The following is a 72,089-nucleotide window of genomic DNA, read 5'->3' on the forward strand; positions in this document are numbered from 1 at the left end:
CAAAAATTAAAACAACTTCACGTATATGATTCAAATATATCTCAAAAATCTATGATTTCTAAATGAAATCAATAGTTATAAGATTAAAATTTGATTCATTCCCTAAATAAGTATCCATTTTGACTATAAGATGATTACTAATTCGTATTCTCGACATCGGATAAAAGCATATAGTTATGAGTTTCATTAATCATAATTATAATATAAAAAGGGAAATGTCAAGGTTAATAGAAATACAAGGATATACCGTCATGTAATCAGCCTGGACAAAAAATTTCGTTTGATCTATGTACCGACTGCTGGTAAGTCGGACAGATTTTTACGTCATAAAGTATAACAACGGTATATTAACAGTATAAAATACTATAAATTATATGATTAACATAAAATATACTCTTTGACGTCACTATTAAAAAGTTTGGTGAAAATGAAACATCACTCGGAAAAATATTATGGGTGCACCTTGTATTTCTATTAACCTTGGGAAATATGAGTTGAATTAGAAAGAGTAGTCCCACGCATGCAAATTTTTCATAGCCTTACTAATACTGATTAGTTACTGTAAATTCTATAAAGTAGCGTAAATTAGAATCTTTGTAGATATTATAGTTCGAAATAATACAGGAATTGTATTCACTAGTTATTACTTACTATTTATTAACATATCTTATTATTATATATCTGTAATAATAACATTGTACATATATTATGTAGGTATTATCTAGGTAGTACTTCTCCAACATCCCTACTATTATTTCATATTGAGTCGAGGCCCAAAGTTTAAGTTAGACATAGTATTCATTCCCATAACTTTGATTAAGTTATTCAACTTACTCTATGCGTCTCCGTAAAAGTTTTGAAGAAACAACTTCATTGGCAATTCTATTCTAGGCATATGAGAATGAGATGAGAATAAAAATAAAATTGAGTCATTAATTATAGGATATTAACTAGTGTTGGATCGGTCTAAAAAAACTAAAAAGACTGCAGTCCTACCAGTAGGGTCCCAATAAAATTTGTTAGTCCTAGGACCGGTACTTATTGGGCTTTTGTAGAAACTACAACAGCTGAAATTACGTACTATTACTAAATACGTCATCTGAGTTGCTGGAGTTACATCATAATAACCACTTTCAAAGAGACCTGTAGGAGATGTCTGACTAGAACATATTATTAATTGTTATCATTTATTATTTCCTTAGTTCTTATTTTCTTCAATCCTAGCTATGAGTGAAGAAAATAAAAAGATAGCTAGGACTGTAGGACTGAAAGACCGATGTATCAGGTCCGTTGAATGTTGAAAAAGATAAGAGTGGGGGGGTATGATATAGCGATCAGTCCTAGGACTGATCCAAAACTAATATTCACATATGTAGGTAAAATAAGAAGTTCTGAGCCAACAAATATCCACTAAACCGAAGATAATATTTTCTCCAATATCACTATAGTTGATATTTTTGTACAGAAAAAAGTGTGAGTAGAAGGTGTGAGTGAGGCATATGGTTCTACTGCATTAAGTCCCTTGTTAATATCACCTGCCTATTATATGAGATTTATTTATTTTGACGGGGGGCGTATATTGTTTGAATTCCAAGTTATTATAACTTGTCATATAATCACGTGATTTATATTAGAATAGGTTCGAATGACTCTTCATTTATTACCGGAACAATACCAAGAAACGCAAAAAGTAGAATTTGGGCGCAACTCTCAGAAGAAGTAAGAGTAGTATCTTCACTTCTTCTTATGAAGTATTATTCATTTTTTTTTTCTAGTCTCTAATTCCCTCCCCTTCATTTTACAGTATATAAATCAAAGATTGCGTTCAAAATACAAAAAAATCGGTCAGGGCAAAACCGTACACAACAAAAAGAAGAGATGCGCAAACTTATTCACGCCCATCAGTGAGCCAACCTCCACTGAAATCAAGGAAGGGCCACAGGTTCTAAAATAAAGGAAATGTAATCAACTTTCTTCATACAAAGGACCTCCAGATACAAACCAAGTGGAACTTTTCTCCTTGACTTGAAACACCTATCTAAACAATGAGGGACATAATATTAACCTATTTTAGAACAGTTTGTTGATCCAAGGTGATCTTTTGATGATGGGGATAAAATTTGGTCGTTTTACTGGTAACATTTTTTGGTCCAGGTACCATCGCTTCTCATTTGAAACAGAATGGGCACTCTCCATTTGAAAAATACCAATAAATTTTGACATTTTTCAAAACGCATCCTCTATGAAATTCTGACCATAACAAAACTTGAGGGAAACTATATCTAGGTCCCTATAGATTATTCGATTCATTAAAGTAATTGACACACCAACACTGTCAATTTTAACTTGAACTTTCTTGATGCTCTCTAGATTACCAAACAATCTTAGACGTCAAATTATTATTAATAATTCTAGTCTTCTAGAATCTTCTTAATATAATATTTCAAGGAACTGATGATTACTGAACTTCCCAGAATCCGGAATATTAATTTGCTGATTTACCAGCATGACATATATTTTTCACTGCTCTTCTTAGGTAGTACATCTAGCACGATAAAGTTGACGTGAACGACTTTTTTTATATCACACTAAATAGACTGGTCCCAGATTCCTTTACAACTAATCGGATCCCCGATTAGACATAAACTCGTAAAAATATTACGAGTCAAAAAATGGAATTTTAATACCTTTGGACGCCCTTGTATATGTAATTCATATTTGGTATAGTTTAATCATAAAAAACAGTCATTATATCGAAGAAATCAATTATATATTAAAAATAAGTGGATATTATTTTTTCTTAACATGAAACGCTCATGTGAAAAAAATAAACTTACAACTAGATCTTAATTACTTATTTATGATGATATAGAGTTTATTTTGCTAACAGAACTGAAGATGATGCATTGAATAAGCCTCTGTTGTCTTGCGATTTTTAATTATCTCTCCAGAAAGAGATAGTTCGTAATAAAGACCAATAATAGCTCTACCACTAATGATAGGAAGGATTTTGACATTTCCACTCGCCTAACAACTATCACAATAACAAAATAGCATTTGCATATCCAAAATAAAACCGAAGTAATCAATAAGATAAAAAAATAAAATCACAGAGAATTCATAAATATGGAATGTAAATTTTGAAGAATATCTTGACACTTAATTATTTTTTCAATCAATACTAAAATAACCGTATTATTATATTGTTATATTTTAACAATTGTTTTCTGTAAAGGAACTTATAATTATTTAGTATAGAAAACATTTAATAATTCATTTATTCGTGTTTAGATCCCAGATCTTTGCAAGAGTAATATTCCAATATGGTGACAAGCAATTTGGCTGTTTAAAGAACGATTCCCGACTCAATAAGTTTGGGAATTTCCATGACATTCAGATATTTCAACATAATTCTACAGAAGTTAAGAGGTTTGTTATATATTTTGTAAAATACATTATCACATAACAGCTCCGAATAACTATTCATATGTAATAGACAATAGTAGAGTAGAATATCCTTTGCAGACCAAAATATCGAGAAAAGAGAAGTACCTTTACCAGTCTAGAATAATTTTCCACTTATTTTCCAATGACAAGTAACTCAGTAATAATAAAGCAATCAGGCGTGAGCTTGAAGTGTTCAGTAGAAGTATACGATAAATCTGTGGAACATATGAAGGAATTTATGTAAAGGGACCATTATTAACGAGATCTGAAGTCACTAGTCACAAGACACCTTGATATGAAGAGGTACCTGCACAATGAACGATCTTTCCATTAATGGAGATGAGACCCACCGAGTAAAACACTTGTTCATTGGATCTTGCCTAAAGAGTCGAGATCCCTTGACCAGACCATTACATTGAAGAGAGTTATATCATCCACCACCTTGATAAATAGTAGACATTAACTAAGTCTATTTTATTAATGTAATATTTTGAAGCTCACACGATATGTGTTATTTCTCTTACATCATCCTCTTTCTGCTGATAACGGTAACTTCAACGAAGTAAAAGGGATGCCGGGAATATTGACAAATGTATAGCTACACTTTTAATAAAATATGATATCAATAGAGTAGACTTAGTTAATGTTTACTATTTTATGTCATAGCGCAGCTATATATTTGTAATCCTACAAAGTTGTTTTACCTCAAGCCAGTTGGAAATAAGGAACACAAATTAAAACACAAGGATTATATTTATACTTTACTAAATATCCATTAGCAATACTTCGTAAACTTCGAATTTTAATACCGGCTTGTAACGAATAAAATAATATTTTATCAATTATAAATGAAATATTTCCTTATAGGAATATTGTAAAACCGATGAAAAGTTCGTGATTCCTCACACCAAAAACCTAGCTTAATAACTTCATCAACTGAACTGTTATTAGCTCTTTTTAAAGCTACAATAACCCCTCTTAAGCTATGAGCTTTAAAAACTTCAATATTAATATCTGTTATTTGCATGATCTCTTAATCATTTATTAGCAGTCTGAGTTGCAAAGGTGTGACAATTTCCCTCAAAGTAACAAACAATTTATCTTTTAATTCTAGTCTCATTTATGTACATATACAATTATATGTCTGACTGGATCCAGTCTCTCGTCAGAGGAAAACTTGCTAAATTAATTCTACTCCTAATATACCCTAAATTTGAATTTTTCTAGACCCAATAAGAGGAGAAAAATAGAAAATCTATTCTATAGCTCGACCTTAACAAAGTTAAAGAACTATCACTAGCCATACTCGTCACTGCTATTAAAATAAGGGTATTTTTTCCAGTATTTCGTATGATAAAACTATCCAGACACCCTGAATCTCTATGTTTATTAAGGAGCATTTTAAAATTCCAGATATCTTGATATTTCAGTGATAGAGGATTTAAATTGAATGAACCATACAAAAATCTGGTCAACAATTTATCTGATGATAACACCTCCGGCCTAAATTGATTCTTTATTAAAGCCGCTTTTGTTGTTGCAAGGGCGCTATTGGAAGATGGGATATGATGCTAAGTAATTAATTACCACATTTACTGACTCGTTAAATGGAGATAAACCCTCTCCTCAATAAAACTTATAAGAATGTTTAAAACCACCATGAGTAAGTCCTCTTAGTTGAGGAACGAATATCAGAAAAAAATATATTAATTGCCTTACAATCGAAACCTTGATTTAATTAAGGTCCTTCTAAATCAACCATGCTATCAGAATCCTAATCCTGCATTGTTCTGAGAGTTTAGGCACGAGAGAATTCTCCTCGCTACCCCCGACCATAGTGACTCCCTCGATACCTCCTGCAATTGTAGGAACCATTTCGTCCCTGTTCACTTGAGAGTTATCAGAATTGCTGGGGAGCAATTTTGTTTTTCCCGTCTGCTTGAAAACCAAAGAAGCAGTGGAACTGGAGGGAAGAAGTTACCCTTCTTCCCTCCAGTTCCACTGATGGAGTACGCATCTAAGGCCTCCGCTTGATCCGTTATATAACTTTGCGTGGAAATTTCTTGACAAGAAGAAATCCACCTCGGATTGGAACAAATGGGAGGTTATTTAGTTGAATACTTCTTCCTTCAATTCGAACTCCCAAGAATGAAGAGACTCCATTGTCTGATTGCCTTTTCTCTTTTGAAAGGAATCCAGACAAAATCTGCCAAAATTCATCTTTTCATCAAACGCTTCCATCTTCTCACAGCGATATTGTTCAGACGTTTCACCTTTGGCATCACCCTTGTTTAAAAAGAGTAGTTGTTATTATCCACATGAACTAATATCTGTGAGTAATACAAAATCCAAATAACGCTTTCCCTACAGATTAATTCCGAGTTCGTTAATAGGAAGATCTTGATAATTGCCTGTCCACCGGCCCTGTTCAAAGGAGCCGTATGATAATGAAATGTCATAATCTGATAAGGAAGCATACGTAAAAACTTCCAATGCTGGATTAAATTTCTTCTCACTGGTGTACAGGCTATTCTTAGTTCTTCCCGCCATAATATATCTTTCTCGCTCTCGGAGGAGATTTGAATTTCTGGATCCCTTTTATTAATTTATCTAAAGGTTTGTCTGAATGAATGGGGATACTCAAACGCTGGTCTCACACTTATAATTTAGCCAGTTATTTGTTAAAGGTCTCCGACCGACAACCATCGCCTTTGGCAGAATTTTGCAACAAGATCTCGGATCTTTTGCGTATTTATTTATTGAAGGGCTCCTATCGAAAATCATCTCCTACGGCGGAATTTAGCGGCAAGATCTTGGATATTTTGCGCTTTCTCCTAAGGAAGGGTAAGAGTTATGGACACATAGCCCCATAACAATCTTAGATGAATAAGTTGCGTTCTTGGAACCCAAGAACTCTTATTCAAATTTACCTTGAAACCAAGGATTGTGTATAACAGCGAGGCTAAACACAAGGAGAGCGTGGTATGCACAAAGGCATTGGCCTTCAAAATTAAGTCATCTAAATAGATGCTACAACTTATCTTAAGTTTTGACCCTAGATATGAAATTACTTGTTTCAAAATCTTATTACAAATTATCGAAGCTGATGTCAGACCAAAACTTAAAACTATATATTGGTAAATATTGTTTCTCTATGGAAATTTGAAAAAACGTCGGTGGTCAGGAAAACTCTTAAAAGAATTATATGCATCAAACAGATCTAAAGAGCATAAAAAAGGAATCTTGGTTTACTCAAAATCTTAATTAATCAACTTATTCTAATTTAAATTTAGAATATAAATTATTGAAGGCGTTGAGATTTCTTGTTACTCTCCAACGAGAGTTATCCTTCTTATGAACAGTGAATATTCCGAAAATGAAGGAAGGAGACTAATCACTTTCAGTAACTACCTCAATAGTTCCGGAAAACAACATTTATATAACTTCGTTATCAATTGCTTGTTTAGCTTAAGAGCATAAAGGAGGATTGCCTCACACATAAGAACAAGAAGGTTCTTTAAATAAAAATTGTGGTTTATAAACATATTCAAAATATTAAATATAGATTTACTTTTAATTAAAATTGCATAATTATGTAAACATAGTCCTAGCTTTTGTGAGTAGCTGGAAAAAGTTATCAGAAAAGAAAATTAGACCCCAAATTTGAAAGTATTTGAATTGCTTTATCTAAAGTCTCAAAATCAAAAATATACCTAAATGAGGAATAACTCAAGGAGGTGTACTTCTGTATCCTTCACTTATAGGCATTTTATGACCTCTTGGAGGTTCCATAAAATTCTTTGGCGGAGTGTTGATATTAAAAAAGGGTTAGGGATCGAAGGCTTGTTAGCCGTTGTCTACCCAAATGGTATTTTTCGATACCCTGAACCCCCTTAATATCGCATTAGACAAAGCTCGCTCATCCTGAGCATTGTCCAACATCATCTTGATTGAAGAAGATGGCTTGGAGCCGAATCTTTTGATTCTTCTTCCAGGATTGATGTTTTAAGGGGCTCTTTGGACTAAAAGACTATAAAGTATAATTCTAGCGTTCTCAATGAGCTTGGAAACATGGAAATTCTCCCATTCTTTTAATCACATGGCCATGACTTCCAAAAAAAATGGTTTCCTTCCTTGCTTACTGCTTCATCCAAAAGATTGGCAGAGGTAGGGATTGAGTTAACTTTCTAGAAATGTCACTTATCTCCTCATAGGCTCCCCATAATGAGTCTGGAAGATAATTTGAAATTCTTGTCTACGTCAGTTAGAGTAATAATTGTGGCACTACCTCCAGGCGCTTAGTTGCAGATTTGCCATTGCAATAGCCAGTTGTGAATCAATAGACTCCGTTAATTTAAAAAATTAATCCATAAAGGATTAATTTTTTGCGTTAGATTTTGAGTGGGTCGTCCCGTGCGTAGCCATCGTCTACAGAGAAGATGATAGCGAGTCGCTAATGCAGCATGTAGACGCTAACCGACACAACTATATTATCCACTACCTTAGTAATTTGGCATTATTATCGTTCCGACTCATTTTGCATGCTTAAGACAATCATCAAATTAAAAACACGATTAATAAAACTTATGGAAAAGTACTTTTATGATCATAAAAGTGTTTTGATTGATTCTGTATCTTGTTCTGAACTTAATATATTTCCTTTTTTATGGTGAAAAATGATGAAAAACGACACTCTTCTTTATATTTCTATAACTTATTCATCATTCATAGAGATAAGAAATATAATTGCTTATAATATAAAAAATATATTCAATTTTTCATTTAAAAATATGCATCTTCTAGGATTTTTGTTCAATTTTGTATATATTAACTGATCCCATTTTTATGGGGGTGTACTAGCAGATAGATGTGAAACCTATGTGTAATAAGGTACACGTCATTTCTGACATCTGTGATATTAAATAGAGATCAAGAGGACGTAAGTGCCTTGCTACCTATTCACTCGATTAAATATAAGATATAAGAGCCTGACAACTCTTTTTGAGGACTTTGACTACATGGATATTTCCTTTTCTTCGTTGGACATGGATGATTCAAGAATTAAATGTTTTCTTCCTTTGTCTTCTACTAAATGTTATCAAGTGATTCAGTAAATTAAGTTAAGTTTTAGCTGTTCCTTTGTCTTCTACTAAATGTAATAAAAAAGTAAATATATATATATATGCTACGGACAATGTGGAAAATCAGGCAATGAGCAAAATACCCGTTGGAGCGGGCAATGTATAAAATTTCCAATAGAGAGGTCAATTTACTTTTACTTATATTGCCAGGTAAAATAATTTTGGAAAATTGGACCTGCGTCCCTTGAAGACAAAAACCGCTGAGGAGGTTGCTCATCATTTACTTCACATCTTTAATGACAAGGGAGCACCACAGATATTACAAAGTGACAATGGTAGGGAGTTTGCTAATAGAATAATTATAGAACTGGTTACGATGTGGCCAGACTTCAAACTTGTGCATTGAAAGCCCCGTCACTCACAATCTCAGGGATCCGTTGAGAGAGCCAATCGAGACATCCAAGACATTGTTATGATGTGGCAGCGTGACAATAGGACAAATAAGTGGGCTGACGGATTGTAGTTTGTACAATATGCAAAGAATCGCCGCTTTCACTCCGGTATTGAGCGAACTCCATACGAAGCAATGTATGGCCATCAAATACAGGTCAGACTTGAGGGATTGCATTTATCAAAGGAGAACAATATAACTACAGAAGAACAGCTCTTGGAGATTAGAGCGAATATGTAGAAATGAAGACAAGCAAAGGCCCAAAGTGGAAGGCATAGAGAGAATACCAGATATTGACAACAACTGTGTATTCTGTCAGCAGCTTGTAACTGGGCAACAAAAAGTATATCATCTGCGTCCATAAATGTCCCTCTTCAGCACCATGCAGCGTTTCCATTGGGGGAAATGACGATGATTTGATAAATATAAAGTCTTTGCATAAGAACAAGCGAACCGAATGATGCAATTATCCTCACAGCGGTTAAAGGAGGCTGAGGTAGGACAGTGTGTCAAAGTCCCCGTTCCAAGCATGGATTGTGTAAAAACAGATCCCCTCAAAGTCTTGGCAGATGTAATTAATCTAACAGAGACAGGATATTATAAATTAGGCACAAAAAATGGCGTCTTAAAACAACTCGTTATAAGATATTCCTAAGTATTAATAAAGTTCCCAAAGACAATGAAGTCACTTTTCGACAGACCGCATCAATTCTGTCGGATGGAAATGGACAAGAATTTAAGCGGTGCAATTTCGCAAACTCTACCCGGTGCAAAGCAAATATGTACATTTGAAAAAAGAAATGGCAACCTCTGTAGTAGCAAATGCCATAATAGTAATTCATATTTTTGTCTTCAAGGTACGCAGGCCGACAAATTTAGTAAGGTGAATTGTTTAAAAATCCAATTTTCCAAAGTTATTTTTTTATATATAACTACATACATATATTATTTTTTGTATAAATATGGAGGATGATTCTAACATTGACCCAACAATGGGTATGAAATGGGAAACCATCCCCTACAACAAGTGGGGGAAGAGGGTTAGATCCCAAAACAATGTCCTGAAGAAGGAATTAAAAAGGGGATCGAAAGAGGTCAATAACAAGAATAATCCTGATACAAAAAAGGAAGCTTCAAAACAATACCCTAGCGTTATGAAATGAGGGAGAAAGGGCCCAACTAATGAAACCTCTCTTTTAAAGATTAATCATATTTCTCAAATGCCTGGTAAGGACAACAAAAAATATAAAAAAGAAACCAGGCCCAAAAAGAGGTTTCTTTATGCCGACATTGCTAAGGAGGCAAACAAAATTGTCATAATAAGAAAGAATGGTGACAATATTTCCATCATTGAATGGAACAAAGTTATTAAAATACTTAACACAAACAACGTACGTCGTCTGTCTGCACTAATCGGAGACCTAATTCCTAACTACGAAGGGCGTCGCTATACGAATAAAAGAGCAGTTATTTACGTAAATGATGATGCTTCTGGACAATATGTCCGAAAAAGCATAATTACAAATACACCTCTACTTGTGACCTCATGGGATGAAGCGGATGGAATGAGGGAACTCAGAAAAGAGAAAAAATACCGCACGGGTTTCGTTCGTGGGGTGCCTGGTATCATTAGAGACGAGGATCTTGCTCACATTATAACACATCAATGCAATACTCTTCAGATAAAAGGTAAGGTGGGACTTGCAAAATCTGAAATTACTAACATTGGTAAGGTACTCTACATATGCGTAGACCCACTGGCATTTGAAGCCCTGCAATTGATAGACTTCAGAATAGCCTCAGCAGGAAAGGTACGTTTCCAAGACCCAAAGAAAGCACCCATTATCCAACAAAAGGAAGAAGTAGTAGAGAAGAACACCACAAAACCAAATCAAAGGGATGATAATAAATCAAAAATTACTTGTGACACTAGCATAAAAGATTATACTCCCATCTAGCAAAAAGATAATAATAATGGTCTTACCTTTAACCCCTCAACTATAGTCTTTTCGAAAGCTCATAAACTTAGATCAAAATATTTTCACAATTAGAAATGGATAGCAAAGTGATGGAATATGCCACAACTATGAAGTACCTATGTGTGACTTTTGATCAAGGACTCTCCTGGACAGCTGAAAAAGCCTCTAAGTGTTCTCGGATATGGAATATGGCCAAGGCAATTATAGGACAAAAATGGGGATTAACCTCAGACAAGGTTTCTGGTTGTCTGAAGCTATGATCAGACCTGTCATTTCCTATGGGTGTCTAGATTGGGGAAATGCAATCACAACAAAGAAAAGTGCCATGAAAATATTAAACACCATTCAAAAGAAAGCACTCTTGGGAATGACTCATTTCGATCGACACCAACCGCAGGAATGGAGGCAGTTTTGAGTATTACTCCTCTGGAAATATACATTAAGGAACAGGCAACAAAATCATGATGGAGGAAAAAGTATTTCTTACGTGATTGACGTTCACCATAACATAAGGTGTAGAAGCTCTTCTCAAGTACGAAAAAGCACTGAACAATGTAATAAACAGATCAGACTCCCAATCAGTAATTGCTGCAATCTTTAATCCCCTTACTACTAGTAAAGAAGTTTTAAAATGTAAAGAAACTATTATTAAAGGAATGAGTCAGAAAAATATACATCTAGAATGGTCCAAAGGACATTCTGACCTTACAGGAAATGAATTTGCAGACGATCTTGTGAAGAGGGGTACTGAGAGCCAAAACCAGTTTACTATTGGGACGACTCTGAGCTACATAACGAAGGTAATTAATGACTTCTTCTATCAATATTGGTGTGACTGATATAAAAAAGATCTAAGTATAAAACATACCCATACTATGCTTAATAAGCCGGAGTCGAAGTGTATCAAGCTCGGAAGAGAAAAAATTAGACTCATTGTACAAGCCTACACCTAAGCAAGTGGAAAGACATAAGCTCAACGTGCAAGGTCTGTATGGAAGAACTACAAAGTGCAGACCATCTCATCAATAGATGCCCCGCCCTATAATACGAGTGACATAAAGCAATGAATGACGAATACGAAGACTTTCGTATTTTAAAATTTATCAAATGTAAAATAATAAAGAAATATTATTGTTCAAAATTTTAATGTAAGCTAAGTTTTAGAATCTGATGTAGTAGCACAAATACCCCGTTGTGTGGTCGTGTTCGTTGCCTTATGTTTGTACAATTTTATTTTATGTATGTATGACGTCCAGTAATAAATATTTAACTAACTACTAGCAGATTGGCAACATTATCATAATATTGTTAATGATTTCAATGTCAAATTTATGACGTGATGCCCCATAATAAAAAATAATATCAAAATATAATACGTAAGGTAGGTTATAGAGCTAGAGGACGCCACAATGAAATTTTCATACTTCCTTTAGAGGTTTTTCTTGTTTTTTCAAAAATATATATATATGCATTTGTTCTATCGTAAATTACTCCGCTAAATTTAATTTTATTTCTAGTTTTCTTGCGGCTAACTATTTGTTTCAATAGCTCTAAAACATTAAAAATCGACTTTTTAATGTTGGTTTTTTAAAGTTAATTTTTGTCAATATCCGAATATGTCCCGTACATTACGGTTATGATTCGGTATATTTTAGGCTTTTTACTATCAACTAGCAAAAAAATTGAAATTATTTCAGCTGATATAGACACTATAGGACTTGCAAAAATTTGATTGTAAATAACATTATCAGTTAGTTGGTGTTGCAAGACATAGAGAATACGACACATTATTTTGTCATTTACAACTCTGTGTACGAAAAATTTGATTTTAAAAAGCTCTAATACATTCAAAATCCTGAGTCCACTAATCTATAATTTTTGATATATTAGTAACTATCAGATAAAATGAACCACTTCATGTTTCATTAAGTTTTTAAGTACTTTTTGCTATTATATCAAATTTTTTTATTATTATGTTAGCAAATAGAAGTCAATTATGTCAAAAAAATTAAAAAGTTTATGGAACATAGCTACATGTACTTTACCTGTAATATTGAATTGATTCAATTATCTTCTTAGTTATAACTTTTAGCACCTTTATTCATACGAAAAATGTATCAATATATATGGAACCAACCCACTCTTGATATTTACATACTGAAAAATAGATATAAAGCGACAACATTTAAATATGTGGCTACTCTAAGGAACGAGTTACTATCAAATTAATCTCAGTTAAGTGAGAATAATAATTTGAAGAAATACAGTTAAGCGACTTTCTTTGTTGTTATATATTAGATTGTTCAATATAAATACTATAATATACAGCCATTGGAATTAACCTAATTAGTGTTCTCATATACCCAAACCCACAGCTATTAATCAACTCATAACACATGGTGTTAATAGACCACGAGGTATTAACACTGTTCTAAATGGGTATAAACAACCAGCAAAAACCTGGGAAGTAATAATAATAATTTGAAGAAATACAGTTCAGTGACTTTCTTTGTTGTTATATATTCGATTGTTCAATATTAACAATTTAGTGAGAAATAAATGGATGAAATATAATGGCTTATTTCTTGTATCCTCTGCTTTCACGTCTTCCTCGTGCACGTTCAAATTTCCTTCCCTTGGATCGGACAAAAGGTTTGGAGTGGGATCCAGGAACACCAGGAGCTCCAAAATGTCTGTTTGCTTCACGGGCTGTTCTACGGCCTTGAACCAACACAGTGTCCTTTCCTAGGGGAGCGCGTACGGCCAATTGATCAAAAGTGAGGATTTCTCCACCAGCTTTTAAGATACGTTCACGGGCCTTTTCAGACACATGAAGGGCGACAACCTAAGAATTATAAGGGGAGAAATGACGATTTTACGTAATAACAAGATAATTAGTGATAAAATATAATTAGCAATTAAATTCAGACTGTAGCTTCTCAACAAGGTTTAAAAGGTTTGTACAATTTCAGTCCGCCCGTCGACTACAGAGTAGGTCATCATTATAATTAGTAAAAATAAAGAGGGGAATGAAATGCGGATCGACGACAAAAGAACCCCATTCCACGTGACAATTGCCCCATCCAAATTCAAAGCAGGACTTACGGTTAACTTGGGGATGGTAAAAATCCTCTGATCATCAGTGACGGATCCGACAATAACGGCAATCTTGTTTTGACGTCCATCCTTCTTCATAAGACGGACAAGACGTGCCAAACCAACTGGAGGTCTGTGAATTCGGGACATAAACAGTCTCTTCAACACAATGCGGTTGAATTTAGCATCGGTACGGCGAGCCAAAAACCTATAGAGCTAAATATTAAACAAAATTCGTTAAAACACGTTTCTTAACCAATATGAATCCAGAAAGTGCGAAACAGCTTCAGAAATGCTTTTCTCTACATGGTGATTAGAATTGTACGATTTCAGTCCGCCCGTTCGCATTTACTTTATTCATCACAATTATCAAAGATCATATCTACAAATGAATGGATATCTTACCTTAACCAAGAGTCTCAAGTAGATGTCTTGAGAGACGGGTTCAGTACGGCGAACCTTACGGTCCTTATTGTGCCTAATATCAACACCCTAGGTGAAGAGAGAAAAATTATTAATTCCATTGCTTGATGAGTACGATATTTAGGGATTCGTCCTATCCCAGAAGAAACTTGAACCTACTCACCATGGCTGTCTAAGACGGAAAAGAAGGAAAGGAAGATGTGCCGGATGTGACCTCATATTTTTTTCTCTTTCTAAAAAGGAAACAGTAAAATATAATTTACCTGTTCGAACTTTTACAATGGATGCTGTGAGTGGTAATATATTAAATATACCCCAATATAAGAGATTATTCATTAAATAATGTAATTTATTAAGTACTTTAATTATATTACTATTTAAATTTGGAATAGTTAACAAATTTTCATAGTCAAAATAAGCGTTTTTCTTCAAAAACACGTTTTTAAATTAAAAGTTCGATACAGTATCTATAAAAGAGTTCATGTCAGCACTAGTACTATAAAAATGAGCTACAAAAAAATAAACTTACATTACTCGAACCCGGCTATGAAATGTCCTACATCTAGGAGACTTTGTTGGATCTTGATTAACATTTGTCAATCTTTGATATTTTATCCATAAATTTAAGAAAAATCCTATAATATGATGACATAAGAAAGATTTAATTAAACAACATATCAAATTTTGTTTTGGATGTAGGTACGATTTTTAATGTAATTGGGTTAACTTTTTATAAATATTAGTGGGAAACATTGTAAAGTTGCATAGGATACAATCTTTAGGCAATGTAAGTATTTGAAACTGTGTTAAAAACAATTTTTTACATGGGTGTACATTGTGCACTGATCATTGGTCGTTTATCGATTGTTAAAGAACATTCGGATATATCTATTAATTAATATTTAATTATCGTTTATTGACGATTTTATTGCATTATAAAATTATTGCTATAATTACAGTCCTATAAAAGTAAGTAAGACTTTTAAAAGTAAATTGATTTTTATTGATATATCATAATTTAGTATAAGTGAAGGTGTGTTTATTACATAATCTTTGGTTTTTCAATTAATATATATCAGTACAATCATAGATTTGCAGTGAATCAAATTATTCACAAGTCATTTCATAACATTACTAGTATTACATAATTAGAAAAAACTAATCATTCACTGGAAACCGAATACAATTCAACAACTCTATGAACAATAATTATTACTTATTATTGATGACTAATTAAAAATAACACCATAGACATTCTTTGTAACTATTTTGCCAAGTGCATTACAATTCATTACAATGCATCACTAAAATGATAGATAATAATATGGTGTTTTCATCCAAGACAAGGAAAAATTATATTTAGCACATTTAAGTATTTTATTTGTCTGCATGTAAAAATATAATTATTATTATCTATGTTTTGTAAAAAGTATATATAATATTAGATATAGTAATGTTGTGAACCCAAATTGACGCTTGAAATATTGTAGTAGTAGCTAGGTATGCTGCCAACGCTGCTCTAGAGCTCTGTGTAGTTCCTTCTCTCTTGCTTTATTAATTATTATTGAATGAATTCCCACAAAGCTACTACTCTACTGTATACAACTGCCCTCAACACGGAGCGCCTCATCAAGATCTTTAAATAATATCTATATTTTTCTAGTCAATAGTGTTTTGTTTTGATTTACGTTTTTCAGTTGTTTAATTCGTAGTAGTTTCTATCTTAATAGTAATTAGCTAGGAGAGCAAAATGCTTGGGGGTGAAGATGTTGAGCTCCGCAATGTAAGTTTGAGCACTCCGTTAAATAGAAATCTCAATAAAGATGTGGGAGCATATGAAGAAAGAAAGATTTTTACGACAAAAGGAGTCTCAGTTACTGTTGCAATCAAAGGAGATCCATCCAAACCCGCTCTTCTCACCTTCCATGATCTGGGTCTCAATTTTGTCTCTAATTTTCAGGTGAGCGGATTCAAAAGTCCCTCATCTCACTCATTCATCTGTATAAATTAATTGTACATATGTCATATACCCTACTTTCAGGCATTTTTTAATTACCCTGACATGGTAGAAATAGCTGAAAAGTTTTGTGTCTACCACGTGAATGCTCCTGGACAAGAAGAAGGAGCGGAAATCATCTCTGAGCACGTAGAATATCCCAATATGGAAGATCTTGCAGAAATTGTCAACGAGGTTATCAATGAGCTCAAAATAGTGCGCTATGTTGGAATTGGAGTTGGTTTAGGAGGTAATGTTTTACTCAGGCATGCTTACAGGTATCCGGAGCGTCTTCATTGCCTTGTTCTTGTGAATACTCTTTGCACAGTACCAGGGTGGGTTGAATGGGGTTATCAAAAGAGGAACGTTAATCACTTACGAAATCATGGTGTCACACAGGTAAAAAAAACAATCCCATAATTAGAACCATTTACTATGAGGTTATTATCATTCATTATCAGGCTGTTACTGATTATTTACTCTGGCATCACTTTGGTGTGTGTCATGAAGAGAGAGCTCATGATTTAGTCAATATTTTTAAACAGTACTTTTCTACGGATATTCAACCTAAGAATCTAGCAAAACTTATGGAGCAATATAATTGGCGAACAGCAATCCAAATTGATCGAGAATTCAGCTTAGAAAATCAAGGAGGAAATGCCAAAACCCTCAAAACTCCTATTCTAAATATTGTTGGTGCATATAGTCCATTTTCCGCGGATACAGTGGTTCTTAATGGTAAATTAAATCCTCAAACTACGAGTTGGATGAAAATCCACGAATGCACTATGGTCTTGGAAGAACAACCCGCAAAAATGGCTGAAGCATTTCGATTGTTCGTTCAAGGTCACGGCTTTTGCATAAATATCCGAAAAAATGCTGTTGGAGTAGTGCAATAGACCCTTCAACAATTATGAGAGTATGATGAACTGCATTTTGTTACTCAATGATGAACATCAGTTACTTTACGAATAGTCGTTTCTGTAGTATATATATATATTTTTGAATAGATATATTATCTTACATATTTTATACTCATTAATTATTTTCATCATTTCTGTCTTACAATTAGTATAAAATGAAAATATTTATTTTTAGATGAAAATGCTAAAAGTAAGATGAATTTATAAAATTGAAAACTCTACTTTCAATAGAAATGAATTGATTTTAAAGGAAAAAAAACCCGGTTTTTATTAAATATTTCTACATAAATAAGACTACACAATTTTACTATCGATATACATATAATATGTGTGCTTAGGGTATATTCAAGAATCACAATTAAAAACACATTTAAACTCTTGACGGAAAGCTGGTAAAACATCTTGAAGAGTCACATTTCTTCCAAGTTCATTGGAAAGAGACGTCACTCCCTTATCTTCGATCCCACATGGAATGATCTCTTTATACCATGTGAGATCAGTATTACAATTCAGTGCAAGGCCATGATATGTAACGTATTCACTGTTTCGAACTCCCATTGCACAAATCTTATTATCTCCTACCCATACACCAGTATGGGGTGATCGAGTAGGATTCGAAATTCCTAAATTAATACATGTTTTGATAATAGTCTCCTCTAATTGATTAATGTACCACTTAACACCGAGTAAAGCCTTTCTTTGCACCGTAAACTGTCTAAGATCAAGAATAGGATAGACAACTAGTTGGCCCGGACCATGGAAAGTGATTAGGCCCCCTCGATTGGTGCGAACAAAGTCTGCTCCTGTTTTTTTAATTAGAGCCTTTTCCATCTGAGCATCATAATCTTTTGACCTTATTCCTATTGTATAAACTGGGTCATGTTCCAAAGTTAGAAGATGATTGGTTATTTCATTATTCTTTAATTGATCGACAGTCCTGTGCTGGACTTTAAGAGCCTCAGCATATTTCATTCGACCTAAATGATGGAAAAGTACTCTTGGTTTCATTTTTGAAGTATTTGATTGTGATTAAATATTATTTTTCATCATCCACAAAGTATCCAATACCGGACACATGAGGGTCTTTAATCATGTTCAGTTTTCTTTTACCTCCACGCAAAAGATACTCTATATAAATTGAGTCCGTTTTTGGAATAGTCTTGTTCTTTTTAAATTCGTTTCGAATGGAGACATTAAATCCAACTTTAGTCTCGCCAGCTCTCATGCATTGCTTGTAAAGACTTAAAACCTGAGATTGAATTTTACTACGAGACATTGCATCGTTTCCACCCTGTAAGAGTTAAAAATAATTTGAATTGAGATAATGAGGATTTAATCAAACGAATGAATTAATAAGAAAATTATATATTATATAGTAATTAATATTTTGCCCGAGGTTTTGTTTTTTGTGTCTAATTCATCAGAGTCTAAATTGATGCTACCAAATTTTCCTTTTCGAAATAGCATTAAAAAATAAGTGGATGCCTGTTTTTTATTCGGCATTTCTTCCATGCTGTTATTCACAAGGTTTTTTACTTTATTGATCCAATTGTGGTTCACTGCAATCTGTGTCAAAAGAGTGTCTATGTTATCGGTGGGAGCCTCTAAGCCCAAAGTTTTTACATATTTAAAATGTTGATATTTATTCAAATGAAAAAGTAAGTAGTCTGCGACAATTTTCTCCCCAATGAGATCATCTCGTAAACATTTGCAAACCGCTAATTTCAGAGCCACACTTTCATTCTTCATGGAGGGAAAAAGAATTCCAGGCGAGTCCCACACATATGTCAATGGATCCTGGTTTACACGTATTTTAGTCTGAAGAGCACGCGTTACACCGGGAAGAGCTCCAACTCGAGTTGCATCCCCAGAAATCTTGAATCGATTATTTCTAATATGATTAATGAGTGATGATTTTCCGACGTTCGGAATTCCAATGACAATAATGTTTCTTTCAGCCCCCCCTCCTCGCTCGTAGCGAGGAAAGTTTTCAATGACCTCCAGGCACTTAGGAAGAACTTTCTTAATACTAGAATTCAAACAGGAAGTAAATAAAACCTCGGATAGACTTGGATCCTGCATCTTGAGTTGAGTAATGAGGTTTTTACGATCTGTAAATATTAATCTATTAATATTAGACTTAGAAGTGATATTTATTTGTATTTATTACACCTTGATTGCCATGAAGACTAAGATCCGCCTTATTCAGAACAAGGATGTGAGGACGGACCCCAGTGAGGGTTCGTTTGAAGTCTACATTCCGCCCTGAGAGTGGAATTCGCGCATCATGAACTTCCAAAACACAGTCTGTAATACTCAAAAGACTTTGCAGCTGCTTCAGACTTTTACGCATGTGTCCAGGGTACCAATTCGGATTGGAACGGAATGGGAATTCAAAAGCTTTTCTAAAGGCTGCGTTGACGGTCATGCTTTTCGAACATAGATATAAAATATTCAATGAAAAACTCAGCTCAGATGTCTAGCTCAAGACCCTGAATTACATATGACGTTTATTTTGATACTCAAAAACAGTAATATTCAGGGAATAAACTCTTTGAATCTCGCAACCTTGTATCCAAAAATACATAAGGGAGATGGAGACAGAATTAACGTCATACTTTTATCATCTTTTAATTTAATAATATTACAATATTTTTGAGCCTGAAATTCAGCTAAGCAATTCTTAAACTCTTATCTATCTAAAATTATCCATTTTGCAAAAAGCCAGGCCAATATGAATATGCTTTTTCTTTGTAGCTTGAGATATTCACATATTAATGTATAAATTTACAAGGAAGTCTTTGATATTTATTATTGAATTGTTTTTTAATACTTCCTTTTCCAAAATTATTTCTGCATTTGAATATGAAATATCACAGACCCCCTGCGGTAAAGTCATAGACAGTGGAAGTTCAAGGCAAGTTGGCACAGTAAAAAATGTGTTGTCATAAAACAGGGATCTCAAGTCTCTCGAAATCGGTGTGACACTCACGAATGTATACAGAATATCACAATACATATTACATTTATCACACATTGTATATATATATATAGCAAAATATTAGTTTTCTCTATAGCTTAAATAAACAAAACTATAAACATTTAGAATTTACTCATGTATGGTTGTGCCCTTATCGGTCTAACCGTACTAGCGGGTTAAACGGCTTTGGTTCTTGATCTTCGAATCAAGATTGCAATATATTGCTTATCGGTTTTGGTTCTTGTGCTTTTTTTTCTTTATAGAATCAAGAAAATACTATATGTATTATAAATTAGCATGAATCAATAAGTCAATTTTCTGAGCTTTTTTTTGTACAATTGCAGCCTTTTGCTTCTTCTTACTTCGCCAGGGTGATACACCTTTATCTGAGTTCAAAATAGCTTGTGCAGGCCTCTTTTGGATCCGTAAAAGTGGTTTTAGGTACCAGACGGTGTAAATAAAAGAAGGAAAGAGTAAGGTAGATTTTTGATCCAGGTCCGTTATTAAGCTTATTGGGGCACTATAATATCATAACTTTAGTATTTCTTAAGCCCGGGTTCCCCAAACTTTACTATGCCAGAGCCCCTTACAATAATACATTTTTATCTGAGGCTTTCTTTATACTAAACATGTGTACAAGGGGCTTTCACGCATTCTGAACCCTCAAAAGTTGCGAATGGTAAATAAAAATCCCCGAGAAAATAATTTACCCGCCCACCATTTGCAACTTTTGAGGGGTTAGAATGCGTGATAGCTCGGTTTTGGGCCCCCGTGATACCCCATAATGTGTACTATGTATGTGTAGACTGAAAACAATCCTCAATTCTGCATTTTACAGCATTGAGGTTATTATTCATTATATTTTTCATTTGCTAAATATATAATTTGTGGTGATTAAATAATATAAACTATTCTTCGATCTCCCATCTCACACAAACAAAACTTAATTGAATCAATTTAATCTATCCACCCTTATATTGTCATTCTTAATGGAGTTACATAAAGAGAAATGATGGAATTTGTTGTGGTGATTGAATTACATAATGGTTTTTTATATTATTATTGAAAATATCGTATTATTAAACCAAATTTTATCTGTTTGCATGTATGTATGAAAAAAAGTCACAGGGTGCATTTTGTATTGTGCTCATGAAAAACGGAGAGAAACATTGAATTTTTTTTGGGAGTTATTTTCTATATTATTAAAGAAAAATTTGTCTTTTAATCGAGAAGTAATTACTCCAGGCAATGTCGTTTACCAGGTGGTCCATATAAATCGGAACACTAACTAATTCAATAATTAATGAAGGTTGAGTGATTGGAATTAGTTCATATTTCGATGTATTAAAGGATCAGTAATTAGTTGCAAAATAAAACAAACTTAAGCTCTTTGTCTTACGTACAAGTCGAGAAAATTACACTTGAATGTGATCGCCGAATTTCTATTCGCGTACTCCAATCTGTTAGCCGTCTCCATGACCACTGTCTACGGCTTTAGCAAGTCTGAAACGTTGGAGAAGAAGAAAGTCTCTTTCCAAAAGGCCAAACTGGGCCCAGAAAAGTTAAAGAAAATAGCTCAGGACAATCCCCTCAAGTCCATGAGGGCCCATGCATGAGATTCACAACAGACTGTCCAGAGAGCTATCAAAAAAGTGGGTGGAAAGCGCCTTGCGAAGGAGACCAATTTTGACACTAGCAATGAAAGAAACCCATCTTCTACTTTGTAAGACTCTTTATAATTAGTTTTGAAGGAGTCTTTTAAATTCTTTTCAACACTTTTGGCCACCCTAAATCCCTGATCCTCAACTACACCTTTTGGTTACATGTCGAGGGGAAGTCCTGCAGTGTCCGTATCCAAATATCAAAGACACTGTAAATCAGCAGTGGAGTGCCATGAGAGGACTTCATCTGTAGTAGTTTCATGGCCTTCCACTGCCGCCTGGAAGCTATAATTGCCACTAGGGCCAACTAAATTAATGATTAAGAGAGCTCAGACACATGTCTATTTATATTATTAATTTTGTTGAAATTCTATAGCTAATCAACAAATTAGGTATATCTTGTAGGAGTTTAAAATTGAAAATATTCAGATTTTAATGGACCACTCGGTACCACGGGAAGATGTTAAGAAGTTCAGTGATATAGAATGGGTGTGTTCATAGTTGCGTAATGAATGCACTATTTATTTATGGAGGAAGGATGAGTTTGACGTCAACTGACGTCACAACCAAAAAAAAACAATAAGAAACTATATCATTCAGTATGTTATAATTTATAATTTATAAAGGATCTACTGATTGCTGAATCTGTGAGCTGTGACCTAAAGACGTCAAGTTTAAAACTCAAAGGCAGGAGTTGGAGGTACTCATCCTTTGAGCGGGATGGAGTTCATACAGACACAAGACCATTTCGTGTTTCAATATTTGCAAAAGGGTAGTAGTGTCAACCTTTGGATCCATCGAAAAACTGGAACTGTTTCCCTCAAGGATTCATGGGAACTCACTTCAGAAGAAAATCCAGAATGTTTAGGACTCGTGTATGGTATTGTTGGAAAGATTCGATTCCATTCCGAACTGCCTGAACGCCTCATACTGATTCGAGAAGTTTCACGCTGTGGGGAACTCCCAATCCACGCACATCCCGTCTACAAAATTCGTTCAGTGTTAGCTGTACCCATTGTGAGCTCCTCCCCTGTGGGTCCCCTACAGCTCAAAATATGTCCCAAGCACAGCTCTCAAAGTACTATCCATACACCATAAATCATTCAATATTATGTTACATTTTCTTTATTTCTATAACTTAGCAAACTCATGGGAGAACTCTGAAAAACCTCATGAAGTTCCCCTCCCTACTTCTAGACTAAAGAAATTTGGAGCTCCACTCAAACTCCTGGCTTCAGATTCTATTAAATCTGCGGGCTCAGCTGCGTCTGCGTTAGCCTCTCAAGTTGTAAAACTTAATAATGGATCCGTCAATAGCGGAGGAGGCGCTAATAATGCCTATGTGTCTCCAGCCGCAAATAAAACTCTTGAACGCTATGAAAAAAGAATGCTTGAAGAGTTTTATAAGCTCTTTAACGACTCTGACTCTTTTTTTTATAGTCCTTCTGGGGACTTGAGTAATTCACTCCAGAGACAACAGGAAAAAGATCCTCAAACTCAAAGTTTGCCTCTTTGGAAGCAATTTGATGATCGTTTCTTCTTTAACAAGCATATGTTGAGTAGTTTAATTGAATTGAATGACTCAAGAATGGATCCATGGATCGTTCCCATTATACAAGGCTATGTGGAATTTGTCAAATGTCCACAGGAATACTCTGAGCCTGAATTACAGAATCTGCCTTCATATTATGAAATCATACTCATTTCTAGGAGAAGTCGACATCGAGCTGGAACAAGGTACATAGGATGCAATGCCTATTTTGATAATGTCATTCTGTATAATTGCCTATGTTTATTGACAGGTACAAACGTCGGGGTGTCGACGAGGATGGTAATGTGGCTAACTTTGTAGAAACAGAACAAATTTTGCTCTACCATCGCTACGCCCTTTCCTTTGTCATAGTAAGAGGATCAGTTCCGGTTTACTGGTCTCAGCCAGGTTATCGCTATCGACCCCCTCCAGTATTAGATCATTCAAAAGAGGAAAATTTTCAGGCTTTCAAAAAACATTATGATGATACTTTTACAAAGTATGGTTCTCCTATCGTGACCATCAATTTGGCTGAAAAATTGGGGAGAGAGAAAGTAATAACGGATGCATTCTTTGATAATGCCATAGCCTATAACAACGAACATCTTCTATTTGTATGTTTTGACTTTCATGAATACTGCCGTGGTATGCATTTTGAAAATGTGGATGTGCTGGTTAGATCAATTGAGCTTTCCATTCGATCCATGAGGTACTGTTGGTTTGATAGTGAAGGCATGGTCTGTGGTCAACTTGGGGTTTTCAGGATCAACTGTATTGATTGTTTGGATCGTACAAATGTTGTTCAAACAGCCATTGCTCGTGCCGTTTTAGAAATTCAATTGACTAAATTAGGACTTGTACCTCCTGAGCAAAATTTGGAAGAGGCTACCAAATTGTCTTTTCAAGCACTATGGGCCAACAATGGTGATGTGATAAGTCGTCAGTATGCAGGAACAAATGCTCTCAAGGGTGATTTTACCCGTACTGGAGAACGAAATTTAAGTGGAATGATGAAAGATGGGATGAACTCTGCAAGTAGATATTACTTGAATCAGTTTAGGGACACGTTGAGGCAACAAATTATAGATCTAGTCACTGGGGTTGCAACAGATGATTACAACGAGATAACAAATATTGGGGAAGACATCGACAATCCCAAAATGCAGGAAAGCAGTTCTATAATAGGAAAAGAGGATGAGGAACAGCAGGTTAAAAATATCATTGAGGACTGTAAAAAACTGTTGATTCCGAATCTGGATGATGTTATTGGAGCTTGGGGCCTTATAGATAATGATCCAGCCAGTACAGATCCCCGCCAAGAAGATATGGATACTATTTTAATTCTAGTGCGGGATTCTTACTACGTGGCTTTTTATGACGACAATTCTGAAAAAATTACAGAGTTTCAGAACATATTACTAAAAGACGTAGAAAAAATCGAATTTGGTATTCCTGAAAAGGATACATTTAACCTTCCCAGTTTTCGAACGAAAAGAAGGGATGAACACTGTATAAGAGTTCATTATAAAATGAGGAATGAGTCCGGTGAAGAGGACTTGGGTTATTTTCATTCATTTCGATCAACTAATCTGAGATTCTTTAATAATGTTCCTGTAACTGTTACTTCTGAAGATGAGAGAATTGAGTCCTTAAAGTCAATTGTGGATACACTTTCTGTAACAATTGAACTTGGAACAAATTCAACTCCTGTTGTTATTTATGGAAAGCTTGACAAAAGAAGGTCAAAAGTTCCACTAGATTTGAAGTCCTCTAATACAAGCAGCAGTGTTTCACTGCGCGCTGTCGGAAATAAGGCATTGAGCAAATTTGCTGCTAAACTCAATCCAATGAAACTAAGAAACAGTCGACCTGACGAGGACAACAATAGTGGTGAGGATGATTCGGTTCGTGGGAATGAGAATGATCCGTCTATTTTTTCTGATTTTCTTAGTCCATTAGATGCTGGAGTAAGGCAATTGAGTCGATCAAGTGATAATATCCAGCGGTTTTTTGAAGGTGTTGGTGAGGGAGATCATAAGAGAACGTCTTCTCATAAAAATTTACACATAAACCAAAAAAACGAAGAGACTGTTCTAGAGACGTCATCACTTGGATTCTCGCCTTTTGATAAAATAACAAAAGGTCTTCAAAATATTGGGGCTTCCATTGGACGTTCTGATAAGCGACCGGAAGAGGGTGGTGGTATTGTTGCAAATCAAGAAGAAAGTTTAAAGGAGGCCGAGACACTCAAAGCTTTTTCTGACGAATCTATAGACTATATGAATTATCGCTTAAAAGAAGTAGACACAAAAACACAATTCATTTTGCTTTAGTTTTTTCCTCTCCTTCTTTAATGCAAGGGAATACGAAGTCGTCGTATGCATTTAAGTCAAGTCAGTCTTGATTACCTTGCTACTTCTTCCTATTTTGTGCTAGAATGAAACTGCTTTCTGATTACTCTCCTCTTTGTTTAGCAAAAAATTAAATATATTTTGATGATTGATGAAAAGTCAAAACAGAAAGAAAAGTAGATTTAAAATCAGGAAATGATTTATTCCTCTTTGTGTTTTTAGAATCCACAAAAGAATATGAATATTATTAACACATCAAATTATTTATTTATGTCATTAGTTTTAGAAATGTGTTTTCAATGTTTAATGCTATTATTTTAAATCTCTGTGATGATTTGACTTCTACCTATATATATATATATGCGAGTAGTGAACATGCTTTTATTCCATAAACCATGAAGCTAATTGTCTATTATCAAAATTGTGAATCATTTATTTAGTTATTATTAAAAAGGTATTTATAACGCTTATTCTAAAAGAAACCCCGGCTTGAAAAGCAAGTATTAATGACTTTATGAACAAACAAAAAAGCACATACACAATCGAGAATTTATGTATTTTGACTTAGCATTTAATGAAAAGTTCCTTTGTTTTAAAGAGTGAGGAAATATGTATTATATACCAATATTGTGATTGGAGTATGAATTAGTATATTGATAACTAAGAATTAATTATTAATCCTTGTTTATTACCACATTTGAAAAATTGATAAGATGAAAAGATATATCCATATATATAAAGTTAATTAGTATTATTATATCTTTAAGATTATTTACATTTAGTTAATTAATTATAATTTTATGTATTTACGATGTTGACCCATTTTTTACATTGCCGTTATGACTGGTAAAGGTGAACTGAAAAAATAGAAAGACTAATAATAAAGCTTCTAAAAATAATTAAATGTTCATACGGTTCTTTTTTTATTACGAAATTTACATTGAATTGATATTCAACTCCTGAAGTTGAAAAATTTGTCCATTAATTTTAATAATTAATACACGTGGATTCTATATGTTACAACCAGATAAAATAATGAAATGAAGCATCTTATGTAAAAAATTGAGAGTGTCATTGCGATAAGAATAATGGAAAAATTGAGATTCCGTTGTTTTATAAAGGAATTGCGTAACTTTTGGACTTTTCAACCTATGATAAAGTGACCCAAGTTACTGTTTTGACCGTACATGTCCTAATTATTGGGATGTCCAATGACTTTTTTAAAATAGATTAATGAATTGATTTTTTGTGGGAAAAGTAATAGATGAAAAAATTGACATAAAATGAAAGTAAAATTAAAAATTAAGGAAAATAAGATCCAAAATATCAATTCTAAAAAAACCGATCCTTTTTTTATAAATTTCATGTAAACCGACTCTGATATGGTTATTCTAAGTTTATGATGCATTAAATAGTCCATTGCCTCATAACTTGTAAAAACTTAATGAGTAATTTTTATAGACCAAATGGAAAAAGAGCATCAATTTCGATATAGTAAGTAATTAAAATGACTGGGTTATAATGAAATAAGTCGATGTAGACGTACAAATGACAACTTATTCAATCTGTTTTACCTTTTGCAACTTGTACAAAACATGAATCCATGATATACTTACCTACACAAAAATAATTAATATATTAATACTGGTAGTTAAGTTCAAGGTTTACATATTATCAGGCTGGTGAGCGATCAGAAATTCACTGCGATATAACGATCCGATAAATTTTATTGTGATCATATTCATATAAATAATTTTTTTACATCCATATATGCATACATACATATATTTAAATTAAATAAATGATTTTTCAAATGTATTTATCTACAATATTTTACTATAATAAAATACACGTAAAAAAACTGAAATATAAACTGCCAGCGAATTTTAAAATATCTACAAAAATCACGGCGTTATCTCGCCAACACAAAAATACCCTATGTATTTTGTTGTGAGCTGTCGATTCTCTCTTCTCCCTTCATACGTCATGGCTATTTTATTATTTCTATGAAGAAATTTTGGCTATTTCTTCATAGAAATATAATCATATAATAACATATCATAACTACTCTTTTAATAAAATATTGCTATGCAGTATTATAATACAGTATCGACTAAAATACTATGTAGATTTAATAATATGTAATTTATTTTAAAAATGTAGAAAATCATATGAAATCATTAGAAATCATATGACAGAGATAGTTTGTGAGTATATAATATATAAGTTGTAGTTAGTATGGTTAACTTATTTGGCTAATTATCAGATGATTTCGGGCCTTTCTTCTGGTTCTTTTTTGAGGAAAGGTTGGGTGATACAATAAAGATAACGACGTGAAATCATTTCTCTTTCTTTGACATTAACACGAGCTGCTTATCAAATTTATCATCTCTAAGCCTCTATTTAGTCCTCCTCAGGATCTGTTTGGCCTTGGAGAATAAACGCTCGCTGCTGGCACTACTCGGTAGGCCAAGATCATTTCGAGACCTTCAGAATCATCAGCCAGGTATCTTTACACTTCCTACTTGGCCGTATCCATTTTTTGGGACTTCGGCGATTTAATTACTCTCTTTCTGCACATCCTGAGACAGCTGGCTGATCTTCAAATAAGGTGGTCTCGTCTAGAAGGAACGTTTTTGCTTTTTCTTGAGTCTCCTCAGGAAGAAAGGCTACTTTGAATTGAGGGATATAAGCTGATATGTAATTTTCTACAAATTGATCGGATCGCAATTTCTGTAGGCATATAGCGATTTATATATCAGGAACGATTGCAATACTACGATCAGCGATATAATATCGCAATTGATCGCCGATCAGAAAAAGCTGATCAACAAGCTTGCATGTTATTAGACTCTATTTTATTCGAGAACTCTTGACGGTCACTAGTCACTTCTACCAACCCGCATTTAAATCATCTTGTAAGTCAACACTCCTACTAGTTGTGACTGCAATTGTATAATACTATTATATTTATCACGAGGGATATGAAAATTGTTGAAGAAAATATTTGATAGTATAATATGTTAGGATAACCAATAATTTTAGCTATAGTATATACCTTTATTTGATTTAAAGTACTTATATTGGGCTCTATATGCCTGGCCTTTCAAATGTAATCTATCAATTTCTCATTCTTTTATTGTGACAATGAAATTTATCTACTTAAAGTGCAATTTGCAGGACACTCGATAATTCGTCGAAAAATGCAAATGTAATCCACACTCCATTTTAGGAAAAATCCTCCTATCTATGTCGCTATCGACAAACACTTTTCTTTTTGATTTACAATCTTGAGGATTTAGACCATTTTCACATATCTATTTATGACCCTTGCTACGCACTTAAAACTGGATTTAGTCCAAAAGATACGCAACTCACACTGATGAGTGATGACTCTAGAAATGGCGTTGCATTCAATGTAATTTCTAAAAAAAAATGTAAGATTCGTTTGATACCGTTTTAGTTCATAACTGACAAGTAACAAGTCAAGTGTGATAAGGATAAGTGATAAATTGAGAATCAAGTGTTTTCTAAGAGCCTCTAGATACGTTGTACGTATGGTGCAAGAAAAGAAAGAGGTAGAGAAATAATACTTGCTAGAAAGAAGAAACTTACAGGCAACAGTAACAGTACGAACGTAGATGGTTCTGCAGTTGTCCCATCTCCCCTCATCTTTGGGTCCATTGGCCTTCTCTTCCTACTCTAAGGGTGTGCACCTACTCCGATATTTCTCCAAAAGGCTGTACTCCTCCTCCTCAGAATTTGATAAACTCGGACAATGGGATACACAATTGGATTTTCCTCTCATGGAGGAGTCATCCATCAAACGAGGAACTCCGATCCCCGAGATCAAAGTAAGGGATGTAGGCATTTCTTCCGTAATTGGACGAAGAAACTATCAGGAGGATTTCTATACTATTAAACAACTACGAAATAATTTACTCCTACTTGGTGTATGGGATGGGCATGGAGGAGAGAGTTGTGCCAAATTCTGTTCGGAGAATGTTGAAAAACAACTCGAGCGACTCCTGGCTAGGACAAATGAGGATGATGATCTTAATCTGGGACTCATTCTATCACAACTTATTTATAGTAAATATAATTATTTATTTATATCTCTATATACATTGATAGTTAACAATAAGGATATTGACTGTCATAAGTGGACATAAGTACTTGAAGATATGTACTTGTTTAATGCAGTGATGTGTGACCCCCAAAAAAAAAAAAGGATATTAGTTACGACACTGTTGATATGGTCGCCCACATAATCTTATAATGTGATGTTATTTACTACGATCCAAAACACTAGCTTATCTATTGTTGGGTGAAAGAACCCCATAATATAAAGTTTTTAATAGTTGTAGGTTCACATCCCTGCAATAAAGTATATGTAATTTGTAAATACCTCGGTAACTAGCAATAATTAAGTGCATACTTGAACGAGGAGAACTGGGTTTTAATTTGACAAAAATCCTTTTATCAATTACCCCTTCTAATTAAGGTTTAAATCACAGTTTCGAAGTCCATTGGATTAAGAATAAAAATAATTCATCGGGATCTACCGCAACTTTGGCTCTCATTCATGATGGCTATGAATTAGTAATAGCCCATGTGGGAGATAGTCGTGCAATACTTTGTCGCGACGGAGTTGAAAAAACCCTTACCTTAGATCATTGTCCCTCACGTCCAGATGAGAAAAAACGAATCAAGAGTTTAGGAGGAACGGTGACTGCAGACGAAATCGGTCGCTACCTTGTGAACAAACGCCTATCTATGTCAAGATCTATTGGAGATTTTGAGTTAAGACGTTTTGGTGTGATTTCAGATCCTGATATTACAAGGTATGTAATTCTCATTCATAATTTTGAACGATAATGATAGTAAATTTTACACAATTACAGGCTACGAATTAAACACAGCAAGGATCAGTTCTTAGCCCTCGTCACGGATGGAGTGACTTTTGCATTGTCAGATAAGGAAATCGTTGAGACTGTTAAATCGTTTAGTGAACCACAGGAAGCTGCAGATAGATTAGTTGATCAGGCTTTACTCTATGGTTCAGAAGACAATTTAACTGTACTCATTCTTCCATTGGGCGTTTGGGGAAAGGATCAGTCTAAGGCCTCTAACTTCTTTAGTTTGGGAAGATCTCTCAACAATAGTTATCGCTTCGGTTAATAGTTGTATTTATATTCATTCCTTCTTATTTTTATTTTTTTTAACATGTACCAATATATTTGAATTGTTTATGTGGTAAAATCAAAATTACTATTTATATAAAACCAGGGTATTTGTTATTATTTTTTCTGAATCTTCTTGATTTTCAAATTAGCACCATCCACTATATCAACGGATTTGAATTCTTCCAGAAGCTTGTCCAGATCTTTTTGAAAGTTAATATCGCTCTTGGTTGCTTCATATCCCGATGAGTCAAGGGTATAAGTCAGAATAGTAAACAAACGAGTGGATTCAAGATAATAGTCTGCTTGTGCGTGGCAGTATGCCTCAACACAAGGATCAATATATTTGTGCCGAATCTCATAAAAAGCTATCAATTCTTTAAGGAGTTCGTCATTGGTTTTTTGGAATTCATCATGGGATATGTGATATGCAATCTTGGCCTGCTCCAACTTTACTTTTTCAGCAATTGTTGTTGCCTCTAATTTCTCTTTTTTGCTTTTGTTTTTTAGACATTCACTGAAAATATGTTTGCAGTTAAAATATAACATAGTTAAATGTACCTAAAAATTTGATATGTGAAAGACAGAGTACCTGAGAAGCAAATCCCTTTTTTTAATGAAGAGTCCAATGTCTTGAAAGGAAGCATTAAATGTTTTCATGGGATCTATGAAAACTTTTTGCGTCATGTTAGTGAATTCTTCTGTTAGCTTCCCCAATTGGTATGCAGTTTTTTGATATATCTCTGCCATCTGATGTAACTCTTTATTTTCTTCAAAGGCTGGAGAATTTAGTAGATACGATGATACCTTCAAATCAGCCTTTTGAAGACAAATTAGACGATCATGATGCCTAAAAAAGAGAGGTAATTACTTATTGTAACTGATGATGACTGATGTGGATTACTTTTTTATGCTCTTTGAAATTTTCTTGGAGTACTCTTCGAGCTCTTGTAACTGTTTATGAGATTTTTCAAGGAGAATCTCATCTTCTTCGGTTAAAAGTCCCTTGGAAGAGGTTGGACGATTTGATGCGTTGATGAATCCCCTTTTCAGTAAGGGGTTCCAGACCTTGGGTCTACAACCCATACCTCTTGACATATAGAAATCTTTCAAGGAAAAAAATAATAATATTTAGAAAGTAAACCATCAAGGGAAAGCCTCTCTGAGGCTGAATAATGTACAAAGTACATACATAGAGAAATAAGATCCTCAACTAAAAAAAAAAGAGGTGATATTCTATTTATGGCCATTTAAATGTTTTATATTTAATATAGAATACCATTTTTTTTAAATTACCATTCTTTTTCCATTGTTCGATAACTTTGTTCAACCGACTATGATCGGTCTGGGATATAATGAAGAAGGATGAAGCACGGTGATTGAAATCACACAGCCTCGTTTTTTGCTGAGGGGAAACCTTCATTAAATAAATCATTGAAATTTGGCGTGATTTGGAGACAAGCCAAGAAACAAAGTGAAGTATCTTGATATACATGGAGATTATATTATTAAAAAAAAGTATATGACTTCAATAAAACAACATTTATAATCTAGAAAACAATTTATTAGCATTATATAATCAAATGAAAACCAATAATAATACATTCAAGACTCCAGTTTATATAGTAATTTACCCAAAAACTATTGTCTTAAGCAATCTTAGTTTTTGGAGCCCCTTCTGGAACTTTGAGCACTACGCACTCTGCGTATAAGGTAGCTGTGACCCTGTTTGTATCCAATATAATTTCCTGAGCCGAATTTTGTATCGACACCCTTTGTTTTAAGTGCTTGTTACGAAACTGAGTTTGTATAAAAAAGAACCGGACCCGATAGAACCGCTGAACCTGAACTAGGCACAACCTTCTGAATATCCCATGGGCCGAGCATTAATTTATATCTCTGGAATGGGTCTAGGAAGATCATGTGAAATTTATGATTTCAATGATTTTGCACATTAACGATCTTGTTCAGTTATTATGCACATTACCTTGTAATTATGCTAAATAACGGTCTTGTTAAGTTATTTTGAACACGAACTGTCTAGTTAACTGTCACATTAACTAGTTTATTTGCATATTAACGAATGTCTTACTTTAAGTGCAACATTTATTCTATACTGAAACAAAAGCAGAAGAAACGAGACCGATAAGCAATAAATTGTGGCCTCGGTTCGACATTATTGGTTCAGGTTCTAGCAGTTCAAGAACCGGAACCGCTAGACTGATATAATTCGGTTATTTTAGCAAGATAATTAAATTGGACTTTATATTCAATATAAATGACAAATTAAGATCTTATTATTAGCTTATGTTTTTCAAATGATCATTTCGTATTTAGTGTATAATATCCATTTATTCTTAATATATTATTGATTTCTTTACTGTACTGATAGTTATATTTATTTGAAAATGTATGTTATGAACAATTTTTTTTTCTCATATCTTAAATTAATTTTAGTACTGCAACCGTTGGAGGGTAAAAGTTTATTATAATATAATTGTCTGATAAGAATATAAAATACTATTATACGATGTATTATTTATTAATACAATTAGTTTTATAAATTTGAATTTCCTCCTTAATTGAATCCGCTGTGACGTCATCAAAATAGCCAGTACAAGTGTAAACAAAAGCAAACAAATCTCTTATCGACACTCCTTATATCAAGGTGACTATATATAGTTACCTTGCTTGGAAATTTGCATTCTACAACTGCTCCAAACAACCACAACATTCATTTATTACTTTGAGTCTCTATAATTTACTAACTGTACTTAGTTATAGAAAAGAATGGGGGTAAAGGGTTCGGGGAGTGAAATGCTAGAGGTAAAAGGACAGGGGATACAATTTTGTGACATATTTTTCATGTATTTTTATGCTGTCAATGAGTTTATTGAATGTTAAAACTAGTTCAAAACGTTTTAAACCATACACGTTTGAAAAGGTTTGAAACATGTATGTAATTTAAAGCACAAGACTGTATCCACTATATACGCTTGAAATATAACATAATTTTAATAAAATAACATGGTAATTGTTCTTTATAAGCATACTAGCGGTTGCCTTCATTCAATCATAAGTTTCTGAACATAATTTATTCACTCGTAATAGAGCATTTACAAATCACGCAACCTCTCACAACAACATTACATTTGTCAGCTGTCACTGATGGTAATGAGTGAAGACTAGACTTAGGATATTTGAGCAATCTTTTGTTAAAAAGAACAATAAAATTTTGAAAAAATTAGGAGCCAAAATATCAAAATTGAGCAATTTTAATTTAAAGAAAGATATATAGCTTCATAAGGATAATTTAAAGTAACTAGTGTTGCTTTAAATTTATCATAATTTATTGTTAAATTTTGCTATATTACACCGATATATCAAGATTTAAAATAAGATTTTCTTCTTTTAATTTTTGCCTTCGATCAGTATTGGCAGTTTTAATAATACTAAAAGACCGTTAAACGTCCACATTATTCCATACACTGATTAAACCCCAGATCATGTAATCAAAACCCTGATTGTATCATACAATACCTACATATACTTTCTTCCAATAAGAGAGCCTAACGAAGGGATATTTTTGTAGGTTAATTTTTCCTTGACAATTGTTATCAAAAGTGGCTGTCTAATATAACTAGAACCCAAATTTAATCTATTTGTTTCATATCTGTTTAGAAAAATGAGTAATTTTAACACAAAAAGAAAAAAATGAGCAGTTTTTCTTAAAAAAATTCATAGTGAACAATTTTGAGCGATCGCTCACATATCCCAAGTCTAGTGATGATATTGACTATTCACAAGACTAAGACATACTGAACTAGCATGGATAGTGGCTAGGCTCTACGTAATATAATAATTTATACTTTAGAAATGTTGGGAAATTGTGATTGTATTGACTATAGAACAGGTTGGAAATTTGTGAAGTAAACTTTTAATTAGTTTCAAGTTTCATTAATAAATAGTACTTAATACCTATAATTTATATCCATTCAGAAAAAAAACTTTACGAACACCCAATGTAAACAGTAGATTATAAATAAGTTTTATTTACATAAGTTATAATAGTTTTCGTGTCCGGAGACGGAGTGGGTACAAATGTTCTGAATCCTGACTTCAACTTCACCGAAAAAAACTCGACTCTGACTCGGCAGCCTTGGTTATAACCCGCATTTAAAGTATATAAAAACATTATTTTCTAGTGATAGTTCAAAAGGGCTCTTGTTGTAGAAAGATTTTGAATGAATGGAATTTACGGACCAAAAAAAAAATGAGTAGCTTTTTTTCCCCTGGGTCGAAATTTACGAAGTAAACGTGATAAATTTATAAATTAAGGACTTCAAAATATTTATGTGTTTTGAGTTTTGATAAACAAGGTTGAATTTCAATCTGCAGGTCGGGTTGTGTTCAATTTTTCAAAAGTATCGGTTTTTTTAACATACCTAATAAATTTTTTGAATTAAATCATAAATCTACTACTGCTATGTGATATTGATATTGATATGTGATATCAAATTATTTATAAACGCTAATCATAATTTTAATACTCAATTTAAAAAAATATATAATCAGGGGCGTCCGCTGGGGGGGGGATTCCCCAAATAAAGGAATTTTTGTTAAGTTGCCTATGTGGAAGAAAAAATTATCATGAGAAGCAAAAATTTAAATTTTGAAATTTTTAATAAAAAAATTAAAAGTCCCCCCGATTGGAAAAATATATATATAATCCTACGGACGCCCTGATAATATACCTTATTCGTAATAGAGCTAAGGTGGAGTATTCTAAAGTTTTGACGTCTGTTAAGTGGATCTCGTAGACATTTCATGTTAATGAATTAAAAATTCAATATTGATAGAAAGTTTACGTTAGGTCATCATTCTGGAGGTGGGCCATCTTGGAGGCATAAAAACCCTTCCTTAATATGCACTAGAGTTTAAAAAAAAGGTATTTGATGAAGTTTCATTTATTTTGTGTTCAATGGAGGGGGCTGTGTCTTCCCACTTTTTAAGATACGAGAATCATTTTTGTTAAATAAAAACTACTGTTGAAGTCGAGACCATCATTATGCACAAAAGCATGGAAATAAAATTTATTATAGATTTTATTGGAAAATTATATATAGAATAATCAACCATTTTAAACGCCTAAAATTTATATTTTATATATTCATTCTTAAAGGGAAGAAATCAAATTAAAAAAAAAACAACTCTTTTTTAAAAAAGTAATAATAAGATTCTGATTAGATAAATCAACACTCTTAACCAGCTCGAATTAAGCAGATTTCTTAATATTGTGGACGCAAAACTTTTTGAATCCGAATAAAAGAAATACTGGGTCGTTTTGAAAACGTCGTCGTATGAACAGGGCCTAAGAGAGCACATTCTCCCTCATACTGAAAAATATTGACGCCGTTAGCCCATTTTTTGTTGGGGGCTTGATCTCTCAATTTTTTTTTATCCTATATATATAAAATAAATCAATCTAAAAGCGTGGTCTGAAAAGTTTTCTACCTAACAAAGATACAAGACATTTTTCTGAATTTGTATTTTATTTTTCATCCTATATTATGTCCTTGTAGCTCTATACACTTTTTCTAGCGATACTCCATCTCTTTAAAAAAAAGTACTTGACATTTTTCTCTACAAAAAAAATTGTTCACAAGGATGATTGCCTCTTCATTTGACGAAAATCTTTGTAGGCCACAGTTTGGACTGTATTTTTGTTTCTGGCGTATAATGGTGTTTCAAAGTTTCATGTATAATAATTAATCAGCTCCAAAACTCGAATATATTACACCTAAACTCCACCAACAGAGGGATACTTAAAGTTGATAATATTGTAGAGAAAAACGCGTGCAAGGAGATGGGGGAAAAAATACATATGGTATCATTGTTTAAAATACTGATGTGATTATCATCTGCCTGCTTTATTATGATTTTTGAGGGTATAACGAAAGTATTTATTAGCAAAATGTTTAATGAAGATATACTACATATAATTGACTTAGACGTTTTTTATCCATTACAGTAGATTTTATAACGTCAAAGTCCATGAAATTGTAATTCATTATGAACGTTATTCTCAGAATAATAGCTAATGAAACGACAAAGTAGAGTATTTGGAAATATATTTGAAGTTCCAAGTTTAAAAAAGAAGGTTTTAATTAAATATAATCTACATAATAAAAAATATACCATCATACATTTATGTTAAATATACAAAATCAAACAATTGGAATCATATAACTAATAACAATAAATTATATATACAGAATATTGAAATAATAGATTGATCCAAATAATATTTTCTTGTTCTGACACCGGAATTCAGTTAAATATGTCATAACTTTAGGTTGCAAAACACAAGCGAGAAGTGGAGTTTAATCAAAAAGATAATCACCCCTCTTCTTCATGTGGAAGTTGCTATATACAATTGTGCACAGGATAGATATATCTCTACCGATGAAATCTAACAAATTATTAATAATAAAGTAAATGTGAAAATCATAAAATTAGATAATAAATATACTAATAAAAAAATGTTACAAATAAATACATCTTAAAGATTTAGAGCAAAAGCTAATTATGTAGTAATGTCCGGCGATATTACTCCTTATTAAGAGCATCAAAAAAGATATTTTCCCCGTTATTTATGCTTATACAACAACATACTATTATCATGAAGGATACGCAAAATTGCTACACACAATGTAACTACCCCGGTTGTTGTGACCATTTAATCAGTTGTTTTTGCCTTTTATGAGTTTTCTGAACACCATTTCTTGGACCCTATCAACCATAACTAAGCCTTAAGTGATAAAAAAAAGTAATATTTATTGACTATGTAATATTGGAAAACCTAATTATCATACCCAAGTCTTTAAGTGAAGAAACTAGTCTCAGACAAACTACTACCCCCGTTGTTGTCACCATTTAAGCAGTTGTTTTTGCTATTTAATGAGTTGTGTATCATAATTCTTGATATGTTTAGCTAAAATAGAATCATATTTTAGGGTTATATTTTAAAAAAATTGACTAATTACTATTAGATAGTACAAAATTCAGAGTTCCATTTCGAAATTAGTAAATATTTTATACTTTTTACTGATAACTTAATTATCATTTGGTGTGGATGACTCAAAACATTTTTATATGTATCTCTATAAATGACATCAGTACAAACATCCTCCATTAATTTAATGATGGTTCTTTGGGAAGGGATAGGTTTACCCGTGTATTTCTCCATAAATTTTTTGAACGTAGATGATTAGCAATGGATAAGGTTATATTACATGCAATAAGCATCTTTGTGAGATCAGAGTTAAAGTTTGACTTGATGTATTAATCATTAACTTGATTTTTAGATGAATATCCATACTCTTGATATGAGATGAGGATAATGAGTGGCGTGTAATTCTAGACAGGGGACTAAAGGCACATTTATATCGACCAATTCGACAAACCATCTGTTTCTCATCCGGTAAGTATTTTCCAAATTCCTGGGCCTCCATTTTCAGAAATCCAGACAGAAGGCGACGTTATTTTAGGCATTTTATTCAGTTCTCTATCGACTATCAGCATCTAATATTATATTAATATTGAATAATAAAGGCGGGAATGATAACGCTCTTGATTGATAGAAGAAGATGTATATTATTTAATCAATGATGCCATAAGTATTTCTTCTCTTCTCCTCGCACGCTTTTCTATTCTTACCAAAATTATCACCCGTAGACTGATACTCTATTTTGTCCATTTAACAAAAACATTCACATCAACTCATTCAAACGACACAAATGATAGATGTGACTAGCTTTTATTTACGGGAGCAGCCAACTTCATGTTGAGGTCGGAAACTTTTCAGACCACCCTCGTATATTAGTAATTACCATATGAATACACGAGCCGAGTTTTCGTTGTCGTTTTTTGTCTACTTCTTAAAACTCGAGTACCAATTGACGAACTTTGCTCATGTTACATCACTACAAAGCAATACTCGTAAAAAGGGATTCTTCAATATGTATTTAACGTTTAATTTAATTAATGATACGCAATGAAAATAATTTTTTTATTCTAAAGTAATTAAATTCAGGGTTTACAGGAATTTCATATAGGTGTAAAACCCCGATAAATTTTGGGGAAATAGCCTCACAACAGAGAAATTGATGTAAGAAATGAACATTGTTCTTTCTTTTTCTTTTTAAGGGTTCCAGCTGCGCTAATTTTTCACTCAATTATAACACGTTGTTTCCTTTATTGGATCTTGCAACCTTTTATCCTAAAAGAAACTGAAGGAAAAGGGCCCAAAATAAGTAGGTAGTGAAGAGCAGTTCTGAGCTTATTCTTACCAACTGTGGAATTATTATCCAATAATTGTCGAAAATTACTTACAAGTTAACAAAAGCGAATTTGAATTCAACCAATCAAAGTTTAGAATACTGATATGAGGAAAAGAAGCAGAAATATTGACATCTAACAATAAAATACAGCGTAAATTTTTGTGTTAGGGACGTAATGTCGTGCTAAATCTGGTTATTTGTTATTTTGAAATGGATTTCTTATGCTTTGACCTCTCTATTTTTAAGTTTAATATACTAACGGCTATGCCTCTCAATTTGCATCGCTGTAGCTTTAACATACAATCTGTGAGAGCAGTTAAAACGTTCTATTGAGAGTTTTATTTTTACTAGATATTGTTTGTTAACAAAGGTGTCATATAATTATCCTGTTATCATGGTTAAAGCGGGGATGTGTGTAAAGAAAAAACTAAGTATAACAATTGGAAAAAGAAAAACAGTTGATGCGTGTTCTTCTTTTTTGTTTATTATTTAATGAGCCGTGAGTGTTTTAATACCTCCCTCTAAGAGAAGAATGCTCGCCTATTTTTGGTGTAGATTGATTTAAAAATGCATAATAAAATAAATATATATGAACTTAAATATAACTATAATATTTTCCCGTCACTAGGACTATGTTAAGTGTAGAAGGTTCTCCTCTTTATAGCAGTAATTCATTTTCGTGCTCCAAAATCAAATAATGAACAGCTCATATTAACAAGGGCCTTAATTCAGGTGTACCACATGTCTCACCCCGCCTTCTCCTCTTACTCTTACAAAACACCCATCTCTAATTATGTTATTTAACGATATGCTCTTTATTGAATCTCTCTGGCTTTAATTCAAAAAGAAAACAAAACCCCCAAATCAATTGGTAGTTAGTCAACTGTACCCAACTTTGAGAATATTATTAACTTATTTAATAGTAAGAAATTGTTCAAAGTTTAACAAGAGTTTATTCAAGTTCAACCAATTATGGCTAAGAATACTAATAAGAGGCAAGAGTATTGTAAAAATCGACAGTTGACAAAAATATTTATGCAGGATAACCCAGTTTTTAAATAAATATAAACATTTTCCTTTCAACTGTTTATATTCATTTTCTTAAGTTGACTCTTTCATGATATAAAGTAGCTGACTATGTATGTTTTATAAACTCAAAAAATGTACTACATAGGGTTTGTATTTTTTTATTAATTAATATAAGTAAAAGGCATTCGTCTAAAATTCGTGTCATTTCATACTCAGTCATTGGTAATATTATAAATCTAATGGAGGGGAAAGTGAGGAGACATGTTACACTGCCAATAACTTTAAAATGTAAAGTCCATCCTGTTCTTATACATTTGAATGTCTTTCTTTCTTTATCAAATCAACATAAAAACCTGAGTTGCCTAATCCTTACAGTTATAGAGAAATTTCGACATTGAAATTTTTGACACAAAAAGAAAATATTTTAGGAAAATGTTGGTTGAGATATATTTCTACCATAAAACATGATATTTTAATTTTATTTTATTAAATGCCATAGTTGTTAAATTTCAAAATTAAGCTCACATCATTTATTCTGATTCCAACACTATGGAGGAGACTTGCAAACCCCCCCACCTTTATTATATATACTCGTACTATATAAGTTTATTATTTTTAATTATTTTTTGTGTAATTTCATGTTATGCTTTAATTATCAATCACAGTAAATCGTAAAAATATATTTTTAAATTTATTATTAACTATGCTCTATTTCTGTCGATGTTTTATTTGTTTATCTTATTTATGTAATTATAAGTATTTACTTTATGCTGACAAACTGTAATAAAAAGTAAAATAAATGCTTGAAACTAACAAATGGCAGTTTTTACATGTTTCCTTCTGTTGTAACATTCTAATCCTACCCTGTATCATGTCTCCTCCTCGTGTATCCTACTTTTGGTTAGTTTCAAAAAACCCAATAAATGGCTAATTATTATTGAACTACATCAAAAATACTTTGGAATTATTTGTCTTAGGTTACTACCTATGTCATGTTGCCTGGGCGTTGAATTATCGTTTAAATTGTGAAATTTATGACAGTTTAATTATTTTTTTTAATTCTTTGTAACATGAATCCTCACTCTCCCCTATATAATAATTATTAATTACTATTCAAATAATAATTAACAGTTGGCTACAGGAAAAATACAGAAGTCAAGCTACCATATGTTTTTTTCTTCAAATTTTTTGTTTCCCTTTTATCAGTCGAGGTTGTGAAGGGATAAAAAAAGCTAGTCGTGATACTTGAAGATTCGATCATGACGCGTATGATAAGCAACAGCTGACTATAAAACGTTTATTTTAAATAAATAACATGTCCACTCTGAGCGTAGGCAGAAAAAAATATATGATTAAAACCATAGCTTATATAACTATACCTATATACTAGGTGGAACCGACAAGGACTCCAATTTTGAGTGCGTTTCATTTTTGAAGGAAATCATTAATAACAAGAGATGGATATGAAGTGATAACCAACCGTGTCTAGCCATAACCTACAAAATAATATATAAATGAAATAAATAGATCAAAAGTACATAGATTGAGGTTCGTGAAAAGTTTATTTTTTTCAAAAACGAAAACAAAAAAGACTATATTGTGTTTGTTAAGATTGTTGCTATCTTATCAATACTGCGTCTTAAAGAGTTACCACTCCATGTCTTAATTAAAGAGGACTATTATAATTGATGATATGCATTAGAGTCTTAATGGTTCTTGCTACTTTTATCCAAGGGGATATCTAAGGGGAATTAAGTTAAAAAACGCCTCACAGAATAATTATTCCCTAATAAAATAGCACAAGATTAAACGAATTTTTCATTTCCCTCATGGTGATTAAGACTGCACTTCAATTAAAGTTTTTCCTATATACTCGTATATTATTTTAACCAAAGTATCTTAATTAAACAACTTTGTCTTATTTCCTTTCAATTCATGACAATAATAGATGAGAGGACGGGTTAAATGACTTTTACTCTTAAAAGATCATATCGCTATGGGGATAAACATTACAACTTAATCATATCTCAAGGACTATTTTGTTATTTCTTTTCTAATGGGATATATACCTTGATCAACTCCAACCATAACATAGGGCTAGTGATAAGACTAGTGATAAGTCCACATAATTATATTTAGTATATATCTTTTTTTTTATTTTGGGGGTTTGGTTTTTGGAATTTTTAAAAAAAAAATCCCAAAAGGTAAATTTCAAATATTAAATTTTTTTTTCAAATATACAATTTGATATTTAAAAACATTTCAAAAACCCATGGCTATTCTCAAAAAATTATTTTTTTTTGTAAATTTTTTTTTCAAAATCCACAGCTGTCCCCAAAATATTAAATTTTTGGGGAAATATTTCCAAAAATCCATAATTGTTCAAAAATATTACATTTTTTGGAAAAAAATTTCAAAAATCAATAGCTGTTCTCAAAAAATAATTTTTTCGGAGAAAAATTTCAAAATTAAATTTCTAATATAAATTTTTTTGGAAAAAAATACAAAATTTTTTGGAGAAAAATTTCAAAAATACATGGTTATTCACGGTAAATTAAAAAATAAAATTTAGACATTAAATTCTCAAGTAAAAAACATAATTCCTTAATTCTATTTTTTTTTTTCCATAACATAGAAAAGTAAGAAATAATGAACTAACAGTAATAAATAAGAATCGGAATAGCAAATTAAACATTATTTTCCCGATTTCGATCGCGATTCTAATTCCAGAAAAGACATCCATTTCTCCCATTCCTATTGATTGTTCAATCACTACATAGTACATTACTTATGTTAGCTGCCATGAAATAATCTCATTTGAATGGTTAATAAAAAATGGGGAATACAGAGTCAATTAGATCAATCCGTACTATTTCCAAGACGTATTAAAAATAATATGTAGAGAAAAAAATTAGAATTTACAATATACGAGAGGTGATCAAGTTTAGACAGGACTAAGCTTATAAATTTTTTATTTGATGTCTTACAGACAAACGCATGAAAATTACTTTTCAACATAATTCCCTACGAATGAATGCACTTGACCATTCTTTTCAAACAGGCCTCCATGACGTGTAGGAAGCCTTCCTTGTTGTTAATGGATGCCTTGATCCCCTATACAGTAGTTTGCAGTTCCTATTTGGTCCCTAAACATGTTCCTGATAGATATTTTTTTAGTTGGAGAAACAGATACAAGTAACATGTTGCCAAATCTGGAGAATAAGAAGCATGATTTTCATGTTTTTCTGAATCATGAAGTCCATGGTGTACTGAGAGACATGAGAACCAGAATTGATACAGAAATCCCTTGATAATCTTCTCTTGTCTTTTCTTCCAAAGTGTTTCAGAAATGCTTGTAGGACACCTACATAGTACTCTGAGTTGATGGTGTGGCCTTCAAACATGCAGTACTGGTAAATAATACCCTTGAAGTGAAAGAAGACAATGAATATTTATTTCTTCTCACTCCCTTGTTTGGAGGATTCCTTATTTTCAGAGGTTGAATACAGAACCCATGACTCGTCCATGGTGACCAAATACTTGAAAGAGGCCTTTCCATGGTCAAAATAATGTTTTTTGAAGTTCCTTGCCATCTTTAGATGGTTGACCTTGTGCTTTTCTGTAAAAAGGCGATGAACCCTACGTGCTAACTTTTTGGTGAGGTGAATGTCTTCATAAATGATAGTGAAAAGAAGACCATAGAGAAGGTCAAGGTTAAAATCGTTGATTTATACAAGACCATCATAGCTGCTATAGTTGGCCGTAAAATCAATATTCTTCTGATTTCTTTTGTATGGCTTAATAAATTTTCCTTGCTCATCTTTAATGCTCTACAGCGCGTTTCTGAACTCCTTGTGAAGTTTGAAAACCCTTAATCGATTGAGACTATGTTTTTCATAAGCATCCAACAGTAATTTTTAGGTATCAAACCCAGATTTGCCACGCCAGGGCATATGATTTGATGAGGCCACATTGATTAGATGTTGAAAGTTAAAAATATTGTTAGAAGACTTGCTGATTCATCAACTTCGACAGGCTATTGTGCCTTTGTTATTGTCGATATAAACAAAACAAAAATAAATTTAGTAGGAATAATTGAAAAAAATCTCCTAACTTATTGACTTCTAAATATGAATAAACAATGAAACTATGGTTGTAGTCCTTCCTAAACCCCTCGTACTCTTATATAAACCTAAAATTATACTTGTAAAAAAAAAAGATCAACTTTTTGTGAATCAGTCACATAGTACGCACAAGTTACCATCTTTGACCTACGAAGATGGCAACCAATGCCATTGCTACAACTCCCAGGGTGTTGATAAAGACGGAAAACCTTGTTTTGAACACGTGAGAACCATGACCTACCACTTATTCTTGTAAAGATATGATATTTTCTCTTCAAGTCCAAATTTAGAGACAGCTAAATGACTCTAATTACGTTTTTTGGCCAGGATATTGAAGTAATTCCAGGATTTCATCTGATGGATCGTTTTAGGTCAGCAACAAAGATGGGAGTCTTCTTCTTGTCACATGTTGGCTTGTGGACTTTCCTAACATCCTTGCCAGCGATTGATGGAGTCATAAATTGTAATGTTGGAGTAATTAAAGAAGTTTTTGGCTATATTATGACAATAAACCACGTGAGTTAATTTATCCATTGTATATTTTTGCTTCATTTCATCTTTACACTGTTTTTTTATTTCAAATGAGAGAACAAATAATATAGGTATTCCTAAATACATATTTTTACACTTTCAAAAAATAAACTCGTGGTATTTGGTCTAAATAAAGTTTTTCATCGCATGGATTTTTCGAATGAACCCTGTAGTTGCCATTTAAAAGAAAATACCATTAAATTTACGTTTGGCCAAATGTTTTATAGAAACAAATCACTAGTTATAAAGGGATCTGATAATAGGTTATTATTTTTTCTTTGGCTTTTCGAATCATCTCCAAAATCTTGGATGTACACTTTTGTTAGCCCCTGCCTTCTCTTATCAGAACTTGAGTAGACCTATAACTTATTGCTCCATTTCTACCCCCATTTTTCTTTCCTTCAGCTCCGGATCAAGATTATTATCCAATTCTTTTTAAGTTAACCTCAAAGGATTCTGTATCATCATGTATACGTATTCATGTCAATGAACAACACGATGTCTATACATAAATGTATATTTAAACAGGTTTCGGGTAGTCGTTCATTCATCATTTAAAAAAGTTTTTATTCGATGAAATTCCGATTGGACTTGGCTTCTGTGTATAAATACATATATGTACCTATATGATTATAAAATCATTCAGCGACTCAATACGATGATTGAATAATATTAATCGTTAATATTATTCAATATATGAGGTGTTGAATACCTAGTCAAGGAAGGAGTAGTGATTCATCTCCCTCCAAGCTAGTCCTCTGAAAATCACCCCCTCAATACATAATGACAGATTCTGATCATCATTCATCATTGTTTGTCGTCTCAAAGGCGAAAGATTTTAAGGGTAACATATCCATTGTTTGGAGAAGGGAAAGATAAAACGGAAATGATGTCTAAAGTGATAAGAATTATTTTATTAATTTGTGCCAGTGATCTATTGGCTCAAAGAGCCCCTATTAAATGAATCCAATGGATAATAAATAAATTGTTATCAGGAGTGTGCGCAGAGGGTGGGCTGGAGGGAATTTTTGCTTTTTTTTCTACAAAATTGCATATTTGAAATTTATTTTTTCAATTTTTTTCAAAAAAAATAATTTTATGTTAATAGCTATGGATTTTTGAAATTTATTTCCAAAAAATTTAATATTTGTTATTCATTTTTGAAATATTTGCCAAATTTTTTTTTTTTTTGAATATCTGTAGATTTTTGAATTTTTTTATAAACAAGTCTTTCTTTCAAAAACTTTAATATTTGAAATTTTCTGTTAAAATTACACTTTAATTTTGGAATTTTTTTTCCAAAAAATTTACTTTTTCAATTTGTTTCTTTAGAAAAATTTAATTTTTCCATTTTTTCCAAAAAATGCTTATATATTTTTTTTTTTTCAAAAAGATTCCAAAAATCAAGCCCCCTCCATAACATCATCCTGCCGACGCCCCTAGTTATTCGATACATAGATTAGCCATGCAATTGGCTATGACAAGTAGGGATATTATACTCTTAACAATGGGGTTTGAGCAAACTTTAAAAAAATTCTCATCAGCAAGGTGGCACCAGGAAAGAAATATGTTTACTTAACAATGCAAAACTGCCATCAAAAATAACTTGTCACATTTATATATTTCTTTATCTATGATCTTATTTAGAGCATTTTCACTGACGTCATAAGTTGCATCATAATTATAGGAGATATCATCTTGTGGAATTAAAGTTGAAATTTTTACTACATAAAATGAAAAACTTCCAATATGCCTTGATGAAATGGCTCTATGATTAAAAAAACCTAATATTTGTATGGAATACTACTTGATGCAAATGATTAACAGAATACGATATAATTTTTTTTCATTAATTTGGGTAGGAAAATTAGAGAAAAATATCTTATTATTTCCATATTAATATTTAATCTTGATCTATAATATGGAAATATGATTTTATAACGATGTAAAAAAATATTTTTAACCCTTTAAAGTTATATGTACTATGAAACTCGGCATTCGGGATATTTATTTTTGATAGACAATATCGTTTAAGTCCTTTTATTTGTTAATTCAATTTTGAGATCCAATAGTTCACTATAATCCTTAATATTGATGAAAAAAGGGTTTTGATTATTATAAAACTTTCCTTTTTTAGGGCCCCGAAATGGCTGCCATGAGCAATGCTAACGTCACATGAAAATGCTCTATTGTTTTCTGCTCTGATTTGGACTCGAGTCTCAATAAACTGGAGAAGGAGAGTAAAAAGTTTAGGGATTTTACACGAATTCATAAAAAATGTCTAATGAACAGTTATTAGTCCGTGTCCTTACTTCAAAAATAAGATTCATTTATCAAAAACGGTATGCTGATTGAGATAAAACGTCAAAAAGAGAAGCATGTACGGATAACTAGATAATATATTTTTGAAAAAAAAAAAACTAAGCAAAGAAATGGAAAATGAAAAAACTGTTGGTGCTTTGCTCTTTTTTCTTTTTTGTTCATTCTTTAATAGCCAATAGGTAATTTTGGCCTATCTTTTGTGTAAATTGGTTTAAAAATTCATAATAAAATAAATATGCAAGGTAGGACAGCAAAACTAGCACTAATTCTGTATTAGATGTAGAAGGTATCCCCCAAAATCATATAACAAGGAGTTGATATGAACTAAAGTCAGAATTCAGTATTACCATAAGTCTTGCTCCCGCCTTCTCCTTGTGCTTCCCAATTATCCCATCTCAACTTGTTATTGTTGAAAACATATGTAGATAACCCATACATTTGGGTATGACTTGTTGCAATATTCCCTCCCCTTACAATCGTCAATTATATCCTTATAAACAAAGGATTGCACTCCATCCAATATTAGCTCCCTTTTTACCTTTTAATGCCTCCACATAAAGAAGATCCATTCAAACAAAAACGAGACAAGGGTTGAGGTGAAACGTTTTAAAGAGGAGCAGTCCAGCGATGTTAACTTTACTTACTGGGATTTACGACCATATTATATCTAATAAAAACCCTCATAAAGAACTTGCCGAAGGCAAGGATTTTGTTCTATGTACGTACGTGAATAGAAACATTAACATATGTACATACATCGAAAGAGATTCAAATTGTACCTAACTATGTAGTTTCGTATGGACAGTTCTTAATAAAAGGACTTTCATTGGGATGTTGTGTTAGTTGTGGATTGGAAGATCCCAGTTTTTTTGAATGGGGAAGTTTCTTTTAAAGCCCCACTTTATAATTATATACAATGTCCATAAATCTCTAAGACAACTTTTTATGAGTTTTATTCTCTGTATTTCTTTATATATATAAATATATAAAGTATACAGATGTCTGTTGTACCTGTTTTACTTTATTTATATATTATTATTTAAGATATTGTTACTTTGTATTTTATTTTTTAAATGGTAGGGGCATAGAACTTCTAAAAAAGTGGTGATAACGAAAAGTAAGGCATCTGTTGAAGGAGAAATAATCTCTTATATTATGTATACATATAGGTACAACTAAATAGCTATAACCCTCAATTAATATTCTAATTATATCAACAGATGGTTTTTAGAGTGTTTGTAAACAGTGATAATACTCTCACCTTAACATACTTTATCTAATGGTATAATTAGATCCTTTTATAAGTTTCTTATAGAATTCTTCGGAACTTTTCTTCCCTAGGATAATATAGAAAACCTTTTTACCCAAAGAAGATTGATATTTTACTTATCTTTTACATTTTATCATTTTACTTTACAGCTCTTCGGAAGCCTTCTATTAAATTATATGTAAATGCAATCCATTATCCTATTGTATTAATTAGTAACAAGTTCTGATTTTTATTGTATCCCGCAACCTTTCCTCCAAAAAGAAACAGAAAAATACTCTTAATAAACTGGTATTTGACCCAACTGTTTGCTTCCTTCACTATGATATAAATTTACATAATATTTTGTTATCAGCTGTCAATATTACTGCTTCTTTTGCACTCATCAGTGTTTTAAATGTTGATTGGGCGAATTCCAATTAGCTCTTGTTAAGCTTTGAACAATTTTCTAACAATTATTATTGAATAAGAATTTTATAGGTTGGAAGATTTGGGCAACTACCAATTTGCTAAGATGGGAATTGTTCACATCTTAGCCAGAGCTAATTCAAATTCAACCAATCAACGTTAAGAAAACTCATTCAGCAAACAAAGCTAAAGGGGAAAGTGGCTTTAACGCAGCTGTGAGATTAAGTAGATTCCAGATAATTTTTTTTGCACGCAAGGATTCACTAAAATCACACCCTGATAAAGGATCAATAATCCCCCCCCCATGACGTCACAATCAGTAAACTTTTCAAAAACTTTCATATAGTTAATAATAAATAAATATTTTTTTTCTTTTTACGAGCTAGGTATTTATGTATAATTTATAGCCATTGTCACTTTTTTTCATAACTAACTTTTCATTGACTTTTTTATGTCTTCTTCATATTTTTTATATATATTTTCATTCTCTTCTTTTCTATACGAAGAAAAAGTAAAATTCTTCATATTTCTTTATTAATTAATGACTCACATTCTTGGAAATGTTAGAAAAATAAATAAATCTATGGCTTGACATAAAAATGTTCCTAATAAATAATGATAGATAGATTTTGACGTTGTTTCCGACGAGAATCAAATATTTATTTATTTATTTTGAGGTTTTTGTATAGTCTACATATGCCCTTATGGTTATTTATTTCTATTCACCCCCCCCCCTCTCCCCTGTTGTAGTGCTCCCTTAAATGGGTTTGAGTTGCCTTCTATTAATCAATGAATACCGACGACAACAAACCGGCAAATACCAAAAATATACGAATAATATATGAACGAATAGACAGATAACATTGCCCTCATCATATATCTTTTTAATGCGTATTTTGACACCTCTCAGCTTCTCTGAGGCTCAAAGAGATAATAAAAAATGTAATACGGAACTCTACAAAATGCTCTGATTACCCCCCTTCATTTTATTTTAAATTCATACTTAGTAAAAAAAAAAAAAAAAAACGAAAGGAAAAGGAGAATTCGGAGTTGACGTGTACATTACGTTACCCGCAAATTGAAAAGTAATAAAGGATTTTATAAGTAAATGTAGAATATATTACAGTAGGTAAAAGGGTTTAGGCAACTTTGAAGGAAAAAAATTTGCCTCTGCTAATTTTTGCTTTGAAGATATTTTGCCGCATGATATATTCGCCGCCTTTTTATGTTCTTTTATGTCCGAACTTTATTGTTGTATATCTTTGAGCCAAAAAAAAAAAAAAAAGATTGTATAAAGTTCATATAAGTTTAGGAGTTTTCTTAACAAAAATGTGTTTTTTTTTACCCTAACATTTTGCACGAAAGGAGCTTGTGCTGCTCCTCCAGATAGTATTAGAACAAGTGTTTGGTCGTTCCTTCATTAATTGGTCCAGTCCGGTCCAGTCTTACGACAAGTCCTTAGGACTGTTAGTACTTGGGCTTCCGTATGATTATATATACATATATATATATATATATTCTGGGGGGGGAGGGGTGCTTGGTTTATTTATTTTTTGAAAAAATTAAAAGTTTTTGGAAAAAAAAAAAATAATCCATAGCTATTCTGAAATATTACCTTTTTTGGAAAATAATTTCAAAAATCCACTGTTTTTCACAAAATAAAAAAATCTAAAATTGAAAATTTTTAATTAATTTCATATATCTATTAAATTTTCTAGTAAAAAGGAGACATTCCTTTATTTTTGGGGAGTTTACAGCCCTCCAGCCCACTCCCTGTTGACGCCCCTGGATTAGCAATGCCTTTATGGTTCTGGCACCACTGTCTTAAATATGGAGTAAAAATCAAAAGTTAATTATTTGACAATTTATTTGAGTTAAATTTGGGTTGTCAAATCTACCATACCTGTATACCGACGGTGCTGGAACGATCTTGTAAGTGGACGGAGGGGGAGGATTATATAATGAATACGTACCTGTACGTAATGTCTTTTTGTAGGGGGGGAGTGGAGGGTACAATTCTGATAGAAAGTTTTTTTTTTTTTTTAAATGGCATAATTGCCAATTTTTTCTGATAAATTTGAAATATTAACTTTTCTTAAAGAGGACACATACTTTTTTGAAAATTAGTGTTCAAATTTTTTTAGGATGACGAAATTTTTTGATTGCTATAACTATAAAAAAATGCTCAAAAGTGAGGGCACCAGTGTCCTCTTGGCTTCTATGGTGTTCACGTATCGACAATTGTATAATAAGCAATACTATAATATTATAATTTTCCCAATTCAACAACTTTTCCTATCCTAATCATAACTAATTTATGCAAAATAAGGATTAATGCAGTATTTTAATCTTTATTAACGCAGTGAATAACTTTTACCTCCTTTAAAACTTTGAACTATATGTGCTACTTACAGATGACATCGTAGGAAAATAAAATTTTGCATAGATTATTTCCTTACTAAATCACAACTTTTTCGAACTAGCCATAATCGAATTTCAATTTTTTTGAAAAAACAAACAACCTTGGTATTCATGGCTTTATAAGTTTTCAAAATTACCAGACATTTCATGAATTTGTAAAAAGTCCTCCGGAGCCCAGGATAGTATGTGTAAAGAAGACAATATGTCCGGGAGGGTGGAGTACAGTTGGTTACTCTACTCATCAATGATTTTTTGTCCTTTTATAACGTGCTTTTAAAAAGACATAGATATTTAGTTGTATAAACTATGGGGAAAGATCCTCAGTTATGCCCAATTTCCTTTTTGAAACTCAAATAGCGAATAATGATATAATATAATATGTAATATTTGAAGCAATGTTTTTCCTTCCTGCTTGCTTCTTCGCGACAGGCCATTACACACATAAATATATATCTTCTAACAAGATTCTAATCAATCTTCAACTCACAATATTTTGAAATTCCTTTTTTTTCTATATATCTCCCTCTTGGTGATTTTTATTGACGACAGAGGGGGGGAAATGGCTAACATAGAATTGACTATGCAACAACCCTTTTCTAACCACCGGGGCTCCGTCTACCAAATACCTATAGCTGCTATATAAATATGTACGTACATAATATGTACTTTTGAGTTATTTATTTCTCTTTTATATCGCGTATTTAATAGTGTTAATACTCGGTTCGAATTCGGTCTAATGGAGTGGTCGGGCAGCAGAGGCTTCCGCATGATTATATATATATTTTTTTTCTGAGGGGGTGGGGGCTTGGTTTTGGATAAAAAATTGAAGAATTAAATTTATTGAAAAAAATTTCAGATAAAACTTTTTAGGAAATAAATTTGAAAAATTAAATTTTTGGAAAAAAAAAAAAAAAATTCTCAAAAATTCAATATTTTGAATTTTTAAGTCAATATAAATTTAAGAATTCATAGCTATTATTAAAAAAAGGAGATTCTTTATGAAATAAATTTCACAAATCCACAACTGTTTATAAAAAATTTAATTATTTGGAAAAAAATTCAAAAATCGATAGCTATTCATTAAAAATTTAATTTTGGAAAAAAATGAAGAATTCAAATTTTTGGAAATTTGGATGTGGGAGGCTACAGCCCATCCAACCCAGCCCTGTGGCCGCCACTGGACATGGGTAAATTACATCAAATGGGGTAATCTAGTAAAATTTGTGGGTAATGGGAATTGATGTTATTTCCATGACATAAAGAAAATTAATTATTGACGTGAAAAAAAAAAAAATATCGAGAGAATACATGGGAGAAATTTTTTTAAAGATTTTTTTTCTAAAAAAAAGGATGTTTTCTGTGTAGATCGAACATTACTACGACACCGGTTCTGACCCAACTTGGACCGAATTAGTTCGGTTTTATATAAACATAACAGCCTCAGAGTGGATCTAAGAATTTTCATACCGACACCCAACACTAATATTTATATACCTATATACAAAAAAGAAGATAACAAGCAATGACCTGAGTGCCTTTATTCTAATCAAAAAATTACTCCACTAAAATACAAATGGGGTTTGGGGGCAAGATATTCATAGAGATCCGTTACCTACTTTTTAGTGCGGTGTGTGTCAGTTACATATTCTTTAGGGATTCTTCGGTCGTTCTTTGATCTGGAAACTAATGAAATGAAATAGTTTTCATTAGAGTACAATAGTTCAAAATATGTGATTTTGTAGAAAGAAGTAACGATCTTAAATTAGATTCTCTGACTACGTCATTTCCTTTATTCACAATGGCGGAGCCAGTACACAATAAACAAATAAACTACTCATCATATGTTCCTACAATTGTGTTTCTTCTATCTTTTGTTGAGAATAGATGCATTATGGATTAGGATTCTACAGGAGAAGAGGGGGGGGGAGGGATAGATAGACATAAAGATGGGAGATTTGTTGAACAAACTATTGTAGGTAATAATAGATGAGATCTTCGGCTCAAAGGCCTATTAAAATAACATATTCATATCGGCAAAAAAGTGCTAATCATGTTGACGAGTCTGATATATACGAGGAAGTCTGAAAAGTAACTCTACACACTTCTCTCAGCGATGATCCCATCTCTGTAACCCATCTAAATAGTACTCGGCGTTTTTTTCTGCAAAATTATTGTTCAAAAGACACTTTTTGATTTTGTCTCAATTACTCCGAGTTGGATTTACTTAGATCTGTCAAATTTTAACGCGATAAGCCTTTATTTGTGTGCTATAGTTTGAATCTATTTAAGAATTACACTTTCCGAAACAAATATTTCACAAATGCTCAACACTCGATTTTGTCAATCTTCAGACAACAATCACATCAACTCCCTCAAACGGCTGTTACATAACAACTGCGCCTTCAAAATGGCTGAAACTTTAGTGAGTAATTGTCAACAGATGCTGAATAGATGTGACTTGCTAGTGCAAATAAACTGGTCTAATGTGACCCAAAATACGTATCAATAAGAAACTGTCATTAGAAAATTATAATATCAAAGATCTAATGGAATTCAACCATTGTAATATCCTCTTGATCATTCAATTAATTAGTTATTTAAAATGTGTATTCTATTTTTTGATTGCAACTTGAACAATCAGCTACCAATGTAACTCGTACAAAGTCCGAACATCTACACAACATATATACGAGGTAAATTTAGGTCACTTTCCAAATTTTGCGAGCAACGTACATTTGATATTCTGATTCTTTAATGTTAGTATACTGGCCACTATCATTTATATACTGTTTCAGTTATTTAATATGTATTGTATTTGTTTGTAAGAGGTATGACGCTTAGAAGTATTTTGAGTGTTCGGCGATTTTTTGCTATTGAAAAAAGGGGATCGAATAATTTGCATTAAATTTTGCTTAAAAAATGAAATTAAGTTTTCTAAAACACTTGAAATATTGACAGTGTCATACGGTGAAAAATGTTTACAAGTGGTACACACTCTTCCAAGATGTCCGGGAAGATGCCAATGTTGAGCCTCGCTCTGGACGCCCAAGCACGTCAACAACAGAGCAGCGAAAAAAATTGTTTTTTAAAACCGTCAAACCACTATCAGAGAAGTTGCTGATATCTTTTGGCTCGTGCCATAATTTTTTCAGAACATTTTAGGGATGAGACGAGTATCAGAGAGGATTTTTTTCCGAAACTGCTTAATTTTGAACAAAAGAAAAGGTTTTATTTTTGCCAAAAACACCACGACAATCATGCCTCAGACACCGTATTCACTGAATTTGGTACCATGTGACTTTTTCTTGTTCCCAAGACTAAAGAGACCAATGAAAGAGCGGATTTTTGCAACGATTGAGGAGATAAAGACTGTATCGTTGGAAGAGCTTCGAAGATTGGAAATGGAGTTTGAGTAAGTGTATTGTATCTGAGGGGGATTACTTTGAAGGGGACAGCATAAATATTGATAAATAAATATTTTTTCCTACAAAATACAAAGTCACCATACTCTTTGAACACACCTCGTAGATGTAATTTATGTACAAGTTGCGATTTTGTATTCGTTTTAACTTAGAGTAGCAGATTGTACAAATTACATTTAGTTTAAAAATTGCCTCCTTTAATTATAACTTGACCCATAAGTTATGCTTTCATTTCATTTTGATATATCAATATTACTCACTCACTATGTAACTACAAAACTGATGTCCCACAAAATACTAATTAATTTGTAATTTTCAATAGAAATCGTTAATATATCGATTAAGGATACTAATTGATTGTATTTTTAAGCTCACTCGTTATTTTCCGAGAGTAATTTTTTCCCCTAAGCTGCTATCTTAATTATTTAATTTCCGATAAGTAAACTTTCTTTCTACTATAAAGAAGCTATCATTTATATATACAAAGCCGAATGGGACATTTTTTTGTATTCATAAAGAACAGAGAGTAATTCTAAGGATTTTGAAGCTTCCAAAATATTATTCAAATGTTGATTTGTGTTGTCTTTTTTTTAACATGACCAAAATGGTACAGATTAGTATAATTGATATCGAATATCTAAGGTAGTGATTCCCAATTGGTGCGAGGCAGTGAATCGTCTAAAGCAGGGGTTCTTAACCCCCCCCCCCTTCCCCAAATTCCCCACTTTTTAGTGAGCCATTTCCCTCTATAGCATCGGTCTTTGACAAATTCGATTTTAACCCATGCAGTGTTTGGTACGAAAAATACGCTTTTCTTTTTTGTGCCATTTTACACATATATAATATTTTTTTCCCGACAGGTATCACATGCAAATGAAATACATATAAAATGATTCGTTATGTTTTTTTTTTAAATTTATGTGGGCCATGAAAAACATACAAAAATTCAATACTAGACGCATAAAGGGTAATTAGACTTTTGTATTTGTTTTGCCTTGACGAATGCCTTAATGTTCGGTTCCACTTTATAATATATTCACGTATGAGTAATTCCTTAATAATGGGAGCTCTGTTAGCCACCTCTTACAACAGGAGTGATTGCAGAGAGCTACTATTGACATTTATAACCCAACAATGCTTCCACTCAAATATGAGCTACAAAACCTCATATATTAGTTGTGTTTGTTATTCAAACAGTCTTAAAATGGTTTTGATTTGAAGTTTTGTAGAAATTTTGAAAAAATGGACAAAATTGTTGAGGCAGTGGTTCGTTCAATCAGTCATTCTCCACAGGTTAAGATCAACGAGAGGTCATAAAAAAATGTCATTTCTAAGATAAAAAAATTATAAAAAATTGTCTTTTCTAAAATAAAAGGTATTCCCCCCCCAAAAAAAAGATCATAAAGAAATGTTATTAAAAAAAATCTATTATCCAATATTTTGCAAAATATTGGCTGCCAAAAAAAAAAAAATACCCCTAAAGATCTCTGCCATAGATAAATAAATAAATGTAGGTGACAAGTTGGGGAGCAGTTTAATCTTAATTTCATGTGTTAACAACTCGAAATAGAGTTAGAAATAAGAAGTCGAGTTAATCATCCCAATAGGGAAATAATTTTTTCCTTCCTTGTGGGATATTGTTTTGACCAATCATTTAATCAATTCAATTAACTGAGCTGATGTGAAAAAAAAATCCAATGATGAAGGTTAACGTTGAATAGTCCAAACATATTTTTCAAACTAAGGACATTCCTACTTAACCTCTTTTTATAACAGCAGCTGAGATTTGTCTTTTTAAAAAGACGTCTGTTTCACAGTGCCAAACTGCCATAAAAAATAACTTGTCGTCTCTATATTTGTATTTCTCTATGGTATTCCATTATTGCCTTGTTCTCGTTACGAGTAGTATCAACTCTTCTGTAGAATTGTGTCGGTTATTTATTCTGTCCAGCCAAGACCAGTTTTAGGATCGGTACTAAGGACTGTCGATAATTGGGACTAGTCCTTGGATTTTTACCTACAAATGTTGATGGTTTATTAATGCAAATATGATATATATATTAAGATTATTTCACATATCTTTCAAAATATTGTTACTGAACAATATCATTTATTCTATTGTATGCCCTTGGTCTAAAATACAACCCTTTTTTTAAATGCACAACTTTGTCCTATTTTTTATATTTCGATGTTTAATCCTTATAATTAATTACAAACAAAAAATAAGCAAATTCAACCGAGAAATAACAGTGGCATACCCAAAAACCTTGAGCAACGCCACGCAGAGCTGCAATTCTGGAGCTATCAGTGCGTGGAAAATCACTATCAGAGATTTCTAAATTCCGAAACTGTAACCGATCTACAGAGTACTGGGTGACTGCGAGAGGTACACCAAAGGCTTCCACAAGATACAAATCAAGGTCAAAAGAATTTGTTGAGGTAGTTAAAGGCACCCTTGAAGATAGAAGAGGTAAGGTGATCGTCCATGTCCTTGTTTGTGCATTTGACAGCAGCCAGAAGACTATGCGTCGCTTGGTAAAGTAAGACTTAAGCCTTAATGCCTACAAGAAGACTCCTCTTCAGGGTTTGAAGCGTTTGTATATAGTAAAGCGTGTGAACTGGTGCAAATCTTTCTTAAGAAGCTATAAAATCTAGACCCTTGGACTCCCCACAGTCCCGGCTCTTCCCCACTGGACGTTGGTATTTTGGGTCACCTCAAGAGGAAGCATTCGGGAGCTCAATAAAAAAAAAGACCACTTAAAGGACGCCATCATCATTGGTTGAGTGAACCTAGATCCAAGCTTTGTAAATAAACGCTGTGCAAAGTTCTGCATCAGGCTGGAACTGGCCAATAAGGCAAAATGTTGCTATATTGTAAATGAAAATGTAAGTAAGGTGTCCCTTGATTGTACTTATGAATAAAATTTTCCAAATTTGATGATACTTTTTGAAGTTTAACAATTTTTTTTAATTCTCAAGAAGTATTGCATTTTAAACGGATGAGCCTGTATATAACGGAATAATTTATAAAAAGAAGAAGGGGGAAATACCCTCAATGACGTAACATAGGATTAACTTTTTTTCTTTAAAGCCCAATAGGGATCCTTCATTTTTAATTCTTATAAAAAACAAAACATTCTAACTTAATATAATCAATCCCAAGACATATCTGACAAGGGCTAAAGAAAAAACAATAATAGGTAAAATAACATTAAAAATCCCAGCTTTTTTTCATTTTTTTAATACAAGGACCTAAAAGTTCGAATTAACGACTATTTTCGCATAAATTTGATAAAACATCGAGTTCTTTCTCAATACACCTTCCAAATTTGTTGGAATGGGTGTCTTGTTGAATCTCCAAAAATAAATTATCACCTGCATTTTGATGATGATGGCTTCCACCTTAAAAGCCCTGGGAAACAAAGGATCAACTTCTTTAAGGACTGACAAATGGGACTGAACAGGACGGGATCGACTGGACTGCGCTCCTCAATCTTAACGCAGGACCGACACAACACTAATTACATGAACTATTGGTAGCAACTTGTACAATTTCCTTATACAAGTTACGACCTTTAAACGTCATGAATATCACTAAGGAATAGAAAGAGAGAAAGAATCTTATTTCTTATCCGAAACTTACTTTTTTTTAGAAAAAAAAATGAAATGTAATGAAATTTGATAGCCATGTTTATTTATTTCTTACTCTCTGTTATGAATGTATATGTAGACTACTCGTAGTTACTATATACACATATATGTATACTTACAAGTTAACCCTCAAAAGATGTCGTGTGTACATATGTATGCATATACATAGATTGAAATTCGACTCTGTCTGGATTATTCAGATTCACTTGACTCCATTTGTGCACATCACTATTCATAGAATACTTACATATTAAATATATATATATTAAGGCTGTTTTTTTCGAATTTTGATTACGACTTTTGAAGAAAGTTGTCATACGGTATGGAAATTACCTATGCGAAATTACATTATCCTACAAGGTCATCTTTAGGTTGCACATATCGATCCAATTATGTAAAAAACAAAAAAACTCTTTACTTAGTCAATATATTTTGTATAAAATGATTTTGAAACAAACTGTTTTAACCCATAAAAAATGTAAAAAAGGTTTTATTCTAAATTTGTTCTGTGGAACAAAAAAAGTTAGAAAAATTTGTCAGAAAGGAAAAATCAAATTTTTCTTATGATATTCTCACTTTTTTCTCATAGGGTAGCTTTAGAAAAAATATTTTACTAATGTTTTATATAGGTTAGAATAATGTCTATCATAATTAACAAATGCAAAATAATGGTTAAAGCTGTATTTTAATCTTAAGTGACGAAATAAATAACTTTTGTCTCTTTTCAAACATTGATCTAGATAACACTCGAGAGCAGTGGTTCTCAAATTGAGTACGTATACCCCTTGAGGTACTTGGAGGCTAAATAACAATACTTTTTTTGAATATTTATTAACAAAATATAGAATTTTCGCCTATTTTTTCTAACTTTTATCGAGATAATCGACCTAAAGATGACATTGTAGAACAATGGAATTTTGTATATGTTATTTTCTTACCACATTCTTACAATTTTTCCGCATTAGCCACAAGCGACAAACGTAAAAAGTTGAATAGCAAACCCCTAATTACCAGTGATGTAGAGTAAGATTATCACGTAGAGTAGGGGTTGGGTAATTTTCTTAGCATTTAGAACTTGTAGTAAAATTAATTTACCGCAAACTAATGCAGGGGTGTCTGACGGACAGGATTTTTTTTAAATTTTTGCTCCATCGCATAATTTGATCGAAATACTTTTTTTTATCCCTACGTTTTTGTTTCGCATCAATAATTTTCAATGCACTCTCCCCCTGCAGATGCTGCCGCTATACTACCATTATTTTTATTTCATTTAACACCAGGAAGTGAAAGTCCTTCTTTATGGTATGGAAATAAAATCTATTCCCATTACCTCCAAATTTTACTAAATTACTCCATTTGGGGTAATTAACCCCTATTTCCCGACCAATGCCGCAGAAAAAGAAAAATATAGAGGTGCCAGTAATTTTTATTTGACAGCTTGGCTTACTTTAGGTGGGTTATCACATCTATTATGTTTGTACACACAATTTATTTATAAGAACTTGCCATACTTTAATAGTCAAACCTCTACAACTCCCCTATCTATCAAAATAAAGAGGTTTTGTGATTTAAAATGTATCTTGCTTGCCATGTTAGTAATGTTCGTCCTTCGAAAATTTCAATTATCATCACATTTCATATGTGCATTTTGCACAGTTGCAAAATCTTATGACAATATATTTTTTTCCGAATAGACAGATCAGGTGAGAGCAGGTGATTGTATCTCTATTGAAGTCAAAGTTTTAGGGAGTATCCTTTTTTGGAAATCAAAATATGCTTACCCTTCTAATGTATCGAATATATCCATTCGTATCTTCATCCCCACGGGCACTAAAAGAAGAAATACCCACATTCACGATCTAGAGTATGCACACATAGATACCATATATTTTTGAGGGCGGCTTTGCTCACTGTACAACGCGTTCAGGAGAAGTTACTCTCCTGAAATTTAGGTGAGTGAGTTCTGCACAGGGTCACACATGGAAAGGAAATATGCATATAATATTTACATTGACTTCAATTTCCTGGGTTAAATGGATGAATTGTAGTACTAAAATGTCTACTCGGTGCAACTCCAACTGACCAATAGGGGCATACCTACATTCACAATATCCAATTTAAAAATGTGATTATCCTATCAGTTTCATTCCTATCTTATTCCAGTTTAAGCTATTACATCATACGAAGAGAGATATACAAGGGTACTCTGGTAAGTTTTCGACCTTAACCTAAAGATGGCAGCACCCGTAAATAAAAGCTAATCACATATATCTAGCATCTGTTCATGGCTTTGTTATGTAACAGTTGTTTGAGTGAGTTGATATAAGAGTTCTTGTGAAAATGGCGAGTATCACTCTGTTGGTGCAGCTTAAGCGTAATATATCCTCTTTTTTGCTGTCAGTTAATTACTATAGATGAAACTTGGATACACCATTATATACTCAAAACAAAAGTACAGTCCAAACAGTGAATTGCAAAGATTTTCGTCATGCGAAGAGGTAATTGGTCCCCTTCGTGAACAATTATTTTGGAAAAAAAACCAAAAAAAAAAAAAAACCGCCGAGTACTATCGATGGGAGAATTGTGTAGGGTTACAAGGCGACACCCTCGTATAGATAGAGGGGGGTTTGAGTCAGAATTATTCCACCGAGAGACCCCCCCCCCTGAAAATGATGTTATATATGCATAAATATAAAGATCATTTTTATATGAAAGGTTTATCCAAAAATCTTTATTTTTATTTAAAAAAATGGTTCATAAACAAAATCTTAGGAACGACTCTAGGCGGATGTAGAACAAACTCAGGGCTGTCCATAGTGGAGGGGGAAGGAGGTAGGGGGGGTCATTTGTTTTCCCCTCAAATTATTGAAATGGAATAAATTAAAATTAGATCACATTGATATTTTTCTAAAAAAAAACAAATATGTTGTGACCCCTCCGATCTTCCAATGACCCTCAAACCCTCCTTTCCTCCATCTACCAAAGTCGATCTGTACCTCAACCGCCACCGTGATAGAACAATTAAAAAAAAAAAATAGAAAAGATTGCCTATCCCCAAAAAAGGATCCGATTATCCAATTCTGATTAATCGTCACATCACTATTCATTACATCACGAATCTATATACATTGTTGCGTAAATATGTGGATATAAGGAAGACATACTTCTGACTTGATGTCACAGAAAGTTTATTTTTTATGATGGAATAGGGCAAATAACAAACAAAGTTTGCAAAAAAACAATATATATATGCAATACTATGCGGAAATGAATGTATAAAATATAATTTGGGATACTAACTCAAAGAAAAAGTAATTCAAATAGATATATTTTATGTAGTTATAAAAGGGCATCAGCCATCCGCCATCTAACGAAAGGAATTCCTTCAAAATATACTTATTTATTTATTTGGAAAGTAAATAATTACACATTTTTTGCAAAATAAAAAAACATATTCCCAAATAAATAATAATATTATTTGCAAATTATATTGCAAAAAAAATCCCCAAAGAAAATAAATTCATGATATTTCAATTGATCTATCTTTGAATACTACTGTACATATGTAGGGAGGGGATTTTTGGAGAGGGCGAGGAGGAGGCAGGAGGGATATTTATTCTATTAATGAATTAATAATCTGCCTGTTATAAAGGTTAATGGAAATAGAAGGTTAGACTATCATTTAATCGGGCCTGGTGAAAAGTCGTCAACCATCAGTCGGAAAAGCGTTATGATATAACCATATATGTCTATAAATCTTGCCTGGTATATGATTTTGGGGGAGCCATGCTCTCCCTCCATAAATCCGGCACCTTCTTGGATGTGTGTGCTGGGGCGTCGTTTTGGATAAACACATAGTATGGTAAGATATGGTACCTGAGGACCTTTTAGTAGACGTCCGTGTTGACTTTCTCCTTGGCCTTGAAGAAGTTGGGAGATATCTTGCTGCCGTCGGACGCCATGCCGCCGAGGAGATGGATATTTGGTCCTGAAGGTTCCCTCGACCTGAGCTCTTGATTTAACCAAGAAGCGGTCATTTCTGCTATTAGAATAGCGTCCACTGTGAATATCGTTGTGTCGGAAATCGACTAGTGTGCAGAGGAGATGGCACACCCTATGCCGTTTTGCTTGTTGCTCCGACATTTTTGATCGCACAAAAACAAAACAAACATTAAATTATAGTTATTTGTCATCCCTTTTGAATGGTACCAAGTACGAAATTGTCATACTTTTATAACTGAGGCTAGACTGCCTTTTTTGATTCATCACCCTGTGTGCTCAGAGTTAAATTGTGCTGCAATTATAATAAGAAAACTATCATTACAATAATATATCCATTCACAAAAACAAAAAAATACAGCAAAAAATAAGTTCACAGCCTTACAATATTTTAGACCCCTCCAATCAATAATGACAACTAACACCCATGAGAGTAGAGCTATCAACTGCCAACGCTCAGACCCTTGACAATGACGGCCCAATAGTCTGACCACTAATGGTCAAGGGTCTGCACCATATCCCAACGGTGATCAAAGATCATTTTACGAGAATGATTTTATCAAAAATTATTTACTAAATTAATTTAGTTGTAAGTAGCAAAAAAAAAAAAAAGTTTTAGGATGTTTAAAGTGGGTCTTTCTCCGCTTTAAGTCATTTGCTATGTATTTTTGCATTCATTACCGGAAAATGAGCGCATTTGATTAAATTTTAATAAATTTAAAATAGCAAACATGAATGTTGCACCTTTTTATAATGAGTCTGAACCAAGAAGTAGCTGACTAGTTGAATATTAAGTTGAAGTAGCAGGACTGACTGTGTTTAGTCAAATTTATTTGTTTGGGATTCTTTCTGGCTCTTTTCTCTCAGCTAAAGTACACCAGTAAAAAAGAGGCCGAATTCATCATAATAATAAACAACATTAATTTAATTTGAATGCTATTCATTCAAATCAAATTAAAATCCCCCTAATTTCTAGTTATTCTAAGGAAATAAATGAATTAGAAAGGAATGAAAGTTAATTAAGACCCATTTTAAGACAAAAAAAAAAGAAAAGGGTTTTACATTATACATGGAAACAAATTTATTTTGCCATTTTGCGTCGAGCTCCGAATATGCAGAGTACTGAAGTAGTGGTCAAGTTCCGGAATTATACCACACCCATAGGTATAAGAGACGGAAGGGGCGTTAATCGGGAAATTAAATGGCATATCCAGAGAATCCCCCTTCTCCAATTTAAGGGAAGATAAGTAATATTTGTGAAATATTTGACCTTTTTATACAAGAAAATGTCACCAAGAAATGTCTTTTCAAAAAAGTTTAATCAAAGAAATGTCTTTTTTATAAATAAGGTCATATACGTAAAATTTGGAGAAAATTTGTTGCCCCCCAAAAAAAAAAAAAATCCCTTACGCCTGGTGTTGCTGTGTCGGTCCTTATTTAGGCTTGAAAATCTATAAGTCCCACCCAATTCAATCTCCGTCTGATGCAGTTTAAGATGCAGTCCTTAACTTATAAAGCACGGCCCCTTTGACATTACTTAACTTTATTATTTTTGGAAAGAATCAGTTCTAGTACTGACAGCCCGAAGGACCGACAGGTTTAACAACCGTTCCTTACCGATATGATAATAGAAACTTCAAAAACTCTGTAAAATCCTTTTATTAATGCATTTTGGAGCAGGTATACACATTTTTTTGTTCAGTTTTTTTTTCCAGTTAACCCTAGGGATCAGCATTTGAAGGATTGATACGAGAAAGAAAGGAAGTTAAACAATTCATAGTCGTCATAGATTCAAATATGTAAGTATTCCATACTGAGTTCTCTACAGAGGTATTCATATATCAGTAGGTATGTTTATAAATTATGTAAATATTTTTGAATCTCTGGAGTCATAATATCATAGAAGAAGAAGAAGAAGCAATTTGTTTCTTTTTTGAAAGGAGGAGCAGAGGATCTAGCATGGGATGGATGGATAAATGATTAGAATCTGGGAAGAATGTAAATGGTATGCACATAAGTATGAAAAAGTTCTATGGTATCTCTATTTCCCTCTCTTGCTTCTTCAATGAACCTACAATGTGTGTATGTCTATCTTAATGTTGTACAACATACAATACATTAGGGTGGTTTGATTCTCAACTTTTCTCGAATTTCAATCACAACTAGTGCAGAAAAGATGTCATATGGTATGAAAATGACCTATGTAAAATTACATAGGTCCTATGTGGTCATTTGTGGCAAATCTCGATCAAATTATGAAAAAAAGGCAAAAACTTTTTAATTAGTTAAAAAAATACTAAAATAATATTTTGAGTTATTTTATATAAAATAATTTTGAAAGACATTTTTTCAATCTATAAAAAGTGTTTAATAAGTATTTTTTCTAAAATTGTCTTATTGAACAAGAAAAGGGAAAAAAATTAGGAAAATTTGATGATCCACGTATAGCGCGCATACTTTCTTTAATTTTCAGAAAAGAATGATCAACATTTAATTATGTTATTCTCTCCTTTTGCTCCATAGGGTAGCTTTAGAAAAAAAAAACTTTCTACATGTTTTCTAAAGGTTAGAATATTGTCTATCATAATTAATTAATGCAAAATAATGATGAATGTTGGACTTATTGACGAAATGAAGAACTTTTATCTCCTTTCAAACTTTGAATAAGATATTCTACCTAAAGATGAAATTTTAGGGAAATGATATTTTTCATAGGTTATTTTCTTACCCATTGAGAACTTTTCCAAACTAGCCGTAATTGAAATTCTAAAAAAAATGAAGAACAAACCACCCTAACATACATACATCAAGGCGAAGGGGAAATCGTTTAATACGATCTATTATGTTTTGTACCTTCTTCTTTTTCTGATTTGTACTACTCTGCCTCTTTTGAGTTGGTTAATTGATCCATAAAACGTAATGAGAATCTTGTTGGATTTTGATTTTGTCTTCTTCTCCCTTCTCAATAGAAGATAAATTAATCCCCTACGATTGCGGATGAAAGATTATTAGTACAAAAACAGGAACAGCGACAATGAAGATAGGGAAGATAGATATCATTTTGGAAAATAGAAGCTCAAGACGTAGCAGTGTTTTTTAATTTTTCAAAGATGTCTAATTTTCAAAGGGAAAACCTATAAGATAAAGTAATCACTAAAAGACGAAACGTAACACTAAGGGCTGTTTTCAGTGTAAACCTTGTTAGACTCGGAGTATTATTGAGGATGGACATCTGATCCATTCCTGCTTATGTCCTTGCTAGATACAGAATGTGACTTCTCTTCATTTCCTTTCCTTTAGTATCAATTCCAGCTAATCTAATTAATTGTCACGACAGCTAAGCTCTTCTCCTCCAAAACATTTTTCAAATCGTAAGGGTTACCATATTACTTTTTGGTTTTTTATTTTTATAGCAAACCTGAGTTTTTTTACGTGTCACAAATAATATTAATTGTGAGAAAATAGAGATTGTAATTTTATTCAGTACATCGGTACTATAGTGGTACTGGACAGTTGCCCTGGAATCATAAAGGGTTTTTATTGTAATAGTAATAAATTAAAATGCTTCTTGGTTAAATGTGAAAATATTTGAAACTTTTTTTTTTTACTTTGTCTTTTTAAAAAAATTGTTATTTTATCCCTTCGAAAAATTTTTAAATCAAAAATTAAAAAAAAAAGTTTCTTTTTTTCTAAAAGAAAGTTTTTTTATCAAATTTTACAAAATCCCCCACCCCAAAGAAAAGTTATAGGCAATGCTTTGTTCCCTCCCAAAAAATAATAAAAGTGCCCCCTGATGACGTCATCATTCTATAATTTGCCCCATCTACTTGCCAATATATATTGGCACCGCTGGTAAAAGAAAAATGAAACACTTTAAAAGGTGATGTACTAAATTGATATTGAAATCGCTACATGCAACACCCTAACATAGTCAAAAGTACAAGGATGTAGCTGAAACAGTGGATATAAGTAATTAGCCTCCCTTCCCCGCCAGAAAAAAGAGTTATTTTTGTTTCGGTCATAATAAGATTACCAACTTCAATACTTAATTTATTTTATTTTTGGTGAATCATTGTAGCCATAGCTCTCTAAATAGGGTCATTCTAAATATTTTATTTTATGAAAGTATTTAATTGATTCATTAAAGCCATCATTTACAAAATTGCTTGTATCATATGAAGATAAAAAATTAAACATTTTGAAACACTAAAAGCCCCTCACATAAAAAGATCTCAACTACACCCTGTATTTTGAAACAAAATTGTCTCATTTCTAAAACCAAAGTTAAGATTAAATTGTTTTTTATTAAGAGGTCATAAAATTTCTGAGCTAGCCAGAAAAACATTGTAGATGGTCCTGTAAGTTCAAATGAATTATCCTTAACGACATTTTCTTTATTATTTTCATCCCAAAAAGTATCGAACTTCCAATACCAACTTTGATACCGGAGCTGTTACGAAAATATTCGTATTCAAGTTTTTAAAAGAAATGGACTTACAAAAAATACAATCTAATAGCATATTTGACATGGTTAAAAAATAATAGGAAAAACAATACAAAACACCACTAAAAATCACAGTTTTTGTTTCTTCATTTTTTTAAATCAAATATTTAAAAGTCCGAATTAACGACCATTCTTGGAGAAATTTGCCAAAACGTCAAGTTTTTTAGCCATTATATACACCCTCCAAATTTGTTCTTCGGATCCGTAACCACTTCCCAATCAGTTTGTAAGGCCGTGACTTGTTGATTATCTTTTATTTTTGTTCACACATTCATACTAAAGGATCAATCTTGTCACATTCGTAGAGATTGGGTACTGACCCTTCTAATTTCTCACTATAATATACGTCATTTATATTCTCATCTACTAGTTCAAGCCTTTATCTTTTAATTTCGAACCTGATTCAAGTAAAAACTTGGAGGTTCATGAGACTTAAGTAAATGCGACTCGAGCTCTGCTACAATAATTAAAAAAGATGACTATTTTTCAACTCAAATCATGCCAACACCCCATGGATATATTTATTTATGTACCCACTTGGTAAATATGCAATTCCTGACAGGCCACTCCCAAACTCTCCATTCTCACTTTGTATTCCAATGATGTATACATATATGTAATATCAAAAAGATATTAGTGTAATAATTATTTAAATTAAATTATAGTAATACACATGTAAAATGAATAGAATTATACATAGGCAATTTTACCTGGGTGATAGTGGGATAGATTCCCAGAAATACCTTGATAACGTAAGGAAGAAGAAGAGGAGAGAGGGGAGTCATTGTATTGTAACATTAAAAGTACAGAATTGGTGAACCAATGCGGATTCCTGGAATCACCTCTGTATAAGTGGTACACCTATAATCTGCGTGACTATTTTGTAGGAATAAGATATACAGGGTGCATAAGCTATTTATTTGGTTCGTTCAAATGCGGAACTCAGGCAGCTGATTTGTTTTTGTTCGATAGCTTATTATAACCTTTAAAATTAATATCCATCAATATTCAACAATCTGGTTTTATTTTTTTAATCTAATAACTGGTCGGGGAGAATATTTCGTTTGAAAAAACATGCCTTTTGCTGCACAAATAGCTTGCACACCCTGTACATGTCAATCTATTTGCATCATAACAGGAGTCATTCACCCACTGCGAGTAACATACGTAAAGGGAATTGCAGAAATAGTCAATCATTTCATAATTAATATTTTTTATCTTTATTAATTATTAATAAATCTCGTTGAGATTTTTTATCTACTTGCAACCTTGACGGACAAACAGGGCTTTGACTGAAAATTTTGTCTGACATATCTTTTTGTTATTGTCCCAACTTTCAAATTAGTTCAAAAATTTTAGAAAAAAAAATATATATAACAAAAAATCCAAGTTACAACCCGGTAAAGAAAAGGTAAATTAAAAAGACAAAACATTTAGTAGCTAACTTTCCTGAAAATTATTCTTACCAACTGTTAGTTATCATAGGCAGATTTATAATTTATATATTAATTCTAATAGAGAAATAAATATTTGTCTTGTTCTATTTACATTAAATTGAAGTCCTTGATTAATATTAATTAATATGAAAATAAAAATCTTATCTAAAACCCTTATTGAGTTCATGATACGTATAGTCAGCTAATTTAAATCATTCGAGATTAAAAACAACTCAAAGAAAAATACATAGGATTTTTGTTTATTTCAAAAAGCACATCGTGAGTAATGTTAAATACCCAAAATAAATTCTTGTTTATTTTTTGTTAGCCGTCAATTTCCCCTTACGTACTATTCCCGATTCGCATTTTGGAATAGACTAAAATACAAAATATTCTCACTTGAGCTGTTTTCGATAATTAACTCTTTCTGATGGTTTCAGATAGTTACGCCATTAGTTTTGGTTTAATATTTTCTTTTCTCTTCAATGGCGAAGTTGAGGTTCGATAAAAAGCTTATCGTGATACTCTTGAGAATAATCGTAGGAGATTGTAATTGTTTATTAGGAAACTAAAATTTTACCCAAGTATTTGGGACTAGGTTTAGAAAATACATAACCCTGTTCGAAAAGTTGAATTATACTAAATTACATTAGATGAATCTAGGTCAAAAGACGTGATATAACAATGAACTCCGCATACACAGAATTTTAAATGAACAGAATTAGAAATAAGAAAAAACATTCTTGATCGATATATATGACGCCTCTTTCCTTTATAGTCTCTATAGTAATGAATAATGATGTGAATCTTTTAAGTAGCCCATTTTTTTGGAATCAGTAATCTATATATATTTTTTCCTATTATTATTTAATTCCAGAGTAGTGAGCATCCTTTCCTATAGACGGAGAGTAACCCTGAGGAATTGGTGCGCAGTTATAATTGTATGTCCTTCTTGGACTCAGTAGAATTGGGGATCGACATCCGAGTAATACTAGCAAATATCATTGTTTATATCCTTCTCTTCCAGTTGATTGCAGCTGATCTCCTCCACAAAATCCCTCAAATTGGCAGGGTTACCATGTTGATGTCCGGTTTCTTTTTCTTAAGATGCCATATTACACACGATTTTCATCACTAATAATAACTAATTATTAAGAAGCGTCAATTATGGGGATGATGCGGTCATTAGAAGGTCAAATAATGCTGTAAAATACTAATCAATATTGATTGACATGTATTTTTTAGATATTATTTATACTGTTTGTTGTTTAGGATTGTATATACAATATATAATTTTTATAGTGAATTTAATGAGGGAAATATGTTATGTTAAATTGCAAAATATTTTTTTTTGTGAGGTCAAGTGAGCCATGAATTTCATATATATGTATTGATTTATTTTATAGATCAATAAAAATAAACCTAATAATTTGAGTGTGCCCATCAAAAAAATAAATAAAAAAATATGAAAAAAAAAAGAAGGAAATTAATTGAATTATGCATTCCACATGTCTTTAAAGAGATGTGCCTTAGGGGAACAAACTGAACTAAATAAAAACATTTTGAGATTTTCTATTTTATTATTTATAAATATCTATACCTAATATTACTAAAAATGGATGTACATAGAGCTATAGCCATGAAAGGTCATAATTAGCCATTTTCTACACATTTTTTCCATAAGAAGATATTTGTATATTATACATTTATGATATGAAAATGCAAAAAAAATATAGTTTTATATACAAAATAAGGGAAGAATTTTGATATTACATACATAGATACTAAGATCCATCCATTACAATGTAGCCTGGAAACCCGGGGTTTTTTTTGCTGCTGCTAAAAATAGTTCTTGATTTATTCGAAACACGAACTCCTTGCGCCTCTGACAGGTCCTCTAAAAATTTGTATGTACAAAAATATTTACACCCAATTTAATAATATGTACAACTTAAATAATAATATGATGATCAAAAGTACATGTGTATATATGTCAGCAGAAAAGCAAGGTAGTAAGATTTTTCACAAAGTTGAGTGTGGATTACTTTTGTATTATTTGACATAGTATCGTCAATTTCTTTTCTATTTAAAACTGTGAAATAGGCTTTATTCATCTATGATTAAAAATATGTTTTATACATCTAAAATAAATAGTTGCAAAGATTCGGAACTTTTAAGACGAATTGAGAGGAAATGATTGGGTAAATGATGTATTATTCCCTTGTAGGTATGTTACAATGTCTGAAAAAAGCCAAGATAGGATTTTGAAAATGGGATCTTAAATTGTGTATGAAGTGTCTCTTCCCATAAATGCCTCAATTATCAAAATCCATGGCTATTCAGTGAGAAATCCGAAGATTCGTGGTCGAAAATAAATCTGTCTTCCCCTTGAATCGCACGAACTAAAAACTGGTTTCTTAAGACTGACGTATTAAATATGACGCACAGACTTTATTTATTATCATTCACTCAAATTATGTCTCTCTTCATTTAGGACTGTCGTAGTTTCCATCATGCTATCTACTCTTTCTTAAATGTGAATTGTTAGTTTCTCATAGGAGGTTCAGTGACTGGAAATGAGTTAGCATATCATAAATATGACATTCCCCACATAATTTATTAGGGCTTACAAACTTATTCATCTCATAAAACTGATTCTGCGAATAAACTTTATCACAAATCAATACAATTATATTCAAGATTTCTTAGAAATTAAAAAAAAATCTTTGTCAACTGAGAGGGGTGATTTTTTGCCCCAAACTGACACGCGAATCTGCAGTTCCATACATCTACTATTTATTAGCGACTATAAATTGCTTCATCTCATAATAATTGATAATGTCTATCAATTTTTATATATTTTCAACTAATGTATAGAAAAATGTTCAAGCTTCCTTATTTAAAAAAAAGAAGAAAGAACAACCTTATTAATTAGAATGGTCATTTTTGGTCCAAAACGTCAAAGCTAATTCCGAAGTTCTTTTAAGCTATTAAATGAAGCTGTATAATACGACTTTTTTTTAAATTTTTGCAATGACAATATAGTTTACACCCTCTAGAACATTATTAAGATTAATTTTTTATAATGTCTTTAAGAATAAATCATCAAATTTATGATCTTAAAAAGGTATTTATTTATGGTGTTTTATGCGTCATGAAACTCCTTATCGATGAGCTTTTCGAGCAACTTTATACGTGGGGGAGAAAAAAAATTAGAGCACTCCCTCTTTTGTAACATACATGTCCCTAGTAATGATTGAAAACTTACATAAATAAAAGTACAAACAAAGAAATACTCTTCAAACCAGAGTTGGAGAGTTTGAATCGGTACTTTTTTCGTAGAGTCGGAGTCAGGATTCGGAAAATTTCTACCGATTCCGGCTACAAAAATGATTATAATTTAAGGCTTAAATTGAGGATTAATAAAGTTTTTTTAAATTTTTTTACAAATTTCAAACATTCTCTATAGTATATACAATCACAATTACCGAACATCTCTCAAGTCTAAATTACTATGTTGGTTAGAGCATA

The 72,089-nt window shown here is 32.3% G+C and overlaps 6 protein-coding genes and 1 long non-coding RNA gene across 7 annotated transcripts; 3 read left to right on the plus strand and 4 right to left on the minus strand.

Annotated features, from left to right (window-relative positions):
• Positions 1 to 3,187: 3,187 nt before the first annotated feature.
• LOC121120226 (uncharacterized) lies at positions 3,188 to 3,866 on the minus strand. The gene is made up of 2 exons (XR_005864963.2): positions 3,755 to 3,866; positions 3,188 to 3,662 (listed from the first exon to the last, which is right to left on the minus strand). It is a non-coding gene; the product is annotated as an uncharacterized lncRNA (long non-coding RNA).
• Positions 3,867 to 13,458: 9,592 nt separating this feature from the next.
• On the minus strand, positions 13,459 to 14,712 carry RpL18 (ribosomal protein L18). The gene is made up of 4 exons (XM_040715055.2): positions 14,641 to 14,712; positions 14,460 to 14,546; positions 14,064 to 14,270; positions 13,459 to 13,803 (listed from the first exon to the last, which is right to left on the minus strand). Exons 1-4 carry the CDS (start codon positions 14,641 to 14,643, stop codon positions 13,537 to 13,539), a joined length of 564 nt encoding a protein of 187 aa, XP_040570989.1. The 5' UTR covers positions 14,644 to 14,712; the 3' UTR covers positions 13,459 to 13,536.
• Positions 14,713 to 15,815: 1,103 nt separating this feature from the next.
• On the plus strand, positions 15,816 to 17,500 carry LOC121119292 (misexpression suppressor of KSR 2). The gene is made up of 3 exons (XM_040713921.2): positions 15,816 to 16,437; positions 16,519 to 16,872; positions 16,935 to 17,500. Exons 1-3 carry the CDS (start codon positions 16,228 to 16,230, stop codon positions 17,370 to 17,372), a joined length of 1,002 nt encoding a protein of 333 aa, XP_040569855.1. The 5' UTR covers positions 15,816 to 16,227; the 3' UTR covers positions 17,373 to 17,500.
• A 134-nt stretch (positions 17,501 to 17,634) lies between these two features.
• Positions 17,635 to 19,902, minus strand: LOC121119293 (putative lipoyltransferase 2, mitochondrial). Its single transcript, XM_040713924.2, is given in 4 exon segments — positions 17,635 to 18,441; positions 18,443 to 18,687; positions 19,455 to 19,507; positions 19,569 to 19,902. Coding segments are annotated over 4 exon segments (1,254 nt in total). The 5' UTR covers positions 19,825 to 19,902; the 3' UTR covers positions 17,635 to 17,741.
• A 2,702-nt stretch (positions 19,903 to 22,604) lies between these two features.
• Positions 22,605 to 26,823, plus strand: sp3 (phosphatidylinositide phosphatase spermathreecae). The gene is made up of 3 exons (XM_040714312.2): positions 22,605 to 23,115; positions 23,180 to 23,774; positions 23,840 to 26,823. Exons 1-3 carry the CDS (start codon positions 22,758 to 22,760, stop codon positions 25,899 to 25,901), a joined length of 3,015 nt encoding a protein of 1,004 aa, XP_040570246.1. The 5' UTR covers positions 22,605 to 22,757; the 3' UTR covers positions 25,902 to 26,823.
• Positions 26,824 to 28,220: 1,397 nt separating this feature from the next.
• Positions 28,221 to 31,204, plus strand: LOC121119667 (protein phosphatase Mn(2+)-dependent 1K). Its single transcript, XM_040714403.2, has 3 exons — positions 28,221 to 30,011; positions 30,424 to 30,763; positions 30,824 to 31,204. The coding sequence occupies exons 1-3, from the start codon at positions 29,561 to 29,563 to the stop codon at positions 31,098 to 31,100; spliced, it is 1,068 nt and encodes a 355-aa protein (XP_040570337.1). The 5' UTR covers positions 28,221 to 29,560; the 3' UTR covers positions 31,101 to 31,204.
• On the minus strand, positions 31,092 to 32,556 carry LOC121119668 (bridging integrator 3). The gene is made up of 4 exons (XM_040714404.2): positions 32,399 to 32,556; positions 32,007 to 32,208; positions 31,695 to 31,952; positions 31,092 to 31,619 (listed from the first exon to the last, which is right to left on the minus strand). Exons 1-4 carry the CDS (start codon positions 32,535 to 32,537, stop codon positions 31,220 to 31,222), a joined length of 999 nt encoding a protein of 332 aa, XP_040570338.2. The 5' UTR covers positions 32,538 to 32,556; the 3' UTR covers positions 31,092 to 31,219.
• Positions 32,557 to 72,089: the final 39,533 nt, after the last annotated feature.

Source organism: Lepeophtheirus salmonis, chromosome 6 (genome assembly GCF_016086655.4).
Source record: "Lepeophtheirus salmonis chromosome 6, UVic_Lsal_1.4, whole genome shotgun sequence".
NCBI lineage: Eukaryota > Metazoa > Arthropoda > Copepoda > Siphonostomatoida > Caligidae > Lepeophtheirus > Lepeophtheirus salmonis.

Bases quoted from the DNA above. Each gene is read 5' to 3' on its own strand.
- RpL18 (XM_040715055.2), bottom strand. The intron at 14,271-14,459 runs GTAAGATATCCA...TTTAATATTTAG, and splicing joins ACTTGAGACTCTTGGTTAAG to CTCTATAGGTTTTTGGCTCG. The intron at 13,804-14,063 runs GTAAGTCCTGCT...TATAATTCTTAG, and splicing joins TTACCATCCCCAAGTTAACC to GTTGTCGCCCTTCATGTGTC.
- LOC121119292 (XM_040713921.2), top strand. From the start codon at position 16,228: ATGCTTGGGGGTGAAGATGTTGAGCTCCGCAATGTAAGTTTGAGCACT. The intron at 16,438-16,518 runs GTGAGCGGATTC...CCCTACTTTCAG, and splicing joins ATTTTGTCTCTAATTTTCAG to GCATTTTTTAATTACCCTGA. The intron at 16,873-16,934 runs GTAAAAAAAACA...ATTCATTATCAG, and splicing joins GAAATCATGGTGTCACACAG to GCTGTTACTGATTATTTACT.
- sp3 (XM_040714312.2), top strand. From the start codon at position 22,758: ATGGAGTTCATACAGACACAAGACCATTTCGTGTTTCAATATTTGCAA. The intron at 23,116-23,179 runs GTACTATCCATA...TCTATAACTTAG, and splicing joins TCCCAAGCACAGCTCTCAAA to CAAACTCATGGGAGAACTCT. The intron at 23,775-23,839 runs GTACATAGGATG...GTTTATTGACAG, and splicing joins CGACATCGAGCTGGAACAAG to GTACAAACGTCGGGGTGTCG.
- LOC121119667 (XM_040714403.2), top strand. From the start codon at position 29,561: ATGGTTCTGCAGTTGTCCCATCTCCCCTCATCTTTGGGTCCATTGGCC. The intron at 30,012-30,423 runs GTAAATATAATT...CTTCTAATTAAG, and splicing joins TCTATCACAACTTATTTATA to GTTTAAATCACAGTTTCGAA. The intron at 30,764-30,823 runs GTATGTAATTCT...ACACAATTACAG, and splicing joins TCAGATCCTGATATTACAAG to GCTACGAATTAAACACAGCA.
- LOC121119668 (XM_040714404.2), bottom strand. From the start codon at position 32,537: ATGATTTATTTAATGAAGGTTTCCCCTCAGCAAAAAACGAGGCTGTGT. The intron at 32,209-32,398 runs GTAATTTAAAAA...TTTCCTTGAAAG, and splicing joins CGAACAATGGAAAAAGAATG to ATTTCTATATGTCAAGAGGT. The intron at 31,620-31,694 runs GTACTCTGTCTT...ACATATTTTCAG, and splicing joins AAAAGGGATTTGCTTCTCAG to TGAATGTCTAAAAAACAAAA.